Raw genomic sequence first — 72,089 nt, 5'->3', positions numbered from 1 at the left:
ATATATATTTTTTCTTTAAGGGAACAAGAGGTATCAATATACACACATTTTTCCTTGGCTTTCAGTATGAAATTAACTATCTTGTACTTCCCCCTTCTGAAGATTAGGTAAGTTTCTCCTTGACCCAAGGGTCCAAATAAAATATGGATTCAAGCATATCCATCCTTGATAGATGGTTTTGTTAGGAAGATTTAGGATACCATCCTCTTCTTCATCATGTCATGTTTCATCCTATTCATTCTTTTATATGCTATGATATTTCATGACACTAGTATTTTCTTGAAAGGCTAGTATGTGCCTATCATATTTGAAGCTGCACAAGTGCATTATATTATTAGGGAAGGATGGGATAAATATCATCTCCATAGAAAATCTCTAGAGTCAGGACCTTTCCATTAGCTCTAAGCTATTGGTAGAGATAGCTAGATCATCCAAAAATTTGTTATATTTCTAGGAAATCAACTCAATATTGAAGGCATCAAAGTCCTTAATTAATCTCCATATTGTTTTGTTGAGGGCCACCAATCATTTTACATGACAAGTGTACTAGTTATATACTTTCTTAACTATTAGTTTAGAGTCACACATTCCCTAAACATGGGTAACCTTCCTTTGCAAGATGAATAAGAGACCTAAGACCAAGCCCTTGAGTTTAGTGGATTTTTTTTGTGAAATCAAATTGTGATTGGTAGGATGCAAGGAAATATCATCCTCAAGGATTGATTATTTAAACCTTGGCTCCACACCCTCATTTATACATAAATCCATCACACTTTAGGATCCAAAACTCATCATCTATAAACATTAGGAGATTCTAAGTAATTCTCTAGGATAGACGGTTTGGGATCTCAAATAACCTTCAAAGGAAACACCACAAGGGGGTTCCTACAAAAGAATCCCTTCAAATGTGCCCTTGGATGGGCTACATTGGTCAAGAATTCTTAATCTTGTTTCTTCACATGAGAAAAGAGATATCCCATAGTAGGATCAGTCTAAGATTTTCACTTTACCTTGGAGTGCCCTTCATAGTGCACCTAACACCATTGATTAGAAAAGAGAGTGGCTAGGGATGTGATATAACCCTAAATTTCAATGTTATTTTTTGACCTCATAATAAGGCCTTGTATCCTCTGGTTGATGATGAGGTGCTCATTGAGGAACATCTTACCATGAATGAAATCTATGGTCAAAATATCCTTATCCTAATATAGGTTAGGCTCAACCTAAGTGTATGTCACTTCACTCACTTAACCATGGTCAATAAGAGCTTATTTTATCTAGAGTTCATTACTAGCCCATATCTAGTTGTCTTCCCCTTTCTAGGGTAGACAAAAGTGGGATAAGTCGGTCAAAATTTACTTGTGAAGGATCTTGGACCTATTCTAACTTAACAATATCCCATACATTTTGGGGATATCAACCATGTGGATGTCAATGACATTGAACATGAAAGACTCTATGATGAGATGGATTTAATTTTTTTCGCTTGCCCAAATTTTTCATGAGGGAGTTGTCAAGTTGGATTATTCCACCCTTGGATGGGTAGGGACCAATCCAAGCTTCTTGTAGATGGATAAAGGCATAACATTGACAAAAGCTCCACAATCCACCAAGAAATTGTACATATTTTTACCGTATTTCTTAAGGTTCAGAAGGAAGGGAGTGTCATTTCTATTTTTCTAATAGAACATCATGTTGATGTTCTCAAACATGACAACCTGATTAGGGTGGGATTATAGATCCTCCAAATGTTTCAAGTGAGCCTTTCTTAACTTAGGAGTGTTAATCAATACTCCATGAGAGATATTTTCGTAGGGTGTTCTTCATCAATAGAGTGACATTGATCTAGCCCTTTGAGATCCCAAGGCTCACTATCAAAAAATCACAAGAAGATTTAACGATTGGTCCCTTTGGAGGGAGAAAATTGTTGTTGGCATTTGGGTCCAATGGTATGTTTGTGATCTTTGGTAGGGTCAACGTAATGAAGGTTCCTTTATTAGATTTGATCCGCGTGTTATAAGGAGATTGTGAATTTGTAATGACATTAACTTTAAAATTGGATAAAGAGTTATCAAAGATCTCATTAAGATCAAGCTCTTCTTCACCTTCTTCATCTTCTCTGAAAAAGATGGTATCATAAATAAAGGTTAATTTTTGAGGTTCAACTGAGGTAGAAGAAAGTGATAGATTAATTTATGTTTGAGTATCTGATTGAGAGATCTTGATGACCTTCTCCAATGTGGCATAATTCACCTCCAAATGTGTTCCAATTTCATATATCCCATACCAATTGGTCAAGGGGTGAAATTTGGCAAGATGAGTCAAGTGACAAGGACATGTGTTCCCTTGAGTATCGTAGTGGTTAGGGATGACAACCCCATTGTTTGTAGTGTTATTCAAGTTTCAAACATATTATTATAAGGCCAAGAATTATTGTGGTTAATGTTTTTTTATATCTAGTGGTAATTCTAGGGCCCAAATATCTAAAAACCTTATTTTCTTGAGAAGATGTTTCCCTACTAAGAAGAGTTAGGTTTTTAAGATCTCGAAGGATCTAGCTTTACCTAACCTACATCCGAGGTGATTTGAGATATCATCCTTTTTAAGGCATCAACCTTGGTGGTCCACTAGGTACTTTTTTAATTTTGTGTGGGTGAGGGATGCATTATTGTAATGAAAACATGAGTTATAGGTGACTTTCTACAAGGTCAATCTGACCAAAAGAAAGGGACTCCATCGTATGATGGTCCAACCTAAAGACCATTTAAAATAGGGGAGTTCCACACACTGTGGGTGTTAGTTTTTTGTTTATCTAAGTCCAGGGAGTAAACTCAAGAGTTAGAAGAGGGTTTATGGGTGTAGGTTACACAAACTATGGTGCATGGAGCACTCTGGCCAATTTTGATAGGGCTTTTATTAAGTTTCTAGGATATTTCCAAGGTGAGGCAGTAAATTTTGGCCAGCATGTCCTTATCATTATCATGATTTTCTCTTAAGATGAGTGTTGAGGTGAAGGGGTCTAAGGCATTGATGTATGTTTGAATATCAACCTCTAAAGACAGGATAGATGTATGTGAGAACTATTTTAGATCTCTTTGAAATATGTGATTAAAGGTGGTTATGGATTCCCACAGGTCCTTTATCATAGAGATGAACCTGATATGGGACCATAAAGAGTCTATGTGAAGTCAAAATGTCAAGATAAATACATCCTCCATACCCTACCAACCTAGACATAGTTGGCAAGTACATTTAGGTATTACTTTATCTCATTTTCACCTAAGGATAATGAGAGAAACTAATACACCACCTCCTAGTGTTATATATGATTCTTGTAATGATATCCTTGTAATCTTGTAGGTGTTCTGCCACATTCTTTAGGCCTAAGTGTTCATGCTTCAATTATATCTTATTTAGATCTAAAGGAAGACCATGTACTCCCCCTAGATTTATCCCACCAAGGAGCCAATTTTATTTAGTTAATAGGCCATAGTGGGTGTTGCATAAGTGATAATAGAGGTAATCTTGATAGTAGGATGAGACACATCGGTACTCTAAGGGTTGGTATAACCAGGCTTAGAATTCAATATCTTTCTGTTTGAATTCTTCCTTCCTCTATTCGAAGGTATGAGATCTACAAACTCATTAGGGTTCTAGGTTGATCAAAGGATTTTCTCAAAGTTCAAACATGAGAATAACCATAAATGATGGTAATATTACCTTCTAAGATTACTTGGAGAACCTCTAGGGGTGTGACTTCAAATTATTCTATTTTAGGTGAAAGAGATCTTCCTTTTAAAGCCAATTTCTATTGATACAAATTTGTTACATCCTACACCATAGAGTGAAAAGTTATTATTAGGCATCAATGTGTCAGTCAACTCAACCTGAATAATTTCACCAAAAAATGAGTTCTTTTAAATTTTAACCACTTGGTAATCATTTCATGAATATGCAAGGATAGTTGAGTTGGATAAGTGTCTATTTATACTTAAGGCGTCTTACAATTTTAATTCTCCTTATGCTAGGGATAGAACCTTAAGATATTTACACATGAAACCACCTAACTTTATCAATAAAACTTCAAAAGGATGGAATAGGGTGAGAAAAATATACCTTTATTGTCTCTTTTCATGCATTTCTATGAAAAATACTCAAGGAAAACCAACCTACTTAACACATGCATAATTATCAACTATTAACATTTGAAAGAAATAAAAATAATCCATTCACATTAATAACACTTCACTCTTACAACTTGAGAAAAGGAAGAATATGCAAACAAATGAACCAATCTCACCGAGTCTTGAAACAATTTTAAAAAAAAATGAAACATAAGTTGAACTCTTTATTCTATGTTTGATTCAAAATGGCGACATCATTAGTTCAAGCATACATCTCCAAGGGAGAATCAACTTCCATACAACTAACTACTAACAAAAGAGAAGAGAGCTATAATGTTGTAACATAAGCGTATGGAGACAAAAATTGTCAAAATTTTGGACCCTTTAAATGGAAATTGAAACTCTTTTATATATACATAAATCTACCTATTTATATTCGGATTCATGCCCCTGCACTATACATATTTTACATCTTTTCATACCTGGAGAGTCTAATGCAGGAGCATTATAGGGATGTTAGTCATCCTACATGTTGGAGGGATTTGGTGGAATTGTGTGAGCCTGTTTGGGTCTGGCTAATTATTTTTGATGTATTTAATAAATATTGTAAGCCTTTTAAGGCATTTGGTATTTATTTTCTGTTAGAGGCTGACTTGTTGCTCAACATGTATTTAATGTAAGGGTTATTTATTTTGTAGCTTACTAGGTCAACTTGTGGCTTAATTGGGTAGAAGTAGGGGGAATTGTGGAGTGCTTAGGAATTATTCATCCATCTTGGAGAAGAGGATGTGGTAGAGGAGTGAACTTTGAGAAGAGCTAGTAATTGCAGCTTGGGAAACAAGGAGATTTCTATTTGGGCTTGCTAGGGTTTGGTTTGGATCTTGAGGGATCTAGCAGAATTCTTATTGTAATTATTATTTTATTTGACTATAACCAAGAAGACCTTACAACCTGACACATTGCATGTAACAATTATTTAATGAATAAAGAGTTGCATTTGGTATTAGATTGTGTATCTTGTGTTGTGTTTCCATTGTGTGGTTATTTGTTGGCGGCTAGGAAATCTCCATTAGGGATTCTCCTTCCTTGTATTGCATCAATATATTTTAAATATTGAAATAGATAAAAATTCAAAATATAGGTCAAAGTATCCTTTTCAAGGATATTGTTTCAGCTATAATATTTTTGACCATAAGGCATATCAATATAATCTGAGTAATAATGAGTATGGTATTAAGAAAATAGTCAGATGCTTCAAATACTTTCATTATGGGCACTATGAAAATTAGTTTAAACTAAATATGAAACCAAAACAACTATGGAAACCAATTAGTGAAAAATTTCTCATTGTTGAAACAACTTTGCTTTCCACAAACTCGCAACTTGGGTTTTGGACAATGGTTGTTCACACTACATGACTAGATACAAAAGTAAGTTCAAAAATCTTGAAGAATTTGAAGGAGGTTTTGTTCGTTTTGGTGATAATTTAGGTGCTTATATCATAGATCGTAGATCAATCATTCTAGACAAAGACACACCTATTCATGATGTGTAATTTGTAGAAGGTTTAAAACACAATCTTCTAGGTGTTAGGTTTGTGATAGTGGATATTCAATTTCCTTCAATGATAAAGGTTGTTCAATAAAAAATGAAGAATCATCACTAATCAACACTTGTCTTATAAGTCAAGTTGAAGATAGGTGGTTATGACATAAAAGATTGAGACATTTGAACTTTGAAAATCATGCTAGGATCAACAAAAACAAAAAGGTTAGAGGTTTACCTCTAATTAGTAAACCAATGAACATTTGTGAAGATTGTAGAAAAAGAAAACAAACAAGGACATCTTTCAAAAAAAAAAAATCCTTATCCACTAGACTACTAGAACTTGTTCATACTAATTTATGTGGTCCAACTAAAATTGTATCTTTGAATAGTGAAAAATACTTTATGCTATTTGTAGATGATTATTCAAGGATGGTTTGGGTAACATTTTTGAAACATAAGTATGAAGCTTTGAACGTTTCAATTTTTTATAGAAAAAATGGTAGAAAGGGAAATTGATATGAAGTTAATGTGTTTCAGATCAGATAGAGGTGGATAATTCACCTCTCAAGAATTTATAAAGTATTGTGAAAAATGTGGTATGAAAAGGAAATATTCAACTACCTGTACACCATAACAAAATGATGTTTTGGGAAGAAAGAATAAAGTTGTTAAAGAAATGGCGAGAACTATGTTGAATGAAGCCAAATTACCTAACAAACACTAGAAACTTTATATATTCTAAATAGGGCTTGGATTAAAATAAGGATTGCTTGCACTGCATGATAAAACAACAAATGTAAAGAACTTTAAAATATTTGGTTGTAAATGTTTCATTAAAAAGGACAACAATTCTTTAGAAAGATTTAATACAAGATCTAATGAAGGAATATTCCTTGGGCATTCTACACATAATAAAGCTTTCACGTGCTATAATAAAAGACTGAATAAGATTGTAGAAGCTATAAGTGTAGTGTTTGATGAAAGTTCATTATTACGCAACAATAATAATAATGATCAGGTGAAAAAATTTCTTTTCCAAGAACGTAAATGATATCTAATGATAAAAAATCAAACATGATGTTGATTCAGATAATCCTAATTCAAATGAATAAGAAAGTTGCTCAACTCCTAAAATAACAAATACTGGTTTGAAAATGACTAAAACTCCATCCAGAATTATTGCTTAAACACATCCTAAGTCTCAAGTTATTGGAGACGTCTAGAAGGAGCGATCCTAACTAGAAGAAAAGTTAAAACAAATGAGCATGCTCATATCGTTGAATTCTTTTTTTTGATATTAGATTTTGAATCGAAAAATATGATTCAAGCATTGACAGATTCTTGCTAGTTGAATGCTATGTAAGATGAAATAAATCAAATTGAGAAAAATAATACATGGCAACTTGTTCCTAGACTTGATGACAAGAATGTCATAGGTGGAAAATGGGTGTTTCGAAATAAAATGAATGAAAAAGGAAAAGTAGTAAGGAACAAAGCTAGATTTGTATGTAAGGGTTATGCTCAACAGGAAGGTATTTATTTTGGGTAAACTTTTGCACTAGTTGCAAGAGTGGAATTGATTAGAATATTTCTTGCATATGCTAGTTGTAAAAATTTCACTATTTATCAAATGGATGTTAAATTTCTTTTCTTAAATGGCTACCTTGTTGAGGAAGATATGGAACAACCATAAGGTTTTGAGTCTTTTGATAAACTAGATTATGTGTATATTCTTAAAAATGCACTATATGGTACAAAATAGGCTCCTAGAGCTTGGTATTCCAGGTTGGACAAATATCTAACAAAAATAGTTTCTCTCATGGTAAGACAAAAAACACTTTATATATTAACATTGTTAATGATGATACCTTAGCAGCAAAAATTTATGTGGATGATATTATTTTTGGATCCACCAATGATGAATTGGAAAAATATTTTTCTAACATAATGGAATTTGAATTTAAGATGTCACTTTTGGGCAAAAACTTACATTCTTTTTTGGATCCACTAATGATGAATTGGAAAAATATTTTTCTAACATCATGGAATCTGAATTTGAGATGTCACTTTTGGGCAAACTTACGTTCTTACTTGGTTTGCAAGTCTCACAACTTGAACATGGTCTATTCTTGTCTCAAACCAAATATGATAAAGAAATGTTGAAAAAAATTAACACGATTGAATCTATACACCTATGGAAATAGGTTGCGAATTGGTTAAAGATGATGATTCTCCTTTAGTTAATCAAACTGCATACAAATCCATGATTGGCAGTCTCTTGTATCTTACAACCTCTAGACTTGACATAATGCATATAGTTTTTACAGTTTCTCAGTTTCAATATGCTCCAAAACAATCCCATGTTAATGTTGTTAATCAAATATTTAAATATATTCAAGGTACTCTTGATTTTGGTTTATGGTATCCACATAGTGATGATTTCACTCCACTTGGCTCTACAAATGCTGATTGAGGTGGTTCTAAAGATAAAAAGAGCACTAGCATTGCTACATTCTTTCTTGGTGACCAATTGGTTGCCTGGCATAGTAAGAAACAAAAATGTGTCACATTATCTCCCAGTGGGTTTGAATTTATTGCTGCTACAACATGTTGCACTTAGTTAATTTGAATGGATTATCAACTATCTGACTTAGGCATTCATGTTTTAAAACCTATCACCATTTTGTGTGATAATATGAGTGATATTCAGTTAAGCAAAAATCTCATTTTATATGCTAGAACTAAACATGTTGCTATGAAACTTCACTATATTTTTGATAAGGTCATTGATAATGAGTTTCGGTTGGTATATGTTCCTACTCAATGCTAAGTTGCAGATATTGTTACAAAACCTTTGTCTCAAGATAGTTTTGAGCAATTTCAAGCTTGGTTGGGAGTTATCTCTCAATCTCTTTTGCACTAATTCTCTCAATTTGGGGGACTCTGATATAGGTTTTTGCTCCTATTTAGGCATATCAAATGTCTAAAAGAAGTAGTATTTGACATTGATTTTCTTTGTATAATCATTTTTAGTCCTTGATGCAAAACGAGAGAGTAATTGTTCTTCTATATTTAAATCAGCATGGCAGTACAGGTAAACATATTTGAATGTTCTTCATGCAACATTGTTTTTTTTGCCTTACATATATCATAATTTTTTATGCATATGAGTGGTATCATATAGACAAATATGCATATGTCTTCCAAATCATACAGTTGTTTGTGTATGTAACATCTGATATATCAGACATTGAAAAAAAGTAAAGGCAGTTGTAGCTAATATTGTAATAGAGATTTGTTGTTCAATAAAGAAGGTAGGTTTAATGGAGTGGTTTTTCTCCCTATGATGAAACCGTAAGACTTTTGCGAGTTTTCTACTCGACCCAAAATTCTGTCTCTTATTCTATGAGTTGTTTATATTATCTTGCCATCTTCAATTTATTAAATTATTTTATATGTTTATATTGATTCAAATGTCTTTGAAAATGTGATGCATATTTTAGAACTTAAAAGTTCTATTCTGATTCACCCCCTCTCAGAATAGCCACCACTTACCAACAGTCAGCATCATGAATTACGATGCTAGATTGATTTTTTAATGCTAAACTTCCTTATTAACAAACCTCGATCACCATTGCTGGCTATTTGGGATGTATGGAAATAGACGTTACACAAGATAGTCGTCCAAGACTCTTCACATTTGATATCATGCACTGGTAGTTGCAATTTACTTTGAACATCTCCCCTTTAATGGCTATGATAGGGTTGGCATGATGTCAAACATTTGGTTTGCATTGTCTGAATGTCTTGCCGCGCCCTGCAAAATTTGAAGGCGTCAACTGTCGCTCCATTCAAGCATCTCCAAGGAGTTAGACATTTAAAGAGACCGATCTCTTTTCTTTAGTTATTGATCGAGACATGCCACTACTCTATTATGTCCATCCTCAAACAATGAGATTGTGGAAAGAATCTCAGGGGTTTCTTAGCTCTGAAAAATGACTGCATATATCCAAAGGTACACCATTTGAACATTTTGGTATCAATCTTAATCAACAAAATTGCCTTTTCTGCCAGTGTCTGTCTTTATTTTCTGCAATCCGTTATTCTCATCTTCCGGATAATCCATGATTTTGAGCAAACTCTCGGCTTGATTCATCATCTAAGACATCTTTAGTTTAGATTCAAATAGATCATGTGGCGGCTCATTTTTGTATTTGTAACCCGAGATTCATCTCTGTGATTTCTATGTGGCAGATGAAGAGTAGCTGAGTAGCTCGGGTTGCAACTATTGACATTTTCTCAAATGGGTTCGTAGATACACTGAATCCATTACGCCATAATCTTCATGGGCATTCTCCCGAACCATTCTTTCTCCGTGCTTTTCCAGGATGTGCAAGCCACTTGAATTAGCTTTCACAAATTGTAGTTCAATTGACACATAGTTGTTCTTGTGACTTGATAAAAAAAAGCATTCGAACCCAACCAAATATTTCATTTTTACTTCCCATCAATCTTAGACATTCCCATTTATTTCGGTTTAATTCATTATCTTTTAATGTTTAGAACAAATTTGTACTTTAGATACCCTATTTTTAAGTACTTAATTGCATTCATAAGGAAATCTGAAATGTTCTACAATACAAAGTCAGGTCAGTGAAGAAGATTAAAAAAAAAAACATATTAATGTCCACCAACACTAATCATGTCAGTTGAAATAGAAGGTAAAAACACTAATCCAATACAATAATGATTTTCAAAGCTTATCCATTCAATTACAATTTTTTTTTTGGGTCAAATTCTTACTTTATAAAGTAGAAAGGAAAATAAGAGCAACAAAGTCATGATGTCCTGAATTTATAACTATTCTCATAGTCACTACAACATTTTGATCATTTGCTATAGAACCTTAAGTGCTCGAACCAATGTTCAAATATGGACTTGGACTTGAGGTAGTCAGCAACATGCAACAAAGTTTTTTCATGTGAAAAAATAAATGATGTTGCTTTGTAATAGACGAAAAAAAAAAAAATTTATATTATACTTACTTCAATTACCATATCCACATCTCTATAATTTTTGTAGCCAAGAACTCCTTGTACTATTTAAAATGTCTTCTAAAACTTCTCCTTGCTCATTTTACCTTTCTTTACACGGCTTGTAAGTTTGCTGCAAACAATCCGACTAAAGTAAGAATCAAGTTAGAGAACAAAGATGCAAATGATGGATGATGCAATGAAAACCATGAAATCCCAGAGCATGTGAGTTGACAATCTTGTATATGAGGATAATGGATTGAGCTAGTCAAAGGGACTATCATCAAATGCATAATGATCCATACACCCGAAACACATTGTTGAGTATAAAGTTTTAAAACCCACGAGACCATAATTATAGGAATTAAAGGTTAAGAAAACTCACAAAGATGAATATATAACAATATGTCAAGTGAGATATATACACCATGTAGAGTTTTGGAGGTGGATTCTGGCACTTGAACTTCTTAAACTAGAAGAGGAAACATCACAATGAACTAGAGATGGAAATACATTAAAGATGGAGGGTGAGAAAAGTTATATGAAAATTCAATGTACAAGACTACTACTACAAAAAAACAATATCAATTGAACAAGAATATTGGCAAGTCATTAAAGAATATTTTTAATCTGAAAACATAGGTAGAATAGGCCAATAGAGTAAATTAATTCAGGGATGTGACTAAAAGTCATGAGAGAAAGATAAAATGTAGACATGGCATAGGATACTTAAAGATAGTTTGAGCCTCACTTGGTTTCGAGAATACTTGAATATTCTCTACTTAACAAGGCCAACCACATGACGGTGGAAGCTCATTTGCACCCCCCTGCCCCACCACCCTTCCACGCCTGTATAATGACTCTAAATTCTCCATTAACATCTAATTACATATTTCATTCATTCATTCATCCATTTACAAACTATAACATTCAATCATTATACTCACATAACATTCATTAACATGACATAAAATTCATAACATTCATTAATAATTCATGAACACATCAATCATTATAATCACATAGCTTTCAATAACATGAATAAAATTCATTAATAAACAACATTCATCAATAATTTATCAACACATTCATTAAGACAACGTTCTTGCATCATCAAAAAAGGTTCATAACAATCATTTCTTTTTTGGCTTTTTCTTTGATTTTTGAAGGTAAATGCTAATTTAGGAACATCAATATCGTTGGCATTCTCCTCATGTTGTGGTTATGATGTTATGATATGACGCCTCATCTTTTTTTAAGCATAAGGTTGTTGTGCCAAAGGGGGTCCACTGTGATAACAAATAAATGAGTTAAATTCACAACATTTTTTTATTAATGTTAAAAGTATTTCATTAATAAATAAATAAATGTAACAAGGATTTTTCTTTACATGACAATACCACATCATCTACAATCACATTTTGTTCAGCCCCAACCTCAACATGCTCAAACTAACATCACGGTCCACTTTGTCACCATGATGTTTTGCATGGTCTAAAATATTCACAAAATGGTTATACCAATTGCAATTTAAGATGTTAAATTCTATAAAAAATTACATAATTAATTTTCAATAGAAGATGAATACCTCCATCATTGTGATGCACATTAAGGCCTTTGTCATGTGTAGGATCTATGCCAGGATTAGAAGACCACAGTGAAATTTCATGTACATTGTTATCATTGTTTGAAATTAACATCAAATAGATTATTTCTCAAGTACTCAATTTGAGTTATTATTCATTAGGCCTATTTACTTGTTTTTGATCCGATGCACCAAAATCTTCTCTTTGGTCAATAGAGTCTATGTAGTGGCATGCAACCATGACTTTATAACCTTGCTTGAAGCCAATATGTTTGTCCTCTTCCATGGGCACTAGATTAAATTCAAAGCCCTACATTTTTTCTTAATATCATCAATATTGAATGTATTTCTTCATTAAACAATTTTTTTTTGTAATTTTTTTTTGCTACTTACAAGTCGTGCGCGAAGTTTCATATATCCACCAGAGCCAAGATGGTGTTGGCCAACCTTATCTTTTCTTCATGTATAGCTTTTGATGTGCCCTAGTCTACACATGAAAAATTTGATATATGTTAGATTATATAAATATAAAGATAACTCAATAGTGCATAACTACATTAATACTTTCACATACCTATTTTTTCCCTCTTTTGGTTGAATTCCATTAGCTTTTAGCCTTTTCTCTTTTGCATGTTCAATTATTTCATTCCACTCCATCTGTGGAGCCATAGGAGGATGCTCATAATTTGGGCTATCCTTTAAAGGCCTTCTATATTGGTCCCTTATAGTCTTGAGATGTTTACAAGCTTTCTGAAGAATTTCTGCTCTATCAAAAATATTTTGACCAAAGAGATTCTCTAGAGAATTTATGAGCTGATCTTTTATTTTAGGAGCTTGGTCATTCCACCTTTTACAAAAAGGAAAAATTGTTAGATAAAAAAATTAGCTCAAGCTATGTGCCTTGAATAGATTACAATAAATAGATGAAAGGAAAAATATTCTACCAGTTATATGAAGCTACATACCTTTTATGTAATGTGGGCCTGAATAGCTTCAATGTAATATCATAAAGACATTTATAAAAAATATCATTTCCGACAAAAACATCATGGGATCATTTGTCCAAAATGAGTTATCAATAAAACTTGTGAACTATAATTACACTCAAAATAATAACAATTTTAAAGTACTTGGAAGCTTAGGCACTTTTAAGGGAATCACATCTTTATCGGCCAACAACAATGATGCCTCTAATGATCTAGTACTTTTAATTTCTTTATAACTTATAAAAATTATATTTTTAACAATATAGTCTACACTATTTAGTATATAATAGACTTAAAAGTAACTCTACGCAAACCATATATATTTTTATTCACTTAGCATTTAAATTCCTTGTAATAAAAATAGAAAGCGTAATACATTTAAAATACCTTTAAAAATGGCCAAAAACCAAAAAACTTTAAAAATGGCTAAAAACCTGATAAGATCAGTAGAGAATTATGTAGAATGGTGATCTCATAATTTGGAAATTGATCATTATATTTTAATTTGTTGTGATTCTCTATAATAAGAAAGAATTAACACATATAGTTTAATAAAGGTAAAGTATTTGCTATATACTAATTATAATTATAAAAATGTTTTAACATAATTATTAACAAAAGAACAACAAATTCAAATGGAAGTAGCTTTGAGTTTTTGAATCAAAATTATTTAAAATTTTAGATCTCAATAATTAGATGGACAAATGTAACTACAATAAGCTTGTATCTGGTTTATTTTCATTTTATTTAATTTTTTGAATTCTTAAATGATGAAATAAAAAATGTTACATAAAATTACCAAAATATAACATTTAGTTAATTTCTTGGTAAGAAAAAAACCGAGGCATAATACTCAACAACCTCCAAAATTACAGTAGTTAGAATGACTTACTAGCCTAGATTGATTTCCAATTTTTTCAAAAGAATAAATGAAATTACATGCTGACACTCAAAAAGGGATAAACAATTAAAAAAAGTGAAAAGAAAGAATTTTTGAGCTATAAATATACCATGCATAATTCATATAATTCATGAAGGTCCCAAAAGATGATCCATTTGAGGGAAGCTTATATCTTTAGGAATTGTTAGACGATCTAACATATTCATATCAATATTGAAAGAATTAGATGATCCATCATTATAGTCCATTTCTATCTCTAGAAGTGATGCAGGAGCATCTTGCATGGAAAAATTATTGAAAAAAAAAAAATTTTGAAAAAAAAAAATCTAGAGAAGAGAGAAAAGTGACGAAAATTAGAGAAGAAATAATAAAAAATAAAAAAGGAAAAAATAAAGGAAAATGGGATTTCTATTTTCAAGGTGCATAGGTGGCATAATAGAAAAAATAAAAAATAAATTGTTGTCATTCCATTTATCGAGGTGTGTGGGAAGAATTCTAGAAAGTTATGAATATTGTAGAAAGTTGTGGAAGTTGTAGAAGGTTGTGGATAAGTCATGCATGGGGTGGTAAGTGCCTATTTAAGCAAGGCATATGAGCATTTCTAATCAAGCTCAAGGAGTAGAAGCTCAAGGAGTAGCTTGAGAAGTGGAAGCTCAAGAAGAAGCTTGAGAAGGAGAAGCTCGAGAAGTAGAAGCTTGGAAAGGTGAAAATTGTGGAAAGTGAAGCTTGGAAAGCTTGGAAGTTGTGAGAGAGAAGGAGGAAGTGAAGAGTGAGTTTTCCTGAGTCTGTGGATATAGCGCCGAATGTGAGGCAGTTTACAATAGGATTGTGGTGGACTTGTGAGTGTGTAGGCCGAATGTGAGGCAATTTGCACTTGGATCTTGGATAAAGTTGGAGAAGAGCTAGTGGCTACGGTTTAGAAATAAGGAGGTTGCTTGGTGGCTTGCGAGCACAAGTTGAGATCTTGGAGGTTTCTACCAGAGTGCAAATTTGGTCTAGCTTGGGTTTGGATTGGATCTTGAGAGATCTTGCAGACATGTTATTGTAATTGCTATTGGATTTTCAAGTATAATAAAATTGTCTTCATATTGTTGCATTCTTGGTTGTGAGTTGGTAGGGTGGTGTGGCCCTTTGTCAGTGGTATCAGAGCGTACCTTCATCAAGAAGATCAACCGAAAATGGCAGATCTTCATCCATATTTGCAATTGCAAAATTTAGATTTCCCTCCAAGATGCCCATCTCTACATTGCTTTCTGGATTTTCCTTGAGTATCTCCATTTGAGGAAAGCTTATATCTTTTGGGATTGTCAGATGATCCAACATTTTCATATTAGATGAATACTATTATTGAAGGAATCAAATGATCCATCATTGTGGCTCATTTCCATTTCAAGAAGATCAACAAAAAATCATAGTTCTTCATCCATGTCTCTAGTTATGTTGCTTGGAAAATGACATTCCCCAACATCTACATACAATAGCAACACAGTTAATAATTTATATCGGTAAAAGAAATACAAAAGACAAGAACATTCTATTGAAGGAGCATGTACTAAAATATCCACTATCAGTACAACAATAGGTAACACTTCCAATAATCGAAAAAAAAAAAAATTATGCATCAAACAAATCACTATACATGATAGTTCAAGGTACAACTGGTACAAGAAAATCATACTTGATTAATAGAATCATAAATGAACTAAATACTAATGAAAGCCAATAGAAGAACATGTTATTGATAGTAGCTCCTACATGTGTTGCAACATTCAAAATACATGCATTAACAATTCATACAGCTCTAAAGATATCTATAAAATAAATGCAACCACTATAGGGAGAGGCATCGACCATATTTCAAGAGGACTTAAAGGAGATAAAATACATTCTTATCAATGTATTAAGTTTCACTGGCCCAAAATTACTTCTAAAAATAGATATTAGATTGCAATAAGCATTTCCTCAAAATGAACAACTCTGCTTTGGTGGCATTTCTGCAATCTTAGTTGGTGACCTTACTCAATTACCACTTGTGATGGACAAACATCTATACACATCACACTCTAATGCCAGAACATTATGACATCAGTTCAAAATAGTTATCACATTGGAGGAAGTTTTCCAACAACAAGATGGTGATCAACAACAAGCACAGTTTCAAGAACTCCTAAAGAACATATGAAATGCAAAAGCAACAAAGGAAGATTGGGAGCTCTTAGTAACACACATAAATCAACACGTTCTACCTAATAAAAATGAAGTATTTGATATGTCAATACATCTATTTGCTACAAATTATCTTGTCAAACTACAAAACACAAAAATGTTGAAACAGCTAAATGTTACAATTGCAATGAGTATAGAAACAAGCACTACAAATAGCATACAGTATGTAACTGCAGTTGAACAACTAGAAAAGGAAATTATCATATGCAAAGGAAAACACATCATGTTGACAAAAGAAAGCCTTGTAAATGGAGCACTTGGTGAAATAACTGATATTATTTATAGTCTAGATTCAAAACCATCAAAGCTTCCACTATATGTTACATCAAGGGTTGATAATTACAATGGTCTACTTGGAACATAGACGATCCAAAATTCAAACCAATAGTTCCTTTGATCACAAAGGTAAATACCAATAACAATGACTTGGGCTTTAACTATCTCAAGGGCTTACATTACAAAAAGCAACAATTGACATTGGTAAAATAAAAAGTCAAGGTTTGAAATTGATAACAATTTTTGGACTCAAGTCATTAAAGGGCCTACAAATTCATCCACATTTCTCATTTGAAAGATATTAAATAATAAAAAATAATTCATTCACAACTAAAAGGACAAAAGAAGAAACACGCTTAGAAGAACTTGCCCTTTCAACAATCAAGGTATGGAAGCCTCCTATTTATTTAATATTTTATGCATATATGTATTTCATCAAACTAATGTACATGTAATGAAAAATACTTATTTTTAGGAATTTAATGAGGCCAACAAATAGTTCTAGAACAAGCTTCAACTAAAAACAATTCATTGGAAAACTTTAAGGAGGGACATGCTGATATGAACATTCATGGTACCAAACAATCAAAAAGAAAGTTGCCCCTCAATTGAAAATTAAATTTATATCTGTTGTACATGATATGATATGATTTTTCAAGAAAAAAAATCAACATAGTGTTATAGGTTGAAGGTGTGCACTTTTTACAAATTGTCCAAATCAATTGCATAGTAACAAGAAAAAATGATTGCCCTTCTATCACATTGAAGAAATTGTACAATATATACTACTATCGGCATACACATTGTACCTTCTGGTGCAAGTGCTAGTTATTAATATAGTCTACAATAATTAGCATATAATAGACTTAAAAGTAACTCTACGTAAACCATAATTTTTTTAATTCAGTTAGCATTTCAATTCCTCGTAATAAAAATAAAAATCATAATACATTTTAAAAACCTTTAAAATGGCAAAAGCCTGATAACTGGCAAATTAGTAGAGAATTGTGTAAAAAGGTAATCTCATGATTTGGAAATTGATTATTATATTTTAATTGGTTGTGATTCTCTATATAAAAAAATAATAATTAACACATATATTTTAATAACAGTAAAGAATTTGCTATACACTAATTATAATTATACAATATTTGATTCTCTTCAAGAAGAGAATTGAGCTACTCTACAAGAACACATATGCACATTATTTCTTTGAATTCCATTTTAGATTGTTAATTTGAACAACTCTTCATTTTATTAATCATTCTTTTTTAAGTAAGTACTTAATACAAAAAAATTATTTTATGGTGAGTAAAAATATCTTGACATAGTTATTAACAAAAGAATAGGAAAGTCAAATAGAAGTAGCTTTGAGATTTTGAATCAAAATTATTTAAAAATTTAGATTTCAAGAATTAGATGGACAAACAAAATTGCAACCAGTCTACATCTTGTTTATTTTCATTTTATTCATTTTTTTGAATTCTTAAATGTAGAGATAAAATATGTTACATTAAATTATTAAACTATAACATTTAATTAATTTTCTTACTAAGAAAAAAAGCTGGGAAGCATAATACCCAACAACCTCCAAAATGACAGTAGTTAGAACGATTTACTAGTCTAGATTGATTCCCAGATTTTTCAAAAGAAAAAATGAAATTATACTAGACACTCAAAAAAGATAGAAAAATTACAACACCAACCCTAGTGAAAATAAAGAATGTTTGAGCTATACATATAGCATGCCAAAAATAATTACAATTGAAGACCTGAATGTCTTGTTTTTAATAAAAAAATATGAATATATAATTCATGCTAGTCCCAAAAGATGTTTCATTTGAGGGAAGCTTATATCTTTTGGAATTGTTAGATGATCTAACATATTCATATAATATTCAAAGAATCAAACGATCCATCATTATAGTCCATTTATATTTCATATGATATTCAAAGAATCAGATGATCCATCATTATAGTCCATTTCTATTTTAGGAAGATCAACCAAAAATGGTAGATCTTCCTCCATGTTTGCAATTGCAAAACTTAGATTTCCTTCCAAGATGCCCATCTTTGCACCACTTTCTGGACTTGCCTCAAATATCTCAATTTGAGGAAAGCTTATATCCAAAGGGATTGTTAAATGATCCAACATATTCATATTCATGTTCATATTGATATTGAAGGAATTAGATGATCCATCATTGTGGCTCATTTCCATTACAAGAAGATCAATGAAAAATTGTAGTTCTCCATCCATGTCGGTAATTACGCTTCTTGGATTTGCCTCTGAGATGAATCACGTCTTATAGATAAGTGGAAGTAAAATAAATCACATCTGTATGTAATGTCAATTAGAAACAATTATATTTTTGATACCGTTGAACTGTATATAAATCAATTAAAGTTAATGATTAGAATACATTAACAAATAGTAGTTTTAATAGTATTTTTCATAAATTGTAATAATTTAGCCGATAGGCTATCTGTGGGATTCCTAAAAATTAAATTTTTGATGGAAAATTTGCAAGAGTTTGGCTGGAAACTTGAAAATCCTTCTGATTAATTATTTATTGGCCATTTTTAAAATCTCCCTCCACTTTTAACTCTTGCTTTGATATTTATTAGTTGTTATCTCCACTTTTGGAAAAAAGGGGGTAAAAACTTTATTGAAGATTAGAAAGCAACATTACAAAAGATGCTAGGGACTGAGGTCCCAAGGAAAAAAAAAATCACTGAACCATACAAGGATTAAATAGCCAACACCATCAACTGTCACCATTCTCAGCCCTATCCTCATGAAGAATATTCATTAAATCAAGACGGAGCATCTGAGGAACTGACTCTCAGTCCTCAATTCTGCATCTTTTAGCATGCTCAGAAGCCCATTTCACAAAACAATTAGTTGCCCTATTCCACTCCCTTGGAATATGGGCAAAAGTCACCATTTCCATCAGAGAACAAACCCGCAAAATTTGTTGGACAACCCTATCCAACTGCCAGCTAACATCAACCACTTTTTGTTCAATAAGAAAATTGATCAAAACCTTACAATCAGATTCACAAATTATCCTTCTCCACCCCAAAGCATGAGCTCTCTCAAGAGCAACAAGAATAACCAACCCTTCCACCAGGTTAATGGTCTGTATCCCTTGATAGATCGAAAAGAGAAAGATCACTGAGCCTAGATAATCTCTACCAATGAAGAATAATTTCATTTAGTAAAAATTAAGAATAATGAAGATTTTAAATTTTCTTAAAATTAATATAACTTTTAAATTAAGGATATGAGATTTTAAATTAAATTATTTATTAAAATTAAAAGATATTTGATTTTTTCATTATATAAATTATTTAAAGAAATATCTTTTTAAATATTTAAATTATCTTATATAACTGAAATTTTCTTCAAATTTGTTATATATATATAAAATTTATAAGAATGAAATATTGATTATTTTAGAAGATCAAGAGTCACAATTTAGAATTCTACAAAGATGTCTAAGTGAGTACTAATTGCTTCAATCAAGCATCTGATATCACTAACAAAAAATTTAGAAACTAAATATTAAAAAAGTATATGTAATGAATGTCCTTACCGCCCAACAAAAATACATTTTATAATACCTAAATATCTAAAGTGCAAATACAAGTGATAGGTTTAAATACACTACTCTTGTAAACATGACTTTGATTATTTAACTATATATCTTAGATACCTTCCCCCAAAATAGAAATTATCTTAAAAAAATTAATCATTAAAACATAATTCTAGGTGTTAATTTGAAAAATATCTCACAGACAAATGAAAGTTAAGAAAACTAAAAATAATTAAAAGTAGCTGAAACAAATAAAATAGACAAATAAATAAAAGTAAACGGCTGCTTTAAGCGTCAACCGTAGTAAAGTTGTCTCTGTTTTCCACCTTGAGTACCACTTCCACCGTTCCACCGTTTGAGCGTGAAAAGGGAATTGTGCGATGCGATCAGATATATTTTAAAAAAAGTTATAGGGAACTATAATTCGTTCAAACGTGAAACTATATCTCTCATAAACATTACTGAATCTATATGCATTCTCCTTCGCGGACCTCGGAATACCCCCTATGGTACGAAAAAAGTGATGTATTTATATCAAACACATCAGCAAAGCTCTCAACCACAACCACAAAGCATACAACAATTGCTGCTACACTCAAATCTGACCACTCGCGACTACCAATTTCCATCACCGTTTCCACTCTAATATTATTCTCTGAAAACAGAGATTCCTTCAAACTTGACTCCGCTCCGTCGACTGCTCTTCCAGACATATACATTCCCTCCAATGGCAGTGTCTGCAATAAAAGACAAAATACTCAGTGTCTGCAATCAATTCGATGACAAATCTCAAAACAAAGCTGAAGATGACTAAGGAAATAAAAGGACACTTACATCAGAATGATATTTGTGAGTAACTCTTTGAAAAGAGTAATTGAAATTATTACCTTTAATTTATGAATGCAATTCTGTATGAATGCTTTGCTGCAATAACTGAGATGTATCCATCTTAATACGCGCAACTCTTCAACACGTGTTATGTTCTCCACTTTCTCTCTCTCATAAATCTCAATCTCCTCTATGCAGCTCTGCATGGGAAACATCTTCAACTCCTCGAGCACGGGACAGCACCCAACGGTCAACTTCTTTGAGATCTCCATAAAATCACCAGTTGCTGATATTCTTTGCAAATCTGCGCAATAGCATATAGACAGACTGGTGAGGGTCGTTGGCAGTGTGATACTCTCATAAACGTGAAACTATATCTCTCATAACCAAAAAAATGAACTGACTGAATCTCTCAGCGGCACTAGCCCAAAGATTGAATAAATCAATTTATTTTCTTACACTATTTTTAGGTTTGTTCTTATTTCACTCTCTGATCATGGCTAACTGATTTATATTCATTTCATCGTCCACATTTAACGAGCGGTATAAATAATAATATAATTATTTTTAATTGAGTTTACATACAGATGTGATTTATTTTACTTCCACTTATCTATGAGACATTTCTTACTTTGCGGAGAAGCTATCTGAGTGATTAGTATATATATGTGGGAATTATGGATACCGTTTTTGCATAGTCTGTTTTTTGATATCATAGCTGTTGTTCTCTACAGAGTAGAAAATCAAGAAGCATGGGTAGAAAGAAGGTGGAGGTGCGTTTGAGGGAAGTGAAAGCCCAAAGACGGCAGACATTTGTGAAGCGGCAGAAGGGAGTGATGAAGATGGGCCAAGCGCTTGCAATACTCTGTGGCTGCTCAATCTACATCAGAGTTCACTCCCAAGAGTTCAACGAAAACACTGCGGAGGTTTTCAGTGGCGAACACCAACACCAACACCAACATAATGCAAATCATGAAACTGCAATGGTGGTTGTTCCTCAATATGTTTCAAATTATGAAACTGCAATGGTTGTTGTTCCTGAATATGAAAGAAAAGAATCGATGGAGATGACGAAGAGGAGGGGCAGAAGGAAGTTGGAGGAGCGATTGAGGGAGCACAAATTGCAGCGGCGTATGACATTTGTGAAGAGGAAGAAAGGGCTTGTAAACAAAGGCCGACAGCTTGCAATACTCTGCGGATGCTCTGTTTACATCAGAATCCGCTGCATAGAGTTTGAGGAGGACATTGTTGAAGAATTCAATGGCAGCTCATCACATCGTTGTAAAGATCCCCTTCACACTCATGAATGCCAAGGTTCATGTTTTTATGCTCATCCTGATCAAATGGGTGCAAATCTTGTAAGCAATTTCAATAAATGGGATCAGCAAGATGGAAATTTGTGTGGATCGTCAAGTGAAATGGGCGCAATTCCAATGTATCAACATCCTCCAACAGGATCATATCTCGGTTCTGTTGCTCTTCCTCAAGATTTCTATTCTGCTGCAATTCCAATGCACATAGATGGAAGCAATGGAGTGATGCAATCAGAAAAAGATCCGAGGGAAATCCTCTCTACTAATTTCAACAGTGAGATGGGCATGATCGATCCAGTACTTGAAGATCAAATAAATATGGAAGATCATCAATGGGAAATCTCCTCTGCAGTGGATACTAATTTCAACAATCTGATGGGCATGATCGATCCAGTTGAAGATCAAATGCAGATGTTGCAATATGGCTCTCAAGATCAAAGGGAAATTCCCTATGGTAATCTCAAGAATCATGAGATGGGCCCAGTTCAAGATCAAATGCAAATGCAAGATCAAATGCTGCATGCAAATCCGAGCAGCAGGGAAGAGATCATCATCTTGAAGGGAAATCCAAGCAGCGTAACTACAGATGTGGAAATCGATGGGGAACTATCATATTTCGCTGATCTTCTTGAAATGGAAATGAGCCACAATGATGAATCTTCTGATTCCTTCAATATCAGTATGAATATGAATATGAATATGTTGGATCATCTAGCAATTCCAGAAGATACAAGCTTTCCTCAAATGGAAATCCCGGAGGCAAATCTAAGTTGTGCAATTGCAGACACGGATGAAGACTTGACATTTCTGGTTGATCTTCTTGAAATAGAAATGAACCAGAATGATGAACCATCTGATTCTTTCAACATGAGTACGGATATGTTGGATCACTTAACAATTCCAGAAGATATAAGCTTCCCTCAAATGGAACATCTTTTGGGGTCAGCTTCATGTTGTTATTGAAAAACAAGACAATCAAGTCTTGAATTGTAAGCTTTTGACACATGTTTTTATTATTGAAAAACAAGACATTCAAACATTCTTTCTTCTCACTGGTTTTGTGATTTTTCTATTTTTTGTTTGAGTGTTTCATTTAATTTCATTTGATCTTTTGGAGATTTCATCATCTTCCTTGACAAAAAAAAATCTAGGATTGTATTTTATTAATTAAATGTTATATTTAATAATTTTACTTAATATTTTTCATTTCTTTATTTGTGAGTTAAAAAAAATTAAATATAATGAGAATATACCAAATACAAATTGGTTGCAATTTCTTTTCTTCATATAATTAGATTAAAAAAATTAAATAATTATTAATCTAATATAATTCACAACCTATCTTCCCATGCCACTGTCATATTAGAGTGCTTGGGTTATTGTAAAAATTATTAATCTAATATAATTCACAACCCATGTTCCCATGCTATTGTCATATTAGAGTGCTTGGGTTATTCTAAAAGTTATTAATCTAATATAACTCACAACTTATGTTCCCATGCTATTGTCATAGTGACCAATAATTATTCTAAAAATCTTTTAGCGAAAAATTTAATGATTATAATATATTAACAAAGTATTTTTTATAGTATTTTTATCATTTGTAATAATTTATTTATGTCCATAAAAATAAATTCATTTTGTTAAAAAAAAAGAATAATGAAGATTTTAAATTTTCTAAAAATTAATATAAATTTCAAATTAAAGATATGAGATTTTAAATTAAAAAGTTTTTCGATTAATTATTAATGAAAACTAAAAGATATTTGATATTTTTTATTATATAAATTATTTAAGAGATTATCTTTTTAAATATTTAAATTATTCTATATAATTGAAATTTTCTTTAAAATTTGATTTCAGTTCATTATTATATATAAAACTATATTATAAAAAAAAAACATTTAAAACTATTTTTTAATTATTTGTAAGAAAATATTGATTTCTATTTGGAAGATCAAGAGTGAGAACTTAGAATTCCACAAAGATGTCCACAATGAGTACTAATTGCTTCAACAACTAAGCACATGACATCATTTAAAAAAATATTAAAAAATTATATGTAATGAATTCCTTACCACCCAACAAAGATACATTTTATAATACCTAAATATCTAAAGTACAAATACATGTGACAGGTTTAAATTCTAATATGATTGTTTTTTTACTAAGATCAAAATATATTCTAATTTTCTCTTGTAAAATTAGAATATATTTTCATCCAAAAGGTAGAGGAGAGAGAAATATGATGAGTCTAGAAACTTTAGAATCATCCATTTAATAATAGAATTTATATAATCTTTAGACCCGCATTAGGTGACAAACCCTATTCAATTTGATCATTCATCTTGAGAGAAGAAATAGTAGATTGGGATGAAAGATGAATTAAATGCATTGCATTTACAAATGAAAATAACACTAAACAGATGGCAAATCTGATACAAAGTCTCCCAATACACGCCAAAAATTTGTGAGTTGCGATATGAGTAGACTTTTATATCCGGCTTTTAAAATTTGTTTGTTTGAACATTTAGATTAGAAAAATAATACAATAATAAAATTGATAAATAATAATATGACTAGTAGTACAATTAAAATGAATATATCTAATAAATTTTATTAGAAATAATAATATATTTATAATTTAAATATATATCTAAGTCTAGAATTAGAAATTTTTTTTTTAATGTTTATAAATATAAATATAATTATAATTATAATTAAAAAATCATAAGTTGGTTATCTAGTCTTTAGTAGGAAAACATTGAAAATAATTTAAATTAAATATAACCTAAAATATTAATGTTCAAAACACCTACAATGTTTCACTAACAAGATGAACATACATAATTCACATACAAATTTGACTCCATTTTTTATATTGTACAAATATAAGGTATAATATTTTTTAAATATGAATTTAAAAAAAATTATAATTGTATTTATAATTTTATATTAATGATAAATGTTGTTGATGATGGTATAGAATTCATCTTTAAAAATGTTTTTATTTTCAATTATTGTAAAAATCTTGCTGGATAGGCTTATACAACATCTTAACCTTTTTGATCCCTTCTATGACTATGCTAGTGATAATTCTGGACTTAAGTATACTTGGTGTAATTTCCAGCAAGGTATTAATTGTATTTACTCTAGGTTGAATAGATTTTATGCTAATAGAGATTTCTTCTTTTTTACTTACTTGCCTTCCTCTTCTGCCATCTCTGTTCATCCTTCTACTCTTTCTGACCATTCGCTTATATCTTCCATTATCAACATCTGTAATGCCATTCCCTACTCAACACCTCGCTTTAAGAAGTTTATTCTTAACTCTTCTCTGCTCAGTGATAAGGATGTTTTGACCGCCATCAAGATGATTAGGCTTTTTAATATTAACAACAAGCACCTCTCACATATTGATAGATAGAATATCAACATAGATTCCTGGCAAAATTTTTTTCAAACTTTTGGCCAGATGAAGGCCAAAGATTATCGTAGAGTGGAGCATTGTCTTTCTAATCATCTTCTTTCTCTAGAAGCCAGAATCTAAGCTCAACCTGCCAATTCTCTCTTGACTAAGAAAATTTCTCTTGTTAGAAATAAACTTAGGAAGAATCAGCAAACTAAAGTCAAAGGTGCCTCTATTAGAGCCCAGAATAAATGGCTTCAATTTGGAGACAAAGGATTCAAATACTTCTTTAACCTTTTAAAGTAGAAGCAAGCTAAAGAGAAAATTGATAGAATTGTTATTGAAGATCGGGAACTCCTCTCCCTCCATGATATCAGTAATACCTTCAGGGAATTCTATGCTAATCTCCTATCTTCGAAAGATTCTAACATATCGATTGATATCAAAAATCATTGTATGCACCTCATCCCTAAGAAATTTTTTGAGGAGGATTCATTTCACCTTCAAACTATGGTTTCTCCCTAAGAGATAGCTAATGCTATTTGAAAGCTTAAAGATGACAAAGCCCTGAGTCTTGATGGGCTCCTCGTAGAATTCTATAAGGCTAATATTGACTGGATCACTCAAGATCTTTACAACCTTTATACTGAAGCTTTTGAAAAAGAATCTCTGGGGCCTTCCATTAACACTAGCATCATTAAGCTCATTCCCAAGTCTAGTGATAAGGCCCTTATAAAAAATTGGAGACCTATTACTCTGCTAAATGTCTCCTATAAGATCCTTGCCAAAGTCCTAACTGCCAGATTGGAAAAAATTCTTCCTATGTTTGTTTGCCCAACCCAAACTGGATTCATTAAGGGTAGGTACATTTTGGAAAATCTTATTACTAGTTTGGAAACTATGGAATGGGCTAAAAACTCTAAACAAGATTCTGCTATGTTGCTTGTTGATTTTGAAAAGGCTTATGATAGAATAGAATGGGATTTTATTATTAAAATGCTCAAAGCTTTTGGCTTCATATCTATCTTCTACAACTATGTTAAAATTCTTCTTGTTGATGCGTCTGCCCTTATTGAGATCAATGGTAGGGTAAGTGCACAAAGTTGTGGTGCCAAAAGGGGGGTATAAGTGGACACCTTTTTCTTGAAATCAGCAAATTCTGGACTTCAACAAGAATTTGAAGATAGTTACGCTCAAAATTTTAAGATATGACAAAAACAAAAGTCGTAGTCCTTTGAATCTAGTTTCTAAACTACTAATTTTTTTTCAAAATGGTTTAGTTTTAGGTCCTCAAAAAAGGGGCCCACAGAAAGTGGTACTGTTTATTCCAAAAAAACATAACATAGTACAAAGTGTGGCCCCCCTAAAATTTTAACTTTTTTTTTGAAATTCTTTAATCGCTCTGGTCAAAAGTTACCTAACACTATATAGTTTATCCCAAATTTTTCGGGTAATTTTATAATGTGTATTTTTTTTTTAATGAATTTTTAAATTAGACCCATCCCAAAAATGTGAAATATCTGTGTGCTCCCCTAGAAATGATTGAAAACTAATCTAAAATGAAAACTTCTTTTTCACAAAGTGTGTAGAATGGAGTCTCGTTTCTAAAAAACTAAGTTGTTACAAAATTTGATGAATGAGCTAAAATCTACAGCCCAATTAGTACATGGTGGTTTTTGACAAAAAATGAACATACATTCAAAAGAAATTATAGATGAAAGACTTAAAATAGTTCAAATTAAAAATAAATTATATGGTTAGATAGCTAACACAGAGACCTATAATGTTATGTAACCTGATCTTATCGATACCCAACCACGAAGAATCTTGAAGGGGAGCACACAAGAAAAATCAATCATTTTTTGTATGTTTGCTAGAAAACACGTCTCAGAACTGTTTATAAACTCCAAACCTTTGGGTTGGATCTCCAAGGCAAAACCAAGCCTTAGGCTTGGTTTTAATGCAAAGCTTTGAATAGCGCGTGTGCCCTATAGTGCGCACACCCTATTAAAATGCTATTGAATTCGAGGTAGTGCGCACGCGCTATAGTGCGCACACACTATTGAGACCTAAATTGCAAATCAAAACCAAGAGAGAGCTGGGGGGGTGGGGCAAGGGAATGGCTATTTGTGTGTGTGAGAGAGATAGAGAGAAAGTAGAGGATGGGAGAGGGGAGAGAGGAAGTGAGAAAGAGTAGGGGTGGTAGAGAGAGTATAGGATAGGAGATAGAGGAAATGTGAGAGAGTAGGGGTGGCAAAGAGAGTACAAGATGCAAGAGAGAGGAAGTGTGTGAGAGAGAGTAGAGGTGGCAAAGAGAGAGTATGGGATGGGGGAGAGAGATTGAAAGTAGAGGATGGGAGAGAGAGGAAGTGTGAGAGAGAGTACAAGTTGGGAGAGAGAGATTGAGAGTAGGGGATGGGGGAGAGAGAGAGTAGGTGGTGGGAGACAGAGTGGGAGAGGAAGAGCGAGAGAGAGGAGGATGGGAGTGCATGTGTGTGAAAGAGAGAGAGTAGGGAATGGGAGAGGGGGAAGATAGAGTAGCTTGAGAGAGAGTAGGGGATGGAAGAGAGAGTAGGCGATGGGAGAGGGAGAGAGAGAGGGGGGATGGAAATGTGTGTAAGAGAGAAAGAGAGAGAGGGTAGGGGGTAGCAGAGAGAGAGTAGAGAGGGAGAGAGTGAGAGAGAGAGAGAGAGAGAGAGTGAGAGAGAGTGAGAGTAGGCAGTAGGAGAGGGAGAGCGAGTGAGAGAAAAAGTAGAGGATGGGAGAGGAGAGAGGCGGGATGGGTGTGTGTGAAAGAGAGAGAGTAGGGAATGAGAGAGGGGAGAGAGAGATAGAGAGAGTAGGGGATGGGATAGAAAGAGAGTAGGCAATGGTAGAGGGAGTGGGAGAGGGGGAGAGAGGGTGGATGGAGGAGAAAGAGATTAGGCAATGGTAGAGGGAGTGAGAGAGGGAGAGAGGGGGGGGATGGAAGTGTGTGTAAGAGAGAAAGTAGGGGATGGGAGAGAGTGTGAGAGAGAGTAGGGGTGGCAAAGAGAGAGAGTGAGAGTAGGGGATGGGAGAGAGAGGGAGAGAGAGAGAGAGGTAGTAGGTGATGGGAGAGGGAGTGGGAGGGAGAGGGAGAGGGGGAATGGAAGTGTGTAAGAGAGATAGAGTTGGGGATGGGAGAGAGTAGGCAATGGGAGAGGGAGTGAGAGAGAGAGAGGGGGGGGAACGGGAATGTGTATAAGAGAGATAGAGTAGGGGATGGGAGAGAGTGTGAGAGTTTGAGAGAGAGTAGGGGGTGGTAGAGAGAGCTTGTACAGGATGGGGGTGAGAGAGAGAGAGAGAGTATGAGAGAGAGTAGGGGATGGAAGAGAGAGAGTGAGAGTAGGGGATGGGAGAGAGAAAGTAAAGAGGGAAAGAGAGTACTTGAGAGAGAGAGAGATAGTAGGTGGTGCAAGAGGGAGTGGGAGAGGGAGAGAGAGGGGGGATGGGAGTGTGTGTGACAAATCTAGAGAGTAGGGGATGGGAGAGGAGAGAGAGAGGGGGGGGATGGGAGTGCGTGTCTATGAAAGAGAGAGAGTAGGGGATGGGGGAGAGGGAGTGGGAGAGGGAGAGAGAGAGGGGGGGAATGGGAATGTGTGTAAGAGAGACAGAGTAGGGGATGGGAGAGAGTGTGAGAGTGTGAGAGAGAGTAGGTGGTGGCAGAGAGAGCTCGTATGGGATGGGAGAGAGAGAGTGAGATTAGGGGATGGGAGTGTGAGAGAGAGTAGCAGATGGGAGAGAGAGAGAGTGAGAGTAAGGGATGGGATGGGAGAGAGAGAGAGAGTAGAGAGGGAGAGAGAGAACTTGAGAGAGAGAGATCTAGTAGGCAGTAGGAGAGGGAGAGGGAGAGAGATAGGGGGGATGGGAGTGTGCGTGACAGATGTAGAGAGTAGGGGATGGGAGAGAAGAGAGTGGGGGGATAAGAGTGTGTGTGTCTATGAAAGAGAGAGAGTAGGGGATGGGAGAGAGTGTGAGAGTGTGAGAGAGAGTAAGGGGTGACAGAGAGAGAGTACGAGATGGGAGAGACAGAGTGAAAGGATGGGAGAGATAGAGTGAAAGGATGGGAGGGAGTGAGAGAGAGAGTAGGGGGCGGCAGAGAGAGAGAGAGAGTATGGGATGGGAGAGACAGAGTGAAAGGATGGGAGAGAGTGTGAGAGAGAGTAGGGGATGGGAGAGAGTGTGAGAGAGAGTTGGGAATGGGAGAGAGAGAGAGAGTAAGAGTAGGGGATGGGAGAGAGAGAGTAGAGAGGGAGAGAGAGAAATAGTAGGTGACCTAGGAGAGGGAGTGGGAGAGGAGGAGAGAGAGGGATGGGAGTGCGTGTGACAAATCTAGAGAGTAGGGGATGGGAGAGAAGAGAGAGGGGGGATGGGAGTGTGAGTGTGTGTGTGTGTTTGTGAAAGAGAGAGAGTAGGGGATAGGAGAGAGTGTGAGAGTGTGAGAGAGAGTAGGGGGTGGCAAAGAGAGAGTACGAGATGGGAGAGACAGAGTGAAAGGATGGGAGAGAGTGTGAGAGAGAGTAGGGGATGGGAGAGAGTGTGAGAGAGAGTAGGGGATGGGAGAGAGTGTGAGAGAGAGTTGGGAATGGGAGAGAGAGAGAGTAAGAGTAGGGGATGGGAGAGAGAGAGTAGAGAGGGAGAGAGAGAACTTGAGAGAGAGAAATAGTAGGTGACCTGGGAGAGGGAGTGGGAGAGGAGGAGAGAGAGGGATGGGAGTGCATGTGACAAATCTAGAGAGTAGGGGATGGGAGAGAAGAGAGAGGGGGGATGGGAGTGTGAGTGTGTGTCTGTGAAAGAGAGAGAGTAGGGGATAGGAGAGAGTGTGAGAGTGTGAGAGAGAGTAGGGGGTGGCAAAGAGAGAGTACGAGATGGGAGAGATAGAGTGAAAGGATGGGAGAGAGTGTGAGAGAGAGTAGGGGATGGGAGAGAGTGTGAGAGAGAGTTGGGAATGGGAGAGAGAGAGAGTAAGATTAGGGGATGGGAGAGAGAGAGTAGAGAGGGAGAGAGAACTTGAGAGAGAGAAATAGTAGGTGACCTGGGAGAGGGAGTGGGAGAGGAGGAGAGAGAGGGATGGGAGTTCGTGTGACAAATCTAGAGAGTAGGGGATGGGAGAGAAGAGAGAGGGGGGATGGGAGTGTGAGTGTGTGTGTGTGTCTATGAAAGAGAGAGAGTAGGGGATAGGAGAGAGTGTGAGAGTGTGAGAGAGAGTAGGGGGTGGAAAAGAGAGAGTACGAGATGAGAGAGACAGAGTGAAAGGATGGCAAAGAGTGTGAGAGAGAGTAGGAGATGAGAGAGACAGAGTGGAAGGATGAGAGAGAGTGTCAGAGAGAGTAGGGGATGGGAGAGAGTGTGAGAGAGAGTTGGGGATTGGAGAGAGAGAGAGAGCAAGAGTAGGGGATGGGAGAGAGAGAGAGAGAGTAGAGAGGGAGAGAGAGAACTTGAGAGAGAGAGAGATAGTAGGTGGTGGGAGAGGGAGTGGGAGAGGAGGAGAGAGAGGGATAGGAGTGCGTTTGAGCGATCTAGAGAGAGGGGGATGGGAGAGGGGAGAGAGAGAGTGCGATGGGAGTGTGTATCTACAAAAGAGAGAGTTTAGGGGATGGGAGAGGGGAGAGAGAGAGTAGTGGATGGGAGTGTGTGTAAGAGAGAGTAGGGGATGGGAGAGAGTGTGAGAGAGAGTAGGAGGTGGCAGAGAGAGAGAGAGTAAGAAGTGGGAGAGGGAGGATGGGAGTGTGTGTGAGAGATCTAAAGAGTAAAGGATGGGAGAGGGGAGAGAGAGTAGGAAGAGAGAGAGTAGGGAGAGAGAGAGAGTAGGGAGGGTGGAGAGTGATGTGTTCTAATATAGTACATACGCGCTATAGCGCGTACGCACTATGTGAAATCACCTAAAAATAGTCAAAAAGCAACTTTGGGGCCCGTTTCATTCATTCTCTGCTTTTGTTCTGTTCTGCACTCTGTTATCCTGACAGAAATCGCAGGTTTCAACACAGCAAACATTCTTTCAAAGTGGCAAACACTATTTCAAGCTAACAAACACCATTTCAAGGTGGCAAACACTTTTGGAAGCTAACAAACACCAAATTCAATCATTGGATACACGATTTGAAGAATTTTTGAATATTCCTTGTATAGAAAAGGTTAGTGCAATCTATTTTAAATATTGTTTGTTGATAATATAGATACAAATTTGATTATAATTTGACATGTTGTTTAATATATAGTGAATTCATTGAAATTTGTATGTTTCAATGAAATGTTATTTCGAAATGGTTAGAAATTTGACAAGTCATTTTATATATATATATATTGTGTATTCATTCAAATAATTATAATTTTTATATGTATTTGAATAATTTGTAATTTACACATTTTAAGTAATTCAAATGTTTGAATAATTTGACATGTAGAAATCATCATCATGCCAAGGAAGAAACCAAAAAATCAAACAAATGAAGATAGGGAGAGAGATTTGGCAATTAAAAGAGATAAAATGAAATTACTACGTGAGCAAAAAAAATTGCAAAGCAATAATGAAGAATTGACTTTCGAAGAGGATCAAGAACCACCGGTACCAAGAAACAAAGAGGAAGAATTGGAAAGACAAAGAGAATGAATGAGACTGTTACGCTCAAGAAGACAATTGAATTGTGAAGCTACACCATCTTCTAATGTTGGAGTCATATCGTCCGCTACACCATCTTCCAATGTTGAAGTCATATCGTCCTCTCATGTTGAAGAGACACCGATTTGTAGATCCGACGATATACACACTCCATCATGTCATGTTGAAAGCACAACATCAACACATCAAGTAGGTGATATTCCATCTTTCGCATCTTATTGCTAAGGCACATCATCTTCGGTTCAAGGTACGCAATACACTCAACCTTATGTTGATGTTCAAAATGTTGAGAGAATTGAAGAGATTATAAAACCTTCTAGAATTCATTTTAGAAGACCAAAATATTTGATTGATATTGATAGTAACATTTTGAAATCAATGCCTGACAAGATTAGCAAGTGTACTTGTCAAAGAAAAGTTAATCGTATGTGGAGATTATTTTTTGATGAATTAAATATTACAGGTCAATGCCAATTATTTGTTGAAATGATGAAGAATTTAAAATTTAGGCCTATCATGAAGATTCTTGGGCTAAGAACGATGGATGATTCAAATGAAAAAAATATTGTAAAGAATCTAATGAATGCTTATGAGAAAGTGGGTTCTAAATCACGCACCAAAGATAGTAATATCGCAAGACGAGTACTTACATCGATACTAGTAAGTAGCCAAATGAAGAAAGCTTGACTCATGAGAAAGACAAGCAAAACATTAAAAATTGGTAGAGGTACTCTAAGGAGAGCCATGCTAAGGCTTGAGAGATTGGAAGATCCAACAAAAAATGAGTTATGGACATTTAGCGGTAAACTACCGCGAAAGGATAAAGCGATTAGTGAAGCCTTGAAATCATTGATCGAAGATTTTTGGAAAAATAACACACGTGTTTCCCCTAATCAAAGAGATGTTGTAAGAAGGAGGATTGGTAGCCAAAATCGCGAGCCACATGCAAAACATTTTTTGGACACAACTCAGACACAATTTTTTGCAAAATTTATTGGTATGTATCCTCAAATTCGAATAAGTCAAAGATTTTTTGAGATGGGTAAACCTTTTTATGTGAAGATAAATCACACACGCACAACTTGTTGTTGTAGGATACATATTGAATTTTCTAACCATTTTGATGTTTTTAGGCATATATGCATAATTTTGCATTCTCAGTTTGTTTTGCAGGATTGTGACATAAATGAGCCACCAAGATCTTCAAGGGAATTCATATCCAAAATTTTATGTGAAATAAGGGACGACCAACAATTTTACAAGACATCATGCTTGGATGGTACGTGCTTATTTTGTGGTTCTTTGCAACTTTTATCAACTTTTCAACATATGGATAGTACACATGCAATTGGAAATGAAATAGTAGATTATGGAAAATTTAAGACAGTGACATATGCTCTAAAAGATGGGAAACATGGTAAAAGATGTGATTTAGTCATTGAAAAGATTCCAATGTATGAGTTCATGAAAATTTTTTGTGAAAACATTATTTACGAGTATGCAAGGCATACCCATAGAGCTCGATGGCTGGATTTGCAATTCAAGTTGTGCAAGGATACGTTTCCACTGGATACCATTGTTTCGGTTGTAGATTTTGCAGAGAACTACACACTACAACCACAAAATGAGGTGCAAGCAAAGTATTATACTTCTCAACAGGTTTCCATATTTGTTCACATGACATTCATGCATTCACCTACAAGTACAGAGGATGACAGGAATATTTTGAGGGAGTACCATTTTTACATCAGCGATGATCGATCACATTCTACGGAGTTCGTACATGGTTGTTTTCAACTATTTTATGGAGATTTGGCTAACAGGGGCATCACATATCGTCAGCACATTATTTGGTCAGACAATTGTGCATCTCAATTCAAGAATGCACGGATGTTCTATTGGTTGAGTAGGATGCACAAGTTGTGTAGAATTCAATACATGTGGAATTTCATAGAGGCTGGTCATGGAAAGGGAGAGCACGATGGTGCAGGCGCATGCATCAAAAGAGCCTTAGCTCGTGAAGAACTAAAGTAAAAAGATGGAGCAATATTAACAGATGCAAAATCCATCGTCCAGTGGTGTAACACTACAATGGGTCCAAGTAAGGAAGGTGAGTCTACGGTTCGTAGATTTTTTTGGTTGATAGATAATACTAACATTGCACCATATTAGGATTGTTGCACACTAATAGGATCCAGTGAGTTGCACTCTTTTAGAAGCTCTGATGCAGGTTCATGGAGTATCCACACACGAAAAATGGCATGCTATTGTCCATCATGTGCAGAGGAAAATTGGGATGACTGTGAGTCGACTGAATGGGTGGACAAATGGGATATATGGGTTTTGGACCCAATTGACACCTATCGTCCCCCACAAGCACTAGAAATGGTACAGATGGAATCATCTATTGACTTTGACCGCTTGTCTGATCTAGTGCAACCTGGTAATATATAAATTTATATATCTTTGTAATTTCAATATGTAACTTTATAACTTTTACGCAAGTATTTTCTGAATTAATGACCACATTTTGTACATTTGTCACTGTAGGCCATGTTTTTGTTGTTATTGCACTTGAAGACAATGAAGAAGGGACATATTATTATTTGTGTCGTTGTGTTCAAGCCAAACAAAAATTGGATCACTCGGTTATAGATGGTGAAGGTTTAGAGTACCATGTCGGTGCGGTGGTTGTAACTGGCACATGGCTTAAACGATATTCTATGAAGAACCCTAACTTGTGGTTATTCGAGGATTGGCAAACAGAGAGGAAGATTCTTCATTATTCAAATCTTGTTGTCGCATCAAATGTCCACTTGATAAAATATGGTGAAAAACCACATAATAAGAATCTTTGGAGAGTTCGCGAGTCAGACCACGAGGCAATACTTGAGACATTAAAATGTCGAGCAGATCCAGTTGGCTCATTAAATTGAATACAGAGAGAGGGAGAGAGAGAAAGAGTGATCAACTGGATCCAAATACATTGTTGCAACCTCTTCCCCAAGACTGTCCACATGAATAAGGTGGACCATATTGTTATGATGCGTAAGTGATGAGATTTAGTTTAAATCATAGATTTTATGTTTTGATTTGTTTAGAATCTAGATTTTATGTTTTGATGTCTCCAATTTTTTTAAAGCTAGAACAATATTTTTCATATTTTCTTATTGTGACGATATTTTTCTTTCATTGCATGTTCTCTTGGATAACAGGAGGGAGAGAAGAAAAATAAGTAGATTTCCAAACAGCCAGCCACCCTTCTTCATGTAATTTATTCATTTAAGGTAAAAGTCCCATTTCCTTTGTTTGGCTTTGGTATTTGGTTATTTAAAGTCATTATTCTAGTTGGACCTTCGTATATTTGAATTTGGGATTGTTTAGTGTCTATTTGTTATGATTATACTGAATTATTAATTCTACGATGTTTCTATTATTTAATTATTTAAAATAAATTAAATTTTTTTGTATAAATTATTACTTTTTGTATAAACTTTTTGTTGAAGGTGCACCTCCAATATTTGGTCTATATCTCTTTCAAACATTTAGATTATCCTCTCTTTCTTTCCTCTTCTATTCCTTTAGTGCAACCTTCTCCGCAACTCATTTTTCCCTCTCTATAGCATATAAGATCTCATTTCTTGCAATCTTTTCCTCTCTCCCATCTTTCCTATCCCTGATCTTCTCCTTCATGTAAAGTGCATTAGCCTCAAATAACTTCTTAGTCTCTCTTGTTCCTTAGAATTTTGTATCCTTTTCTTTGGTAGCTATAGGAATCTACTGGGTAAACCACTATGTTGTTTTCTGTCTAGTGGCATGTAACGTATAAAATCATCATCTCCATCATAGTCATTTTGGGCCTGGGTATCAAAAAATTGTTAACTATTTATTTCATCATGGTTGCCACCATTTTCAAAGCATTAGATGACGTCCTTGGGGTCAACATGTGGTGGGGATGGAATTAAAAGGGAAACATTTTCATCCCCACAAGTATTTGGTTACCCAAGGTTTGTGACAACCTCCTACAACCAATCTGGTTGTGAATCTTGCATTAGCAAGCTTAATCTAATATCAATGTTTGTTGTATGCTCAAGGTTTTATCTCCTATAATAGTCCACTGGCTGGTTCAGGTTTTTTGGTTGGGTATTTTTAGGTGCAATTGTACCTAGTCCCTTCATATTTTGTCCATAACTCCTCAACAAAGTGTTAATTGGTTCATCTAATAAGCCATTGATTTTTAAGAAGGATTCAATAGTGATTTCCTCCACCTCACTTTACAACTCGTCAATATTTGCATCATCTACAGTAGTTGTTTCTTGCAACTCATCTCTTACACTTTCTCAATTTTGCCTCTTCTAGGCTTGTTCCAACTAGCCCTTGCCAGTCCTAAACTATTGGGTGATTAAAATACCCTTTTCCTCACTCTAAAATATACTCCAAAACCAACTACACTTGTTTTGTAAAATATCACTCAAAACTAGCTATTTCAGTCTGCCAACTAGGCCTAGTTTGAGGCCATTTACAAAGCAACTCACAATCCCTTGACTTTTGGAACTCCCATGACCCAAAAAAGTCTTAAGAAATGACTCAAATGCAAGGATTCTTTTATTTTTTTGGTCTCATGATCAACTTTACAATGGTTTTTATAAAACCCTCCTTTCTAACCCCTTTACCCTAGGGCTTTCTAGAACTCTTACTTTGCAATGTCTCTAGAACCCCAAAATTGTTCAACCACCTTCACTTTGGTTATATTAGATGACTTCAAACATAAAATGCAACTCTTGTTTGGAGAAAACACTAAATCCACCTTGGGAGCAATCACATACCCCTTTTTATGCACTCAAATTTTAGGGAAAACTATGCAAATACTTCTTAAATGGTTTCAACACTCAACTTTTCAGATGGAAATGGTTATTATAGACTCAAACCAACAAGAAAAATCCCAAACTTTAGGTTTCTCAACACTCAACAATCAAATTTCAAAACTATTACCAGCACTTACTACTAGGACAATTTCTAGTTTTAATGGTCAAACTCCCAAACCATACAAAGGACCCCCTACTATTTTTGCATTTTTAAACACTCTTTTTGGAGACCTACAATAACCTCTCTCACTTTTTGGAGATCACACTCTGTTTTCATTTTACGACGCCATCTCGGGTGATGCTGAAACTTGCAATGTCGGCTAGTACAAAGTTGCCAACTACCAAATCTCTCTCACCTTTCCTCCTGGGATCGAACTGTCTACTCCGTTAGCTCCGTGTGGTCAGGTAAACCCTATCCCCAACCTCATCCTATCCCCTTCAATTCTCAAACGTTCTCAGGCACGCCAATCTAGAATGTCCCCAAGGGTCACTAAATGCCATAGGGCTGTGATCTTTGACGGGGCATATCTCGGAGCTCATGTGAGGTATGGATGCGATTCTAGTTCATATAGGACCGTGTTACGAAGACCTACAATAACCTCTCTCACTTTTTGGATATGACACTCCATTTTTGTTTTACAACACCATCTCGGGTGATGCTGAAACTTGTAGTGTGGGCCAGTTCAAAGTTGCCAACTGCCAAATCTCTCTCACCTTTCGTCGTGGGATCAAACTGTTTGCTCCGTTAGCTCCGGGTGGCCGGGTAAACCCTATCCCCAACCTTTTCCTATCCCCTTCAGTGCTCGAACGTTCTCAAGCACGCCAATCCGAAATGTCCCCAAGGGTCACTAAATGCCATAGGGCTGCGATCTTTGACGGGGCATATCTCAGAGCTCGTGTGAGGTATGGATGGGATTCTAGTTCATACAGGACTGTGTTGTGGAGACCTACAATAAACTCTCTCTCTTTTTGGAGATCACATTCTGTTTTCATTTTACAACACCATCTCGGGTGATGCTGAAACTTGTAGTGTGGGCCAGTTCAAAGTTGCCAACTGCCAAATCTCTCTCACCTTTCATCGTGGGATCGAATTGTCTGCTCTGTTAGCTCCAGGTGGCCGGGTAAACCCTATCCCCAACCTTGTCCTAACCCCTTCAGTGCTCGAACGTTCTCAGGCACGCCAATCCGAAATGTCCCCAAGGGTCACTAAATGCCATAGGGCTGCGATCTTTGACGGGGCATATCTCGGAGCTCGTGCGAGGTATGGATGGGATTCTAGTTCCTACAGGACTGTGTTGTGGAGACCTACAATAAAATCTCTCACTTTTTGGAGATCACATTCTGTTTTCATTTTACAACGCCATCTCGGGTGATGCTGAAACTTGTAGTGTTGGCCAGTACAAAGTTGCCAAATACCAAATCTCTCTCATCTTTCGTCGTGGGATCAAAATGTCTCCTCCATTAGCTCTGGGTGGTCGGGTAAACCTTATCCCCAACCTCTTCCTATCCCCTTCAGTGCTCGAACGTTCTCAGGCACGCTGAACTAGAATGTCCCTAAGGGTCACTAAATGCCACAGGGCTACGATCTTTGACGGGGCATATCTCGAAGCTCATGCGAGGTATGGATGCAATTCTAGTTCCTACAGGACCATGTTGCGGAGACCTACAATAAAATTTCTCACTTTTTGGAGATCACACTCCATTTTTATTTTACAACGCCATCTCGGGTGATGCTGAAACTTGCAGTGTGGGCCAGTACAAAGTTGCCAACTGCCAAATCTCTCTCACCTTTCATTGTGGGATCGAACTGTCTGATTCGTTAGCTCTGAGTGGCCAGGTAAACCCTATCCCCAACCTCATCCTATCCCCTTTAGTGCTCAAACGTTCTTAGGCACGCCAATCCAAAATGTCCCCAAGGGTCACTAAATGCCATAGGGCTACGATCTTTGACGGGGCATATCTCGAAGCTTGTGCAAGGTATGGATGCGATTCTAGTTCCTACAGGACTGTGTTGTAGAGACCTCCAATAACCTCTCTCACTTTTTGGAGATCACATTCTATTTTCATTTTACAACGCCATCTCGGGTGATGCTGAAACTTGCAGTGTGGGCCAGTTCAAAGTTGCCAACTGCCAAATCTCTCTCACCTTTCGCCGTGGGATCAAACTGTCTGCTCTGTTAGCTCTGGGTGGCCGGGTAAACCCTATCCCCAACCTTGTCCTATCCCCTTCAGTGCTCAAACGTTCTCAGGCACGCCAATCCGAAATGTCCCCAAGGGTCACTAAATGCCATAGGGCTGCGACCTTTGACAGGGCATATCTTGGAGCTCGTGCGAGGTATGGATGGGATTCTAGTTCCTACAGGACTATGTTGCAGAGACCTACAATAACCTCTCTCACTTTTTGGAGATCACATTCCATTTTCATTCTACAATGCCATCTCGGGTGATGCTGAAACTTGTAGTGTTGGCCAGTACAAAGTTGCCAACTGCCAAATCTCTCTCATCTTTCGTCATGGGATCAAACTGTCTGCTCCATTAGCTCTGGGTGGTCGGGTAAACCCTATCCCCAACCTCTTCCTATCCCCTTCAGTGCTCGAATGTTCTTAGGCACGCTGAACCAGAATGTCCCTAAGGGTCACTAAATGCCACAGGGCTGCGATCTTTGACGGGGCATATCTATGGGCTGTCAATACTTCGACTATAATTTAAGTCAACGATGATCAATATGTGAAAAAATGGAACTCGTTGTATTTTGGAGTACTGAGAAGATGGCCTTGCCCTTCCCCAGGAGTTTCAGAAATGGGAGACATTAGGTAAGAGACTGAAAATGTTACTATCACTTAAACGCACATGACGGAATTGGAAATGCAAATTTTGATGGTAATCATTTTGTGATAAGGGAGAGACTAGGGATGATCATTGTTACTATCTCTTTAGTAGTGGAATTTTGTTTTCTCTTGAATTTGGTGGTGGGGGATCAGTGGTAAGACTCCTTGGATATTCCTTCTTATGATGTTAGTGACAAGTGTTTCTCTTTGAAAACACTTGTACAATCTTTTTTAAATTATTAGATAAAAATAGAGAATTGTAAGTATTAAACATGATTAGCCTTTAGTTCCTAGAAGATCTTTATTTCCCCATCAATGCATTTAGAAAGTTAAGTTTGAAGAAGATCATAAATAGAAAAAATTAGAGAAGCGATTTAAACATTTATATTGATTGGAAACATGTGACTCTTGAGTTTCCTCTACCTTTTAAAGAATGTTCCTTAGCTAGCAGACCTAATTCCACATTCCATAAGACTGTCATTGCGCTAAAGATTTAGGAAACCAACTGCTCTAAGATAAAGCTTCCCGATCAATAATAATCTAGCCTATTGAGGTACATAATACTTCTCAATTAAACTTGTGTTAATTCAGTATTAATTTTGTAATTAACTACAATTTCAGTATCTGTGTACAGGGGGTGACTGAGAAAACTATTTGAGGTCCAATTTGAAAATATATTTGTCAGGATCTCGACCAAGGTTCACAACTTCAATGATTAATACATTCATTCAGGCCAAAACCTCACTACAAAAAAAAATATATAAAAAAGGTAGTGAATAACGTCATGTCTAGACCCAAATCAACCAATGAAAGTCAAATTAGCATAATGTGGAACAACAATATATGCATTGAGTGGGTTGTCATAAAAAAGCTTCATAATAAAATTCATGTCTAGAATTAAAAGACCTTAAAGAACATTTATGCTTGTAACACAAATGGCCATTCAAAACTGAATATGATTACAATATGTGAAATAGCATTACAAGAACTTGTAATGCTCTTATGAACATCATGTTAATTCTTGTAGGAATCCCTAAGATGCTTGTTATACTCAAAATTTTGTTGAAATTGAATTGATTTTTATCCTCTCGGTTAATTGGCTTAGGGTGATATATGCTTCTTGGATGGAATAATGAGTTCATGATTAACTCTGTATTAAGATTCATAGCATCTTCTAGTTATTTGCAAAGGAAATTTATAAATTACTTGCTAATGTCATATGGCTTGCTTGAGAAAGATGTCTGTGTTCTTATTGATGGGTACTAATGACTATCCACATTTAGTTCTTTAATATCCTATTTGACAAGCTTTCCATAGACATTTCTTTGCCATACTAAGTATTTTTGAAAACATATTTGAGTAGGACTATAGTAGATACTACCAGAAACAGCTTCTTTGCAGTTTTTGAGAAATACTAATAAAGCAAAAAAGAACATCTACTAGTTGGTAGACATAATGGAAACTCTCTAGCAATTGAATTGAATTTCATACATGCACATATCTAATTTAATGTCATACACGAACATATCTAATTTAATGTCATACATGAACAAACATAGAATATAAAATGATAACCAATAATGTCATATACATTAACAAACACATAATATATTATGATAACCAATAATGTCATATATGAACAAACATATCATATATTAACCAATAATGTCATACATCAAATATGTCATACATCAAATATAGAATGTCATATGTACATCAAATGTGTATCGAATATGTCTCTCAGATGCTTATATATATACATGGGGAAGGAAACAAGTCTATATATATATGTATCAAATATCTCAACTACATCTTTTCCTTCCCATGAGGGGAAGGAAACAAGTCTCTCGACGTCCTCTGCTGTCTTGTGGAGGGAGACAGTGGAGATGACGGGGCCTTCCTGACATGCTCACTTGACCTCTTTTTGAGGCTCTTCTCCAGGTCCAACTAATACAAATAAAGTAGATATGAATCAATATTTATTATACGTTGAAATCAAATATATGTACTCATAAAATCAATTATTTTCTTACCGCCAACAAATAGTCACTCTGTAAGTCCACCTCAAATGCTCGTGGACGATCAGGTGTGACAAGACCCTACAACAATTCAATAAATATAATCACTTATAAATAACATTAGAAATTTTGAGATTAACTATTATAAACAACAACTAAAACGAAGAGAATTCTTTCATACCTCCGTCAGTGGCTATGAGCTAGCCACATCTGCGGCCACTCCACTATCAACAGATTGTCGCAGATGAGGAGGTGTGTCCGACATCATGAGCTGCACGTCATACAATACACGTTATATCTAACATGAAACATGGAATAAATATAATCAAATGAATTAAATTAACATGAAACAACTGTACCTATGTGAAGCTCGTATGATGTCTCTGCTCTGCATCTGTGGTAAAGGTTGAGGGTCCTGTGGAGAACTGATGCACATGCATATTTTTTTTGGTCAATCGTTAATATGATTACGTAATAAATATATGTATTAATTAAAATGATTAAATTGATACATACCTCAGGTCTCGTCAAAGGGACAAAAAATGGGCCTGGAGGATCACTGCTAGGCCCAGGAACACTTTGACCCTAAATTTTGAACAATGTCAATAAATCCTAATTAATTAATCATTCACTATATGTATGAAATGTGATCAAATTAGTAATTTACCTGTGTGTCAATTCCAAATGTCTCATTCAGGAACTGATCGGTGACAAGCCCATCATCTGCACCATCTCCGACATGAGTGCCAAATGTGCATAGGGATCCACATGAAGTGCACATGTGACCACGACGTATAAAAGGCTCCCCCTCAACTAATGGGCTCATGGAATGGATGAGGGTCTATGTCAAAGCATTAATGGTCCCTAGAGTGCTGGCCTCTACATGTTCCTTCACAATTGAAGGAATAATCACATGCTCACACTGTGGATGGACCACGGGTGCCCTAACTACATTAGGGTCACGACGTTCTCCGGGCCTCTCAAATGATGACCCCCCACCTCTACCCTGGGAGTCTAACATATCAAAATAATTGAGGATCTCCCCAAGGATAAACTCACAATATAATTTCTTCAAAAAATACATGGGGACCTCGTGATTTTTGCAAGGAGGGGCATCAAAAACCATCCACCATCTATCCCAAAAATTATTTCTAATAGCATCATGTATGCACCAATGGATGGGGAATCGTTTAGTACCCTCTTTAACATTATTTTGCTCACCGATTTTCTAAATAATGCACATATACTACTTTTTGGTATTTCCTTTTTTTTAACATCTTCATATGACAATTTATTTGCATAAAATATTTTTTGTTCATCCCTCTTAGCCCGCCAAATATCTAACTGACCACTAACTGAGGCTATTTGAGTGTTAATGGATTCAAGGGATGATGCCAATTGAGCCCTCATTGGATTGGTTTGTCCGAATTCTTTCAACCGAGCAATAATTCCTTCTAATTCAGTTTTGCCTCTCTCTATTTCATTTCTTAGATTTTCTTGTGTGCCTGGTGGAGGTCTTGCAATTGGTTTGGGTTGTTGAATTTGTTCTTCTTGAGGAGGGTTTTGGTTTTGGGGTTCTTGAGGGTTTTGATGTTCTTGTGGATTTTCTGGTTGATTATGAACATTTCCTGATAAAAAATCAATTGAAATTCAAATAAATAAACAAATCTAAATGAAATTTGTAAAAACCCTACAAAAGAATATAAAAAATTTACAAAAAAATATGAAAAATATATCAAACAATGCAAAGTTAGGTTTATATCACTTACGGCGTCGTGGTGGGTGCACTTGTGTTCTTGGATTTCGTCGACGAGGAGGCATTTTGGCAAATGGTGGTGCAAATGTTGAGTCTTCAACTCGCGTACGTGCTACTCACTGTAGGAGTAAAAGAAAATGGTAATGAAAATGATGGGCTGCGGGTTTGCAGCCCATCATACATACTTTTTATTTTTTAGAAAGTGCGTATGCACTATAGCGTGCACGCGCTATAGTGCGTGCACGCTATAGCGCGTACGCACTGTTTAAAATAGGAAAAAAAAAATTTGTTGTCACCCGTTTGGCACCACAACTCGGTGCACATGCCCGGTACTCTCACCCAACCCATTATGCTCTCTAGATCTATTAGGCAGGGTGTCCCTCTTGCTCTAGCTCTATTTATGATTGCTTCTGATGCTCTTTTTTATATTCTTCATGATGGTTCCCTTTCCCCTAAATTTTAGGGGATCACCCTTCCTAACAATTCTGAGCTTTTAAATATCCAGTTTGCTAATGATACTTCTCCTTTCTTAGAGCTTTCTCATAATAATAGCCGATGTCTTAATCAAAAGATTGAGTTATTTGAGAAAGCCTCAGGAGCCTGCATTTCCACATCTAAATCTATTAAGCTTGGATGGAGTGAGTATCCTCCTACCTAGTTAAGTTAGTTTGGTTACACTTGGGGTGGCCCTCAGAAGATTGTCAGATATCTTGGCCTCCCCTTTTCTGTTGCTCCTTCTCTTAAAGATATGTGGGGATAGGCTAAAGATAAAATTATCTTTAAACTTAACAAATGGAATCATAAAACTCTTTCACTTGTTGGAAGAGTTCAAGTTTTCCAAAAGATTATTTCTTCCTACAACATCTACTATTCCTCTACGTGGATGTTTAGCAATTATTAGATATTTAAAATCCAAAAAACTATCCATAATTTCCTATGGTTCAATGGTAAAGGAAAAAGAAAAGCTCACATGGTTAAATGGAGCTGGTGTCATTTGAATAAGAAAGCTGGTGGTCTTGGTCTTAAGGACCTTAGACTTCAAGGTATTTCACTTGCCTCCAAATAGATTTTTTAGGCCTTAGAAGGAGATGAGCCCTGGAAAGTTCTTATTAGAAATAATATCCAATGTGGTGTTCCTAAAATATCCAAGTCTTGGAAAGGCCTGCCTTTTTGTGACCTATGGCTAGAAAATTTGCTATCTCTGTTCAAGGAACTTGGGTTTTTAAGTCCATTTGGAAGGCTTGGGAGATTGTCTGTGGTTTCATAGATAATACTACTTTTGATCACCAATACTCCATCCATGGGGAGCATTCTATTTGGTGGAACCTCACCAATGCTGGCAAACCTCTTGCTCTTACTCAAGGCCGCTCTGCTAGATCCTGGAACCCCAAGGGCATTAAATGTTTTATGGATATCATGGACCATAATACTCTCATAAGTTGGGATATTATGGCTAGAAAGTTTGACCTTCCTAGCTCTTAATTCAAAACTTATAACTTAATCAATAATGCTTGTGCCTCTTTAAATCTCCCCAACGACACTGATGTGGACTCCCACCGCTATCTATCCTTTAGATGGAGAGACGACTCCTTGCTTACTAAAATCAAAGCTAAGAATATTTATAAGCTCCTTAATGTTGACTTTTCTATGATCAACCATATTAACAAGGTTTGGTATTGCAATCTCAGTCCCACGAACTAGCAAAAGGTGTTTGACATCCTTTGGAAATCCCCTATCCCTCCTAAAGTTAAATGTTTTAAATAGCAGCTTATTTTGGATAAACTTCCTGTTAGAAGCCACCTTGCTGCTTATGTTATATGCTCTATATGCAGGGCCCTTGAAACCATGAGACATATTTTTCTTGACTTGAGCTTTGCTAAAGAAATTTTGTTAATTTTTGGCATATCTACCACTAATTATGTTTACACTTTTGACATTATTACTGGATATATTTAGGGTTTGAAGAAAGATACTAATCTTTTTTGGCATATTATTTCATCTTTCATCCTTTTATTTATATGGAAATTTAGAAATGAAGCTAAGCATCAAGGTAAGGATAGGAGCCTTACTAGATTTTATAGAAAACTCACCCATTTTAAGATTGCCTCATAGGTCTGTTGTATTATGAACCTAGAACATGATAAGCTGCTGAGATTTCTAAAGACTGGGTATGTGAAGATGTTTATATATGAGATGAAGCATGGAATTGAATGGGCCAAAGTTATAGAAGATAAAAATACTTTTGACAAAGCCTTGGACAACATGATAGAGGAGATTCATTGTACTGGGACTCTCGCCTATGATAGGTTGGATATATATGCTCAATGCTTGGAGAGAAAGAAGGTGGTTTGGATGGAAGGTCCACAAGGGTGAACAAATTGGCTAGAAATCCTTGATGATATATTATCTTAGTTACTACTTTATTTTGTATCTTCATGTTACTTATCATGAGTTTTTGACTCTCAGTTGATCCTATGGGCTTACTATTTTTTTGTGCTCCTGGATCATTGATACTTTGTAATATTTTTTGAAATCTCGATAATTAATATAAAAATTATTGTAAAAATTCTCCAATATAAATTCTTCATATAGTTAAATTTTGAAATATCATAACTCAATTTTACACACAGGTGATCCTAAAATATCGATATTTTCTTTAACTCTTTTAGTTCCTTAGATTTTCATTTTTTATATGAATGAATTATTTTGTAGATTTCAAATATTTCATCACTTACACAACTTTTATTTTTAAAATTATATTTATATCAAAAATTATTCATATTCATAATCTTCTTTAAAAATGAGTGTACAATATTTGTTCTCTCTTGTAGCTACTTAATCTTAAGATTCATTCCCTCTAATGACATTGTAATAAATAACAAGATACTATTATTGAAAATAATAATATACCAAGTAAAACTCATTGATCTATATTTAATTCTTATATATTTATAAACAAAATATTCAAAGTAGAAATAATTGCAAATTGTATATCATAATATTATTACTTTATGAATTATCACCCACCATTACACCTTTCAAATCTCATTGTCAAAATTGATATATTGCAAAAAATAATAATTATTTATTGCTAGAGTTGTAGTTATTGCCCACAAATTAGTCATTCTAATAATTTAATTTCTTCTTACTTATCATAATAGGCAGGGAGTCTAGCTCACCAAGATCTCTTGTTTAATTATATATCTTAGATACCTTCCCAAAAAAAAAGAACGATCTTTAAAAAATAAATATCAAAACATAATTGAAAATATAAATATTAAAAAATGTCTCACACACAAGTGGAAATATAAAAAAAGGAAGTTAAAAAAACTAAAGATAATTAAAAGTAGCCAAAAATAAATAAATAAATAAAAGTAAATGGCTGATTAAGTGCTCAACTGTAGTAAAGTTGTCTTTTTTTTCCACCTTGAGTAGTAGTTCCACCATTCCACCATTTGAGCATGACAAGGGAAGTGTGTGATCACATATTCCAACCTTCATTTTTATTTGAATTTACAATTCATTTGAACATGGAACTATATAAATCGGTTGAAATGATTGATTGGAGTATATTACAAAATTGGTATTTATAATACTATTTTCATAATTTGCAATAATATAGCATAAATAAAAATATGATATAGTTACTTTTAAATTTTAAAAAATTGTACTATCAATCACATTTGTTCAAATAAGATAATTCATTCAAATACATTTCAAAATGTTTTTTTGTTCATATGAAGTAATTTTAAAAAAAAATTCTACCATAATTACATTATAAATGGAAAAAAGATAATTTTTTTAAATATTAAGTACACCATATAATTAATTTTTTGTATACAATTAAATGGTGCCAACTTTTTTTGGGCCAATAGTGGCATGTTGTGATGGTTAAGTTGTTGAGTTGTTATCCTTGCCATCAAGGTTCAAATCTAATAGGGATGAGGCCCCCCATTTGTGGCCTCATTGGTTCATAGCTCCAGGTCAAAAGTGTTTACCCCTCTTTAAAAAAAATTTAAAAAAATGGTGCCAACTTTTTACATCAACATTTAGTTGAAAACTTTTTTTTTTCCTACAAAATTTACACAACTCATGAAAACCATGAATATTAGTAAATACAAAATCCTTGGCTTTTCACCATTTCTAAAAAATACTTCTAACCTATCAATATATTTATCCTATTAAATATTAGTAAATAAGCAAGATACACTTCTCATATAATATCACATCATCTTATAACATCAATACCATACACTATTACCCAAATAATGTCTTGTGGCTCCAAACTAAACATATGTTACATATATAACTATATGACAGGCTATAAAATAACATTTAATTTTGAATGAGGCAGTGCATGGCAATGGGCCTTCAACCTATTTGAGCCTTAGTCCATCCTAAGTAATCTCATTGTTGGGATTGATCCATGCTTCCCAAGGTAGTGTAAGTGGTGTTGGAGGGGCACCATTAGCAGTGTTGGAGGGGTACCATTAGCAATGCAAGTAGGGCTATTGTTTATAAGAGGAATTGTAATATTGTTTGGGGAGTACCTAAGGTAGAAAGTGCAACGGAAGGGACCTTATCCAACCATTTTTTCTGAATTTGATCTATGAATTGCTTTAAGGTGTTGATGCAAGACCATCCTAGGTGTAAGAGAAATCTTGCATCACCCAAAAGTATTTTCTTTTTAGTCTTTTCTATATTAATAAGGACTAGTAAACAGGGGGTTTGATTTTTCTGGCAGCTTGCTATTTTTAGTAAGTTTGTCATATGAGCTCGAAATGTTCTCATTTTCTACATGAAGGTTCATTGGAGAGTTATAAGCCTACCATAAAAATCTCATCATTCCAACTTAAGTATCAGAGAAGTTATTGCAGATTTTCTGTAGAAAATTTTGAATAAAAATCTTCAAGTTCACAATTGGAGGCCTTAGAGTACCCCGATGAGGTCCAAAAAACTTGATGGAAGGGTGCTCACAATGTTTTGTGCCTATAGATCAAGAGCTAGCATTTCTAAAAAGTGGTTATAATTGTTGAGATAATGGGTGTTGCACACATTGCATAATATTGTTATTTTATTATTTTATTTTTTATTATGTAATGTTGTACCTAGATGGACGTGTAACATGTAAAGATTCCCATGGAATATTCTTGATGAGTTGTATTGTAACATTGTGAAAATATTTCATGTAATTATTTAATATTGGGGAAAAGAATTAAATGCCCAATATTAAATGTGGGGTCAGTGGGTTAGGTAGCACATGGTTTTAGCACATGGTTTATGTAATACCACTTGGTGGTTTTGTGGGACTTGCTACTATATAAGCAGCCACAAGGGTAGTTGTTGTAGAGAGAGAAAGAGTGAGAAAGGCAAGAGTCAAGCAGGACAAGGCTTGACAGGTTAGCCAAGGGAGCATTTGTGAAGGTTGGAAGCATGGCATGGGATGTGTGGATTCATGCTTGTTCACATAGTTTGCTCGGTTGTGGCTATGGCCATGAAGGCTTCCATGGTTGTATGGCAATGGTATTTTTACTGAATAATATATGGTGATGGATGTTTTTGGAGGCTGGGTTTTTCCCTCAATGAGGGTTTTCCAGGGTATATCTTGTGTCACAATTTTGTGGGTATGTTGTCTATTCTCTTGCATGTGGATTTTTTAATTCCGTATTTATTTCAGATCTATTATGGGTTATGTGGAAATGATTATATTCTTTATTGCCAAGCTTCCTTACAAGTGGTATCAGAGTTATGGTTTTATTGTTTGTAGCCCTAGATTGAATCCATGGGAATGCATGAGAGGATAAAAGAAAAGGGCAAGATATATGAATGATTTATTGCAGATCTGACGATTTTGGGTTTGTTGTTATGATGGGATGTTAAAAGATTTGGGCATGTGAAATTATTGGACAAAAGAATTTTTTTTCGGATGTTTCATTTAAATGAGGGTTTTGGGGGGTAGCTTGCATAAATGACCTCTTGGGTAAAAAAAGACCTCACCATTGGATCCGGGTCGACATTTCCATAAATTTTGACATATAATATGCCCTAGTTTGGCCATGTTCAGAGGAAATGAAAGAGTTTTTTAGTTTTAGCCCATGATGACTGTCAAATTTAATCCGTTGGAATTTTCGTCACTGAAAAAATAAAAAAATAAAAAATCGTACTGAAAATGGTAAAAAGACTATCTTAGTAAAACGACCATAACTTTCTCTCAAAATATCAAATTTCAGAGTTCTTACAGGCGTTGGAAAGCTAATTCAGAGTACTACAAGATGGTGTAGGTTTGTTTCTATAATTTTAAAATTTTGTCAAGTTTTAAGAGCCCTAAATACAGATGTTCTTTATTTTGAGCATGGATTAGGGCATAACTTGGGCATACGGAGTCGGATTTTGGACTTCGAGTAGTCAACGAAAAGCTCTTGGAAAGATCTACACAATGGTTTAGATTTGGTGCAAGTTTGGCATGATTTATTTGGTGATATATTGATCTAAACAGTTTATAGATATATTTTGACTATGGTAACATTGTGAGTTTATGGCATTGGAGATTTAAGTTTTTGATGTCATTGTATACTCAGTTCATATTTCAGATTGGTCTCATGATGATATGGTTATCACTGTTTAGTTTGGATATGCATGATGACTTGTTGGTTCTACAAGTTGTGCAGTGTTGTAAGCGGTCTATACTTATAGGTTGCATTTATAGCTTGGTTATGGGTTGTCTTTGCCCATTGATCTTTCATTATTGATGCATATTCAGATTGGTGACTTGGATTTGGGTTGTCTATGCCCTAAGTCACATAATTTTGTCTTCATGTAGAAGGGATGAGATGTTTTTACCAGGTACAGTCATGGTGGAGGATTTTGGTTGACTATTTTATGCTGACAGGTTAGACATATTGAGAGCCAGATGCTTGGTTCACGGATGTGATCATGGTGTCATGGATTTTAGCATGACATGATTGGATATATAGGTACATCCTTGATGTTTATTAGCTTGGATTTTTGATTCAGTTATGGTGGTATATCTTCTTGTTTGAGGATCATGGTTATTTAATTTCTTTTGAGGAGCTCATGATGTGCACTTTGAGTTCTTTGATCGTTTGATGCCTTGGTTGATTCTCATGGTTAGAGGATGGATTTGTTCATCATATGTCATGGATAGCTTGGATACATAGTTTAGTGGGAGCTTGTGACAGTGATGGGGTGACAGTGCAGGATTAGTTCTTGGTTTGGTTTATATCTTCTTGGTTTGGAGAGGATGGATTTTATAATGCCATAGGTGACTTGGTACCACAGTTAAGTGGGAGTTTTTGGCATTGATATATTTATTGAGTGTTTACAGATGTTGGAGGTTTGTCTTAGATCCTGTTGTTGCAGAAGCGCCTTTGACATTTGCATGGTGCACTTGTTATCTTCATGGTGTGTGAAGATGGTTAGATCTTGAGGATTCATGGAGTTCTTGGTTATCTTCATGGTGTATAGAGATGGTTCTTCCTGGTATGTGGAGATGGTTTTCTTCATGGTGTGTGGAGATGGTTGCATCTTGAGGACTCACAGGGTTCTTAGCAAAGGTGTGGTTTATGCTTTTATTTGGCATGTTAGCCTTTGTATGAGGATGGTTTCATTATTATGTCATGGTATACTCTTGATACACATTTAGAGTTGTGACATGTTATGATGTGTTCACATGGAGCATGTTATCTCTTTAGTTGAGATGGTAAGATCATGTTGTCATGTTTATGTTCCTGAGGCCATGGTTGGAACTTTTGACATTGATCTTGGTTTAGTTTCTTGGTATTGAGTAAACTGATCATAAGATAGATACTTCATGATATTGCTATGTTGCATTTGGAGTTGGCATGTATTGATTGGTTACAGGTGCTCATGGATACTTAGAGATGATCGTGATGCTGATTTCTCTTGGATTAGAGAAGTATTTGTTGGGATGGTTGATGGTTTCAGCAGGAAGTCCGAGGGGCAGTCACCTGATATGGACTTGAGAGGAGATTGTTCTTAGATGAGTCTTGGTTGGAGACTTGGGTATCTTGATGAAAATTCTCATTCCCCACTCTTGGTCTACTCGGCGGTTTGCTACTTGAGAGGTATAGCCCATTGTTTCTCTCAGTTGCATTATATTTATGCTTGTCTTTCATGGATATAGATCTTGAGCTATGGTACATGAGTTAGTTCTAGAGGGTTCATTTGAGAGATGGTTTTAGCATTGGTTATCTCCATATGCATATGTTGTTATGTTGGTTTAGTTTGGGAGATGGTTTTATATTGGGCATATTCCTTGGATTAGGAATGGTTTTATTGAGTTTGATCTTCTTGTGAGAGGCTTACATCTATGATTAGTTATATGGTATGGTTTGGGTGTTGTTGAGGCTTCTTGTTGGGGTTTAAAGGAGGAGATCATACTTGCACAGTTTACATCTAGAGGTGTGTGTAGAAGGACATGATACAGGTTATAATTTGCATGGTTTCTTCGATCTTGGTTATCTTCCTGAATGTTTAGTTTTTCCTACATTGGATTTGAGATTGGTTGGAGATTGTGATCACTAGTTTGTGCTCATGTATGTCATGTGAGAGATGACATGATTATTTTTTTATCTCTTTCCTCTCTTGGTTGTGGAGAATTTGGGAGACTATTGGAGACTTGTTACAAGAGTTGTTCTTGCAAGATATCAATTTATGTATTGTGGATGTCCTTGATACTACATGGATTCATTTCTTTGAGATGTGTTGAGTGGATTAGTTATAGATTTGACATTATCTTTTGTAGTGGGAGCTTCTTGGTATATATGTGGTAGGTATTTCTCTTGAGGCTTATGATTGCAGGTTGCAGATTGGATATGTCAGTGATATGAGATTCACTTGTTATACCTTTGAGGTATGGATAGTTGGATGGGTTTGGCACTTGCTGTGGGTGCTATTTCAGCTATGGATATTTTGAAAACTATGAATAGATGTGATTACCTTTGGATCAGGTTATTTTTGTTTGGAATTTTAGTTGGTATAGGATTTTATGATCTTCTAATGCAACAAGTTGGGTGGCTTTCTCTTTGGATGGCTTCTATGTATGTCCAGTGGCAGTGGCATAATAGGAGGTGAGATAATTCGTGTTTGAGATACTGGATACTTTGATTTTTGTTGCGGGTACCAGGATGGAGCACTTGGTATATTTTGATCCATGATGGTGGATGTGCTGGGAGGGATTATTCCCTTGTTCATTTATGTGGCTCCGATTGACTCTATGTAGTGTATACAACAAGTGGGAGATTGTTGAGATAATGGGTGTTGCACACATCGCATAATATTGTTATTTTATTTTTTATTATGTAATGTTGTACCTAGATGGACGTGCAACATGTAAAGATTCCCATGGAATATTCTTGATGAGTTGTATTGTAACATTGTGAAAATATTTCATGTAATTATTTAATATTGGGGAAAAGAATTAAATGCCCAATATTAAATATGAGGTCAGTGGGTTAGGTAGAACATGGTTTTAGCACATGGTTTATGTAATACCACTTGGTAGTTTTGTGGGACTTGCTACTATATAAGCAGGCACAAGGGTAGTTGTTGTAGAGAGAGAAAGAGTGAGAAAGGCAAGAGTCGAGAAAGACAAGGCTTGACAAGTTAGCCAAAGGAGCATTTGTGAAGGTTGGAAGCATGGCATGGGATGTGTGGATTCATGCTTGTTCGCATAGTTTGCTCAGTTGTGGCTATGGCCATGAAGGCTTCCATGGTTGTATGGCAATAGTATTTTTGCTGAATAATATATGGTGATGGATGTTTTTGGAGGCTGGGTTTTTCCCTCAATGAGGGTTTCCCAGGCTATATCTTGTGTCACAATTTTGTGGGTATGTTGTCTATTCTCTTGCATGTGGATTTTTTTAATTTCGTATTTATTTCAGATCTATTATGAGTTATGTAGAAACAGTTATATTCTTTATTGCCAAGCTTCCTTACAATAATAGCCAATCAGAGCAACGGTTCAAGAGTTATGGCCTTTCAAAGTTGGGTTTTCTGAAATTCCTAGAATAAATTTCAGAAATGTATTTGGCTAACACTATATGTATTCTTGGGGTCTGTCAGTCCTAGGTATTTAGTTTGAGCATCTAGAATTGTCCTGGGTGACATTAAATTGCCTATTTAAGAAAGGTTAGAACATTGTCTAGAATAGCTCTGGTTGGTAGTTCCCAACTTAGTCTTGCAAATTATTGTATTGAAGGCTCCCATGTGGGTTAGCATATGGTACTTGTAAATTCTATAATTTCGTATTTGTGGCACAAATATGTTGTCCATATTTTTCTCTTGCACTTTCTATTGTTTCTTTGATTTTATTAAGTGTTTATGGTATTAAGGGGAGTACCCTTCATCAAGTGGTCTCAGAGCTAGGTTTCTTGAGTGTTTGAATAGATCACCGAGTATGAGGTAGTTTGTACTAGGACCATGATTTTTAATGAGCGTGTAGATAGATCACTGATTGTGAGGTAGCTTGTACTAGGGTTTTAGGAAGCACAAAAATTCCTCCATGAAGAAAGCATGGTGGAAGAGTTGAAGATGTTACACTGGAGGATTTTAGAACCCTCTAGAGAAAAATGTAAGTGATGCAAGAACAAATTCGCAAAGGAATGAATCTTGTCGTAGGAGATGATGAAAGTGAGGATGAAAGAGAAGAAGAATGAAATCTAGACCTAGAAACAATAGAAGAAGTTCTTAACCTAGAGGAGGTGAAGTTTTTTAGGGCCATTTCCAGTATTGGAAAAATACCTAATTTTTTTGTTCCCATATTTTTGGGAAATCTCAACCTAGAGGAATTGATTGAATGGATCAATGAATTGGAAGAGTACTTTGAATATAAAGATATTGAAGATCCAGATAGGGTCAAGTTTGCAAAGGCCAAATTGAAGGGTCATGCAAAGATCTAGTGGTAGCAGATCCAGTTGGATCAAAATAAAAGAGGAAAGAACAAAATCACTAGATGAGATTAGATGGATTATGAGATTAGAACTGGCCATGCAGAAGCTGATAAGGAGAAAGTCACTTGTTATCTTAATGGGTTACGACCAAGCATTCAAGATGAGATGAGTCTTGTTCTAATGACCAGTATTGAGGAGGCATATCAATTTTCCCTAAGGTTTGAGGAGAAACTAAGTAAAAAGTTTGATAACAAGAATAGTGGAAGAGGTCACAATGGAAGATCTACTAGATGATCTTATGGAGCCTATAATGATGATCAGAATAACAAGGATGAGGCTGGAAGTAGTAGTCAGAACTAGAGAGGAAATAATTCCAATCATTTTCATGATCAGAACAATAGAGATAATAGAGGAAGAGGCTAAGGAAAAGGATATGGAAGAGCAGTCTTTCATGGGAAATGTTTTCACTAAGCAAAAGAAGGGCATAGAGCATTTGAATGTACCCAGTGCCAAGGACAGATTGATTGAAGAACTGAAGGCCAAGCTAGACTTGTACATGTTGATGAAGGTGCCAGATCACCTAATTCTAAAGATGCTAAAAGAGCAGAGGTCCTAGTTAATTGAAGAGTCTTTTTGAGTGGTGAGAATGAACTTGATCAAAGAAGGAGCTTGTTTCACACAAGGTGTAGATGTGAAGAAAAGTGTTTACCTAGATGATATCTTGATATTTAGTAAGACATTGGAGGAGTATTTGATTATATTCACAAGGTGTTTGATAAGTTGAGAGAAGAAAAGTTGTTGATAAACTTGAAGAAGTGAAGTTTTGTAAAAAGGAGTTGGTGTATTTGAGTTTTGTAGTCTTAGCAGAAGGTTTGAAAATGGACCTAGACAAAGTGAAGGCTATCCTTGAATGGTTTACTCTAAGGAGTGCAATAGAGGTAAGATCTGTTCATGGAGTCAATAGTATTTATAGAAAGTTCATAAGAGGTTTTAGTAGTATTTGTGGACCCTTGACTAAAACAATGAGAGGGGATAGGAAGGAGTTTAAGTAGATTGTAGGAGCAAATAAGAGTTTTAATTTGTTGAAACAGAAAGTTACCGAGCAACCTATTTTTGAATTTTCTGATTTTAACATGGTGTTTTAAGTAGATTGTGGTGCTAGTGGTACTGCAGTAGGAGTTATTATGAGCCAAGAAGGTATACCTATAGCTTATTTCAATGAAAAGTTGAATGATCCAAAAACAAAAGTTTTTTTTTTATGATCAAGAATTTTATGATATAGTTCAAGCATTGAAGAAGTGGAGACACTATCTTCTTCCTAAGGAGTTTGTTTTATATACTGATCATCAAGCTTTGCAATATTTGAATAGTTAAGGAAAATTAAACCAAATGCATTTGAAGTGGGTTGAATTTTTGCAGAGTTATACATTTGTTTTGAAACATAGGAGTGGGAAGTCTAACAAAGTTGCAAATGCTCTTAGTAGAAGACAACTTTTGCTGACATAAATGTAGATAGAGGTGGTTGGGTTCAAGGAACTCAATACATTGTATCCAAATGATCTTGATTTTAGTGAAGTATGGAAGACTTGTACAGAACTTGTTACACTTGAAAGAACAAATAACCTTCAAAATTGGGTATCTAAGGTGATAAAATTGCATATGCAAATGTATGTATGTATGTATGTATATATGCATATGTATATGTATGTATATATGTATGCATATATGTATCTCTACATCTCTACATTTCGTTGTTGTGCCCTTGTGATCTCTATATCTTATCATCATGCCCTTGTGGTCTTTGTATATGTATGTGTTAATGTATGTATGTATATACATATATACACATATGTATATGTATATATGTATATATACATACACACATATGTATGTTTCTATGTATGTATGTATGTATGTATATAAACAAAGAGATCTATGTATACATACACACACACACATATGTGTGTGTATATATACACATATATACATAAAGGTAAGCTTCTCTATATATACATACATTCATACATATATACATAGACACATACATAAAGACAAGCTTCTCTAATCGCCTGGTCGAGGAAATATAAAGAGATACATGTTTAGAATGAAATGAAAAGAACACTTACATGGGTCCCTCTTCTCCCCTTGAAGAAAATCGTAAAGCAAGGGCACAAAGATCATAAGGGCACGTCACAAAAATGAAATCGTAGAACAAGGGCACAGAGATCACAAGGGCAATGCCAATGAAATGCAATGATTACAAGATCACAACAAAAAAATCTTATATCTCCTTTGATCTCCACCAAGGGCATGAAAAAGAAATATAGAGATCAAAAGGACATGACAATGAAATCCAATAATCGCATGGGTATGACAATGAAATGTCCACCAACACTCAAAGCTTAGAGCTCTCCACCAACATTTAGTTCTCTCTACCCTTGTTTGGAGCTCTCCACCCTCTTTCATATGAAGCTTTCCAGAATTTAAAAAAAAAAGGGGAATGGTTTATGTCATATTTTATTTTTTCTTGTTTATATCTAAAATCAACTTCACATTGTGTTGTAACTTTGGCATAGGTGTTTGATCCTATATATATATACATAAAGATAAGCTTCTCTATATATACATACATACATACGTACATACATATATACATATATACATAGACACACACATATGTGTGTGTATGTATATATATACATATACACATACATAAAGAGAAGCTTCTCTAATCACTTGCTTGGGGAAATATAAAGAGATACATGTTTGGAATGAAAAGAAAATAAAACTTACATAGGTACCTCTTCTCCCCTTGAAGAAAATCATAAAGCAAGGGCACAGAGATCACAAGGGCATGTCACAACGATGAAATTGTAGAGAAAGGGCACAAAGATCACAAGGGCACACCAATGAAATGAAATGATCACAACGACACAAAAAAAAAAATCCTAGATCTCCATTGATCTCCACCAAGGGCACAAAAAAGAAATATAGAGATCAAAAGGACATGACAATGAAATGCAATAATCACATGGGCATGACAATGAAATATACACCAACACTCAAAGATTAGAGCTCTCCACCAATTTTTAGATCTCTCCACCCTTGTTTGGAGCTCTCCACTGTTAGAATTAAACCATGGCCAGAAATAAAAATTACATGAAAATATAAAAAAATAACAGAATATAATAAATCACACAGAAAAGAACACAGGGCACCAAGATTTAATGTGGTTCACCCAATCCCTGGGTTATGTCCACCAAATAGAAAGTCCAATATTTTTATGATCTAGTGAATACAACTTAATTACAATCCACAATACCTTATAGCTCAATACCGCCGCAAGAACCAATTCCACATCACACCTTATGAAAAAATCCCTAACCCTAAGTCCTTTTATACAAGTATTTTAACCACTTTAGGGTTATAATTAATAATTACATGCCATCCCAAAATCATGATAAAATAGGGCCCAAATTTTTTTTCTAGGGTGATAGCTCAAACCCTAAATAATTTATGAAGTATGTACAATACTTTCCTAATCAGTCACCACAATCTAACAATCTTCCACTTGGACATTGATTAGGCTCCACACAAAACAACAATCTCCCACTCAGAGACTGATCCTATAGAAATATCACTACCACATAGGGCTCCCGCTGGATCAAACCACCTTGGACTCTAGTGTTATTTTATTCATATTCATTCTAGAAGAGAAACTGAAGCTGAAGAGGAGTTCAGCTTCTCCCTTGTTACTACCTTTGTCAACATATCGGCTAGTTTGTCATTGGTATGTAACTTTGCTAGCTTTAACTATCCATCCTCCAAAACTAACCAAATGAAATGGTATCACAACTGTATGTGTTTGGTCTTTGAATGCAGAGCTGAATTCTTTGCAAGATGAATGGCACTCTAACTATCTATGAACAAATAATTATCCTTTTGAGGATGTCTGAATTCTTGCAAGAAGAACTGAAGCTATATCATCTCCTTGGCTACTTCTATAGCAGCTACATACTCTACCTCTGTAGTGGATAAATCATTAACTTTTTGTAACCTAGATACCTAGCTCATGGATGCCCCACCAATAGTAAAGACATAACCTGTAGTACTCCACCTAGTATCAAAATCCCCTGCCAAATTTGAGTCAAAATAGCCCTGTAAATTAGTAGTAGAGCCCCTAAAGTGTAAACACTTATTGGATGTTCCTCTCAAATATCTAAGAATCCATTTGACTACATTCCAATGCTCAATTCTTGGATGACTCATATACCTGTTAACAACTCCTACTACATGCGCAATATCTGACCTAGTAAATACCATAGCATACATCAAGCTTCCTACAGCTAAAGCATAGGGTAGCTTGGACATCTTATCCTCCTCTTCTTGTGTCTTGGGACACATCTCCTTAGTCAATTTCAAATGACTAGGTAAAGGTGTGTTGACAACTTTAACATTCTCTATAGAGAAACATTGCAACACCTTCTCAACATAATCAACCTGAGATTGTGTCAATGTTCAATTTTTCCTATCTCTACAAATCTTTATACCAAGGATTTGTTTTGTTGCCCCCAAATTCTTCATAGAAAATGCATGTGCTAATTGGCTTTTTATCCCCTTAATGTGATACATGTTAGACCTAGCTACAAGCATATCATCAACATATCAACATAAAATAATGTAGCTATCATCATCCAACCTCTTAAAGTAGACACAATGATCTGAATGACACCTACGGTAACCATGCTCATGCGAAAAGTTGTGAAATTTTAGATACCATTGCTGAGGTGCTTGCTTCAAGCCATATAAACTTTTCTTCAATTTGCACACTAAGTTCTCCTTACCTTTGATCGCAAATCCTTATGGCTAAGCCATATATACTCTTCATCCAAATCACCATGAAGGAAGGCTGATTTAACATCTAACTACTCTAAATGAAAATCTTCAGTAGCCACTAGACTTAAAATAGTACGGATAGAAGTCATTTTAACAATAGGAGAAAATATCTCATCAAAATCAATTCCCTTTTTCAGTGCAAATCCTTTTACAACTAACCTGGCTTTAAATATTTTCTTACCTCCATCTTCTTTTAACCTATAAACCCACTTATTTTGTAAAGCCTTTTTACCTACAAGCAACTTGCACAAATCCCATTTCTTATTCTCAGCAAAGAGTCCATTTCATATTTTATTGCAAACTCCCATTGAATCTTAGTATCCACCTACATAGCTTCATACTTTCTGGTTCACCAGCATCAGTAAGTAAAATAGAATACAAAGAGGGAGAGAATCTTTCTAGAGGTCTAATTTGCCTTGTTGACTATCTAACATTCACTAGTGTGTGTGGTATTTGTTGTTGCGTTCATTGCACATCATGAGGAATTTTTGGAACATCAATTTTTGGATTATCATCTAGTACTACATAATCGTCTTCTTTCTTCTCATGTTGTTGCAATAGATCTTTGTACAACACTTTCTCATTGAATATGACATCCCTGCTTCTTCCAATTTTATGATTTTCAAAATCTCAAAGCCTATAACCAAACTCATTAATGCCATATCCAAAAAATACACATTTCTTTGACTTGACTTCCGGCTTGGTTCTATTTTTAGAATCTATGTGAGCAAATGCTTCACAACCAAAGTTTTTAAGAAAAGAGTAACTCACCTTCTTACCAATCCATGCCTCCTCTGGAATACCATAGCCCAAAGGAGTAGAGGGATCTCTATTAATCAAATATACAACAATATTGATAGCCTCCACCCACATGTTTAAGGCTAACCCAGCATGCAACCTCATGCTTCTTGCACGCTCCATTATAGTCCCATTCATGTGTTCAGCAACTCCATTTTCCTATGGAGTTCTTGGAATAGTTTTTTGCCTATGAATACCATTAGTGGAGAAATAATCTTCAAATTCATGACTGCAATACTCACCACCATTATCAGATTTGAGACATTTTAATTTTTTACCAGTCTCATTTTCAACCAAGCATTTCCATTTCTTAAAAGTTTGAAATACATCAAATTTCTATCTAAGGAAATAAAATCATGCTTTTCTAGTTGTGTCATCAATAAATGTAACATAGTAATGAGAGCCACCAAGTGAAGATACTTGAGTCGGTACCTATACATCGGTATGCACAAGCTCTAACTTCTCCCTTTTATTTTCCTTCCTAGTCTTTGCAAAACTCACTCACTTTTGTTTTCCATACACACAACTTTCAAAAAAATCTATATTAACACATTTCAAACCTAGTAAAACTTTCTTTGAAATAATTACTTTCATACCTTTCTCACTCATGTGCCCAAGTCTATTGTGCCATGCGCTGTATCAAAATCTATAGTAGCTATTTATTCTCCCTACTCAACTGCAGTAATTGTTCCTGAACATTCATTTTTCTCTAAAAAAATTAAAGTAGAAGGAACAATATGACATGTAAAAAGATATAAGGTGCCTACTTTCATACTTTTTGCTACTACAAGGGAACCTTTTGAAACCTTTCAATTTTTATCATTAAAAGTAACTACACAACCCTCATCATCGAGTTGCCCTGCTGAAATTAAATTCCTCCTTAGCCTTGGAACATGTCTTACCTCATGTAGTAGCCAATGATTCCCATTATGAAACTTAATTTGAATTTTTCCCTTTCCAACAATCTAACAGGGTTCATTATCCCCCAAATAAACAAGCCCAAAATGCCCTTGGACATAATCAATGAAATAACCTCTATGAGGTGTAGCATGAAATGAAGCACCAAAATCTAAAACCCATGAATCATCAACACTTTCTAAAGACAGAAGCAAAGCATCCTCTTCAAATTTGGTACTTACCACATTTGCCTCCTTGTCTCCATTTGATTTATCTCCTTCATTTTTCTTTCGATTCTAGCAATCTTTCTTTTTGTACCCTAGTTTCTCATAGTACTAGCAATCATTCAGTCCTCTTGATTGAGACCTCCTCCCCTTCAACTTTCTTCTTGATTTCTCACGATTTCTAGAATTACTTCCTCTCTCAGTCATTCTACCCTTTCTTTGTCCATTCAGAGCACTTCCTGATGTAGATCTACCTGAGGTTTTCCTATGAGTTTCCTGACTCAAAATAACACCAATCACATCATCATATTTTAGGGTACTAGATCTAGGAATAGAATTACTCACAACCATTACTAAGCCATTCTAGATTTCAGGCAAAGAACACAAAATCAAGAGAGCCCTAATTTCTTCTTCAAAATTGATACCCAAAAAAGATAACTGACTAGTAATAGTATTAAACTCATTTAAATGATCTTTAATAGATCCACCTTTTTCCATTTTCATATTAAATAAATGCTTCATGATAAATACCTTGTTTGAAGCAAAGGGTTTTTGTACACTGTCACTAGGGTTTTCATCAATTCTTCTATCATCTTTGCTTTTTTAATATTAAATGTCACCGATGGTTCCAAGCATAATCGAATGCTTCCAAGTGCCTTTCTATCCAAAAGACCCCATTCATCATTTGACATAGATCCTTGATTCTTGGCTTTGCCTTCCAATGGCTTCCATAAATCCTTCTAATATAGAATGTCTTCCATTTGCATCTTCCATAACTAGAAGTTTTTCCCATTAAACCTATCAACCCTTTTCTTACCCTCATCTGCCATTGCTCCCACTCAATTGTGAGACTCCCAATCAACCATGAGACCTACAAAGGATAATTGGAAAAATGACTAGGCTCTTATACCACTTGTTAAGATTAAACCACAGACATAAATAACAATTACATACTCTCCTTGGCTGCCTCTATAGCAGCTACATACTCTGCCTCTATAGTGGATAAAGCATTAACCTTTTGTAACCTGGAAACCCAGCACACGACTGCCCCACCAATAGTAAAGACATAACCTCTAGTACTTCACCTGGTATCAATATCCCCTACCAAATATGAGTCAACATAGCTCTGTAAATCAGTAGTAGAGCCCCCAAAGTGTAAACACTTATTGGATGTTCCTCTTAAATATCTAAAAATCCATTTTACTGCATTCCAATGCTCAATTCCTAGATGACTCATATACCTACTAACAACTCTCACTGCATGTGCAATATCTGGCCTAGTACAAACCATAGCATACATCAAACTTCCTATAGTTGAAGCATAGGTTACCTTTGACATCTTACCCTCCTCTTCTTGTGTCTTAGGACACATCTCCTTAGTCAATTTCAAATGACCAGGTATGCTAATAGCTTTAGCATTCTCCATAGAGAAACGTTGCAACACCTTCTCAACATAATTAGCCTGAGATAGCGTCAATGTTCTATTTTTCCTATCTCTTCAAATCTTAATACCAAGTATTTATTTTTCTGCCCCCAAATCCTTCATAGAAAATGCATGTGCTAATTGGCTTTTTAGCCCCTTAATGTGATCCATGTTAGACCTAACTATAAGCATATCATCTAAATATAAACATAAAATAATGTAGCTATTATGAAGTATGTACAATACTTTCCTAATCGGTCACCACAATGTAACATCCACCCTCTTTCATGTGAAGCTCTCCACAATCAAAGAAAATGGGGAATGGTTTAAGTCATATTTTATTTTTGCTTGTTAATATCTAAAATCAACTTCAGATTGTGTCGTAACTATGGCATAGGTGTTTGATCCTCGATAGGTTTCATTTCAGCATTTTAGCATTCAAGTTTTCAAATTTTCTCTTCATTATATGTTTGGTTTATCAATTATTTCCTCCAGTTCAATTATAGTGCATCTCAACTAGTTGCTCTAGTGATGAAATCACTCATCTATCTCTAGATTGTGGAAGCACTTATTGTTTTACAAAATCTAGATAGATACTGAGAGTTCAAAAGCCATAAACTTGAAGATCATCATGTGTGCATCCCATTTTAGGGAAAAATTGGATGTCATGTTCTTGTGTATATATTTTAATCACTTCCTTGAAACTCAACTAAGGTGCACCCATGGAATTATTCAAGTGAATCTCACTACCCATGGAAGTTTAGGCTTGTTGAGCATATGTTGCTACTAAAGTGCCTTAAATTAGCATTTCTCTATCACCCTAAGATAGCCTACATTCTCTCTAGCCCTAGGTTGTTCCATAGCCATACCCTCTACAACATGATAGCCATACCCTCCACACTAAAACCCACTTTGTTACTTCGTTAAAATCAGGACTTGAACAAAGCCAATGATACAAAACCTATTGCCATTTTGGAAAAAATGTTGCCTCCAACATTCCAACCATATAATAAATTGGGATAACACATGCTTGAGCCATAACCTAGTTAAATTAGTCTAGTTTCTAATTAGCTAGGTTTCTTACAAAATCCTGTAGAACTGTCATCAAATTAGGTATGATAAAATGAAGAACCAATAGTTCCTAGCTAGTAGGATCAAATATAGTTTTCCAAGGTGATAAAATTGCATATGAAGATGCATCACTTGTATGCCAAGCATGAAGCACATTCCCCAATTTATAACAAATGGTTGGATATAAAGGCTCCATATGATGACCCAACAATGGAAGCCAAGGATGTAATCATACATGTATTGGCACAGTCTCCTTATGAGGATCCCAAGTATCTATCACTACTACTAATTTGGGCATCACTATATGATTCAGAATGTTATGAAGAACTAAAGTTGTTAGTAACTTCTCCCATGTCTCTAGAAAATGTAGCATAGGTTTAGGATCCCTTGACTCCTAGGAATTCGTAGCATAGGTTCAAGGTAGTAACTCCTTACACTTAACTCTTCACTGAAGTTATTCTCACTGCCACAATGACATTACCTCTAAATCATGCAAAAGATGTTGAAGTGCTCCCCAGTCTTGAAACACTCTTATAAGCATTGGAATAGAAAAATGTAGTTGCAATACATATATTACTATTATTTATGTATATGTATATATGTATATATACATATATGTGTGTGTGTGTGTGTGCCTATATATATATATACAGAGAGAGAGAGAGAGAGAGAGAGAGAGAGAGAGAGAGATCTTGGCACAACATAAAACTTGATTCAACTGCACACATATTTCATAATCTAAATAGTAAAACAATAAAACTCACTCAACCCATGCTAAGCAACTTACCTCAAGATCTTGCACAAAAATAATGTAGACTAGGAAAAATGGGTATATTTCACAAGAAATTTTACAAAAACATATCATAGTAGGAACAATCAACTATTCCTAGCTAGTAGGATCAAATACAATTTTCCAAGGTAATAAAATTATATATGTAGATGTATGTATGTATGTAGATGCGATGGCAATGCCTATTGGTAAGTAGATTCCTCTTTTTCTCTTTCATTTTTCATGTGTTTATTTCATTTGAACTATTATTTCTAAGGGGGCATTTTGTAATATTGGATTCATTTTATGCAGGACGTGATGAGGCATTCTTGGGTGTACTAGTGTTAGATGTACGAGAATCACTAAAGAATTGTGATGAATAGATTATGAGCAATGAAGATGGACTCTTCTTGAGAGTAGTAGGAGGTGATGAGGACATTTTAGATACTTTAAATATTGATTCTTACAGATTTTAGATGTTAACAGGGAATATAGATGTTTGGTGGGGGGGGGGGGGGGGGGGGGAGGGGGTGCAAATGAACTTCCACATTCATGTGTTTGGCCCTGATTAGTAGAGAATATTAAACTATTCTTGAAACCAAGTGAAGTTCAACATTAACCTATGATTGCATGACAACTGACTATGTGAATCTCTTGGTTTCAAATAATGCAGAAGGACACCATAGTTCAATATGCAATCTCAATTCATATGCATACGACATCAAGTGGAGTTGAAAAAACCCAATAGGTTTGCATTTTTGTTAGAGGTTTGCATAGATCTATTAAATAAATGTAAACATGGTGGGTTTTTTCAGCTCCCCTTATTTTCCATGCATAAAGAATGCAGTTGCACATGCATTCTCAATTTAAAGTGGCATTCACAAGTTTATCAAATTAATGGTATGATGTTAACAGGAAATTTATTAATGGAATGAATGGATTTTATTAATGAATGACCAAATTTTTGATGTTAATGGAGAATTTAGATGTTGGCGGAGGGGGGAGGGGAGGGGCAAATGAGTTTCCACCTTCACATGGTTGGCCCTGACTAGTAGAGAGTATTAAACTATTCTCAAAACCAAGTGAAGATCAACATTAACTTATGATTGCATCACAACTAACTATGGGAAATTATTATTCCTCAGACTCATATTGCTTCCTAAATTATCAAAGTAAACATAATAAATATTTTAGAGCTCATTATAAGTGGAGAATTTGGGTGTCCTATTCATAATTACTAAAGCCATAGAAATAAGGCATTGACTTCACCTATTCAGGAGGAATATCTTGAGATCAAAGGTGGAACCATGCCATGACTCATAAATCCATACAAGAAGGAATTCAATTCACCTATTATTTGTGATGTCCTCATGGGGAATCTAGGAATACTTATTCAACATTTGCCACAATTTTTTGTAAAAAATAATTCAACAAGTCATCACAATTGTGATAACCTCTTCTGATAGATAATTGTCACACACACATCATCGCTATTGCATACCTATCGCTCTTCTGATGGCTTGCTCCAATAGATATCCATCGTATGTGTAATGGTCTACTATTGTAATTGTGATGGCATGAAGATGAACACTTGCCCTTTCTATCTTCCAAGTTACGATAATTTTTTTCTATCACAATTGCGACAAACATACTTGTCATTGAAATTTATGACAAAAAAAGTTTGACACTCATACGACAAGAGCCAATTTGTGGTACTGTCACTTGGGCAACAAGTGTTCATCATAATTGCGATGGCCTTCCATCATAATTTGGGCCCAAATGTAGTAGGGTATAATGTGTCTTATAAAATTTTGGCAAAAGTTTTAGCCCTTAGGTTGGTCCAAATTCTCCCTAAATTTGTTAGCTCTACTCAAACTAGCTTCATTAAAAGCAGATATATTTTAGAGAACCTTATCATAGCTTGAGAAGCCATGGACTGGGCTAAATGTTCTCATCAAAACTCTGCTCTGTTGCTCCTTGACTTAGAGAAAGCCTATGATAAGGTTAAGTGGAATTTTATAATTATGATGCTTCAATCATTTGGATTCCCTTCTTCCTTTTGCAATGTTGTTCAAATCCTCCTTAGAGATGCTTTTTCTCAACTTGAGATTAATGGTTGTCTTTCTGATGCTTTCCCCCTTATGCGATCTATCAGGCAAGGTTGCCCGTTAGCTCCTCTTTTTGTCATTTCTACTGAAGCTTTGTACTATATCCTCAGGGATAACACTCTATTCCTGGAAGTTAGAGGTCTTTACCTCCCTAATAATGAAGAGCTTATAAATAGCCAATTTTCTAATGATACTGCTCTCTTCTTTGAGCTCACTGATAATAATTTTTTAAATCTACAATCTAAGTTGAATGTGTTTTGAACCATCTCTGGTGCTCACATCTCTCAGGTGAAATCTATTTGTCTAGGTTGGGATGAGCAACCTCCTAATTTCTTTTCTCAACATAATTATCAATGGGGAGGTCCTAATAGAATTTTTAAATATCTTGGTATACCCTACTTGGTTGATCCTTCTCTTAAGGATATGTGAGATTGGGTTAAGGCTAAGATAATGAATAAGCTCAATAAATGGCACAACTGATCTTTGTCTTTTGCTGGGAGAGTTCAAGTTTTTCAAAAACTTTTGTCCTCTTATAATATCTATTATTCTTCTACTTGGATGTTAGTAATTATCAAATTCTTGAAATTCAAAAGGCTATTAGACATTTTCTCTGGTTGGATGGCAAAGTTAACAGAAAATTTCACAGTGTTAAATGGGAATGGTGTCATACAGATAAGACCCTAGGAGGGCTAGGGCTAAAAGATCTTAAACTAAAAGGAATTGCTCTTGTTGCCAAATGGATATTTCACTCTCTGGAGGGTGATAGTCCTTGGAAAGTGCTTGTTAAACATAACATTGAGAGAGGTCTTCCCAAGAAAGCTACTTCTTGGAAGAATCTCCTTTTTTGTGATTTGTGTTAGATTGTGGTGACTGATCAAGAAAGTACTATACATACTTCATAAATTCTTTGGGGTTCAGGCTAGGAAAAAAATTTTGGGCCCTATTTTATCAGGATTTTGGGCTGACATGTAATTATTAATTATAACCCTAAAGTAGTTAAAATACTTGTATAAAAGGGCTTAGGGTTAGGGATTGTTTTTATAAGTTGTGATGCAAAATTGGTTCTTGTGATGGTATTGAGTTGTAAGGGATTACAAATTATAATCAGGTTGTGATCATTGGATCATAAAAATATTGGACTTGCTGTTTGGTGGACATAGCCCAGGGATTGGGCGAACCAGATTAAATCTTGGTGTCTTGTGTTTTTTCAACGTGATCTACTATTTTCTGTTATTGGTTATATTTGCATGTAATTGTTATTTTTGTCTATGATTTAATCCTAAAAAGTGGTATTAGAGCCTAGTTGTTTTTCAGTTACCCTCTGTAGGAAAGCTTCACAGTTGAGTGAGAGTCTCACAGTTGAGTGGGGGCAATGGCAGATGAGGGTAAGCTGAGGGTTGATATGTTTAATGGGTAGAACTTCTAGTTATGGAAGATGCAAATGGAAGGCTATCCATACCAGAAGGATTTATGGAAGCTGTTGGAAGGCAAAACCAAGAATCAGGGATCTATGTCAAATGATGAATGAGATCTTTTGGACAAAAAGGCACTTGAAAGCATTTGATTATGCCTGGCACCATCAGAAGAATTGATGAAAACCCTAGTGACACTATATGAAAAGCCCTCTATTTCAACCAAGGTATTTCTCATGAAACATTATTTAATATGAAAATCGTAGAAGTTGGATTTGTTACAGATACTTTAAATGAGTTTAATACTATTACTAGTCAACTATCTTCTGTGGGTATCAATTTTGAAGAAGAAATTAGGACTATCTTGATTTTGTGTTCTTTGCCTGAAAGCTAGAATGGCTTGGTAATGGCTATGAGTAATTCTATTTCTAGATCTAGTACCCTAAAATATGATGATGTGGGGTATGTGCAGGATCATGGTGTACCAAACTATGGCCTTAAGTGGCAATGAAAAACCAGCAAATTAGGGTTATGTCAACTTGACACACAATTTTAAAGTGGTTTTAGACTTTATATCAAAAAGTTGTAAGAAAATAATCTGTAGGAAATTGAATCTAGTTTCTAAAATACAAGGCTTTATTTGGAGAAAAATATATTTGATTATTCAAAAGTTTGAATTTTAATGCTATACTACAAAAATTTTAAGGCAAAAACAAAAAGTAGGTGTATGTCTGACCACCTTAATCATAATGAAATAATAATATTTTTAAATATAATTTTAGATATAAAAATTAGACTCATGCCTAGATGTGATGCATATTTTTGAGAATTTTTATTCCAAATAAATAATTAATTATGAATTTTCTACTATACTATTTTCAGAATTAAAAAACTCCTGTGTCTAACCACCTTAACTAGTTCAAAAAAAATCAAAATTAATTAATTTTTTTTTTCTTATACTAGTTGAAGCATAGAATTTGATGCATCTTTTGGATTTCACAAATCTTATACGGTTTGAAAGTTATAGCTATTTTTCAACCAGTATGTCAATCAACACTTTGCAGCTAACTCCATTAGAAAATAAGTAATAATTACTTACTGAACTCGTAATTTGAAAAACCTTACATTTATGAAAAGCTAAGAACATTCTCAAGAAACCCTTTTCATTACATCAAATTTTGGTTTAAAAAAAGTCTTCAGCTACATGCTTGAAGTAAAAAACACATAAGAACATGCAAAAAACACATTTTTGGGATGTTTTAAAGATGACCATATAAGGTTGGTATCAAAAGATATAGTAGGAATTATAAAGGTATTAATTTTTTTCATTTAGTATCAGGATGGGTGGGAAAAAAGTTGGAATAGATTTTGAAATTCTTTGAGGCATTCCAGAACTACATATTTTTCAGATCGCCACTTTTTGGCACACCATGATCCTGCACATACCCTGTGATCGGTGTTATTTTGAGTGAGGAAACTCGTAAGAAAACCTCAGATGGATCTACATTAGGAAGTGCTTTGAATGCACAAAGCAAGGGTAGAACAACTGAGAGAGGAAGTAATTTTGGAAATCGTAGGAAACCAAGAAGAAATTCAAAGGGGAGGAGGTCTCAATTAAGAGGATTGAACGACTACTGGTACTATGGGAAACTAGGGCACAAAAAGAAAGATTGCTGGAATCGAAAGAAAAATGAAGGAGATAAATTAGATGGAGACAAGGAAGAAAATATGGTAAGTAAAAAAATCCAAAGAGGATGCTTTGCTTCTATCTTTAGAAAGTGTTGATGATTCATGGGTTTTAGATTCTGGTGCTTCATTTCATGCTACACCTCATAGAGGTTATTTCATTGATTATGTCCAAGGGGATTTTGGGCTTATTTATTTGGGAGATAATGAACCTTGTCAAATTGTTGGAAAGAGAAAAATTAAGATTAATTTGCAGAATGGGAATCATTGGCTACTACAAGAAGTAAGACATGTTCCAAGACTGAGTAGGAATTTAATTTCAGTAGGGCAACTCAATAATGAGGGTTGTGTAGTTACTTTTAATGATAAAAATTGGAAGGTTTCAAAAGGTTCCCTTGTAGTAGCAAAGTGTGTGAAAGTAGGCACCTTATATCTTTGCATAGGTCATGAATGTTCAAAAACAATTGCTACAGTTGAGCAAGGAGAACAAATAGTTGCTGTAGATTATGATACAGTGCTGTGGAAAAATAGATTTGGGCACATGAGTGAGAAAGGTATGAAAGTACTTCATTCAAATAAAGTTTTACCAGGTCTGAAATGTGTTAATATGGATTTTTGTGAAAGTTGTGTGTATAGAAAACAAAAGAGACTGAGTTTTGCGAAGACTGGGAAGGAAAATAAAAGGGAGAAATTAGAGCTTGTGCATACTAATGTATGGGGACTGGCTTAGGTATCTTCCCTTGGTGGCTCTCATTACTATGTTACATTTATTGATGACGCAACTAGAAAAGTATGGGTTTATTTCCTTAGATAGAAATCTGATGTATTTCAAACTTTTAAGAAATGGAAATGCTTGGTTGAAAATGAGACTGGTAAAAAATTAAAATGTCTGAGATCTGATAATGGTGGTGAGTATTGTAGTCATGAATTTGAAGATTATTGTTCCACTAATGGTATTCGTAGATAGAAAACTATTCCAAGGACTCCACAGGAAAATGTAGTGGTTGAACACATGAACAAGACTATAATGGAACGTGGAAGGAGCATGAGGTTGCATGCTAGGTTTCCCTTACACATGTGGGTGGAGGCTATCAATACTACTATATATTTGATTAATAGAGGTCCCTCTACTCCTTTGTGTTGTGGTATTCCAGAGGAAGCATGTACTGGTAAGAAGGTGAGTTATTCTTTTCTGAAAACCTTCGATTGTGAAGCATTTGCTCACATAGATTCCCGAAAATAGAATCAAGTTGGAAGCTAAGTCAAAGAATTGTGTATTTTTTGGATATGGAATTAATGAATTTGGTTATAGGCTTTGAGATTTTGAAAATTATAAAATTGTAAGAAGCAAGGATGTCATATTCAATGAGAAAGTGTTGTACAAAGATATGTTGCAGCAACATGAGAAGAAAGAAGATGATTATGTAGTGCTAGATGATACTCCAAAAGTTTATGTTCCAACCATTCCTCATGATGTGCAACAACTGCAACAATAAATACCACACACAGTAGTGAATGTTAGATGGTCAACAAGGAAAATCAGACATCCAGAAAGATTCTCTCCCTCTTTGTATTCTATTTTAATTACTGATGTTGGTGAACCTGAAAGTTATGATGAAGCTATGTAGGTGGATACTAAGATTTAGTGGTAGTCTGCAATGAAAGATGAAATGGACTCTTTGTTGAAGAATAAGACATGAGATTTGTGCAAGTTTCTTGTAGGTAAAAAGGTTTTAGAGTATAAGTGGGTTTACAGGTTAAAAAAGGAGGATGGAGGTAACAAAATTTTTAAAGCCAGGTTAGTTGTAAAAGGATTTGCACAAAAAAAGGGAATTGATTTTGATGAGATATTTTCTCTTGTTTTTAAAATGACTTCTATCCATACTATTTTAAGTCCACTGGCCATTGAAGATTTGCATTTAGAGTAGCTAGATGTTAA

Source organism: Cupressus sempervirens, chromosome 11 (assembly GCF_028749045.1).
Source record: "Cupressus sempervirens isolate cs-2001-9-10 chromosome 11, ASM2874904v1, whole genome shotgun sequence".
Classification (NCBI taxonomy): Eukaryota; Viridiplantae; Streptophyta; class Pinopsida; order Cupressales; family Cupressaceae; genus Cupressus; species Cupressus sempervirens.
Note: the sequence above shows the minus strand (reverse complement) of the source record.